Here is a 72,089-nt window from a genome sequence, read left to right as displayed (position 1 = left end):
TCGTTAGCCTCTTATTGGGGTAGGGTCGGCTCTCTCTTTAGAGACGGAAGCCGTTTATACACATGTCCTTGCTAACGCCACGGCCAGTCCTGGTCGTAGCGTTTTGCCCCCAAAATCCCCCAAAATGTCATTTTACCTCGAGCATGTTATTGTAAATTAGGCCTAGAGTCTAGGCTATAATAAATCAGTTCCACTTACCAACTTGACTGAAATAATCAGTTTAATAGTCCCTTTTTAGGAAATTATGGGTCAAAATCGGAATCCATGTTGAAAAAGATTTTCAAAATGGATTTCGATTTTGACCCATAATTTCCTAAAAAGGGACTATTAAACTGATTATTTCAGTCAAGTTGGTAAGTGGAACTGATTTATTATAGCCTAGGCCTAATTTACAATATAACATGCTCGAGGTAAAATGACATTTTGGGGGATTTTGGGGGCAAAACGCTACGACCAGGACTGGCCGTGGCGTTAGCAAGGACATGTGTATAAACGGCTTCCGTCTCTAAAGAGAGAGCCGGCCGACCCTACCCCAATAAGAGGCTAACGAACGAAAGAGACGGAAAATTCGGTCTAAGTCTGACTCAGACTCGGACTCAGTCAGAGTCTAAGTTAGATCTGCAGATTGCACCACTAGCCATGCTGGCACTGCCCTGCTGACAGTGACAGTGACATGCTGATTTTTTTGAGATATTTGTGATTTGAGATTTTGACAAATTTGTATAAACTTCTTAAGTACCAATTGATTCAAGATCTGCGTGAACCAACAATACTAAGTAAGATTGAATGCTCTTAAGTTTAGGTAAAAAGACATGGATGGATGTACATTTCATGCTCTCGATCAGCGCAGACTTGGAGCTCTGTGTCAGTGTGTGCATATTTATTGAATATTGCCATGCATTAATTGCTTTTGCTTTTGGGCGTAATGTATACGCGCTAACGCGCTAGACCAAACGGTTCCTCTATGCTCCTATCCCACTCGAATTAAGTCACGTATTGATGTATGATATATTGCAGATGCTGAGCAAGAAAAAATGCCTCCATCATGAGATATAACAGCTCTATAGTATAGTCTACCCTATTGTACATATTTTTGTAATTTCCATGAAAGATAAGAGAAAATTATCATTGTGAAAAAATGAAAATCATGTTCTTCCATTTTGTCTGCATTATTTGCAGGAGTTAATTAATTCTACAAACACGTCCTACAGCAAGACAAGATGGTGAAGATACGATACACGATGCCATTTTGGAGATTCAGTACATTTGCAAGGTTTCTGGTGTTCCTGGATGGTGCGCTATCCCTTGCTCTATGGGTGACGGGTGAGTTTTCCCTTTTCATATTTTGCATTAAATTTTTTTTATTTTGTTTAAATTGTCATTTCACAATCACCAGTTTCTCATTTCTTCATGAAATTGATGTATTCCTATCACTATCACTTGCTTGTCAAGTTAAACAGATTCTATGTGTGGGTTGAATTGAACTTTTAATGATGATTATAGACTTTTCTCATATCCGCTTTTGTATTCGCATTTAATAGTAAGGTTGTTCCTAACCAATTTCAGTGTAGCTTAAACAGTTAAACATATTCTATATGTGAATTAAATTGAACTAAATAATGATTAACATAGACTTTTTTAATTTTCATATTTGTATACCGGTAATGTCCATGTAATAGTAGGGTTGTTTCTAATTCTAACCAATTTCAGTGTAGCTTAATCTCTGGCAAATTATTTTCAAAGTGATCGGTATTGTCAAGGTTATGACTCATGCGAGAGGAAACGAGACTTGCATGACTTGGTTTAATTCATACAGATCGTTCTGTAATAAATCTTTTAGATGAAGTTGAACAATGACACAGGAAAACATCCATAAAACATTATTTATGAGTAGTCATTTACTGCCTGGCATCAGGATAGGCCTATGTATGTAAAGAGGTTCCCTATTTTAAAGTCAAACAGGTTTGCCTGTAATGTGCATGTGGTACATGTAGGTGTTGTAGGGGGGTGGTTTAAAAACATTAAAATGAAGATAGGGAGGTCGTGGGTTCAATCCCTGGCACAGCATTTATGTCCTAAGCAAGGCATTTTATTGACATTGCTTCTCCCCTCCCAGGTGATGGGTTCTAGGTGGGATGCTAATGTCATTGTAGTTCAGCATCATGTACAGTACGTCTGTGAAACAGTGCCTGATGGAATTTCCCCCAACGGAGTAAAGATTAAATATGGACATGCATTTGACCGTGAAATCCTGATTCCGATGACCAAGGATTCTTTAATAGTACCAACACAGTTAGAGACATCGTAGATATAAATCCAGGGGGTTGTTTCACAAAGATCCTAAGTCGAACTTATCTCTAAGTTGGACTTAAAAATTATGGAAAGCTGTTAGCATCTATGAAATATTTTGGAAAATTCATTTTAAAAAGGCATAACATTTTGATTTAAATGATAAATCATTCATGTTTTCTAGTATCGAGGAGATTTCATGTTTTTGATGTGGAATTTTTAAAAAGTCTAAAATACTTGAATTTGTGTGTTTGAATATATTTTAATTTTAAGGCTACAAATGGCTCTCCATAATATTTAAGTCAAACTTTGACTTGGGATCTTTGTGAAACACCCCCCAGAATACCAATACAGTCTAACCTGTCCTAGTGGCCACCTGTCTACAAAGGCAACAGGTCTGTCTGTAGTGGACATCTGTATTTCCTCCCTCCAGGAAGAACCTGTCTAGAAAGGCCACCTCTCTACAGTGGCCACTTTTTGTTTCTCCTTTGTTTGGCGTTACTAGAAAACCAATCTCGGCTAGCACTTACAAGTGCTAACTTTTGGTTTTCTTTTAGCAACAACTTGAACTTTTGTCTAAATGTGTTTTATGTAAGCATTAATTAAGCTTTTGCAGTAATTCATTGTTTTGTATATTATGTACAGTTTGTATTTTATTGTTTTGCCTTGCATACTTTGTTTTATGATGTACATACATTTTCTTGTTGTTAATAAACTTCAAATTTCAACTTCAAACTAGACATGTTTGACACTTTGACTGTAAATCCTCTTTTCTGTTGTGTACACAGGCGGTCATACAGCCTACATGGAGAGCAGTGTCATGCACTGGACTATCCTGGGCTCCATCTTTGAGCTGGCCTGCCTGGGTCTGTTCAAGATGCTGTTTGTCTTCTACGCCTTCACCAAGATGGAAGACGTCTCCCTGGCTCTCCTGGACTTCCCCTTTGACGCATCTCTCAGATCCTGTAAGAAATCGAGCCATATCTTCACCATCTTCTTCAGTCTCCTCAGCTTGGCCTACACAGCCACCAAGGTAATCACTATAAACTTTTACCCAAACCTAAATTGAACAGAGTAAAATCATATTAAATTTTCCTCTGCATAGTTATTGAGACTAAATCGCTAGAAGATAGCTTGTAAAGTAATAATGATTAAGGTACTCATTTAAGATTTTAATTGCTGCTAAACTGTCTGATGAGAATCAGGCAGATGTTAAATAGGCCTGAGTCAAACCGTTTAACCGACGGTTATCCGACCGCATTCATCAAAACCGTTTGGCATTTCTCGCTCCGTTTAACCGTTATTTGTTTACATTTTGGAATGTGCTAATAACCGATAATAAAGATAATCAAAGAAACCACAGTGTAATGTTACACCCTGGCAGCTGGGCGCCAGTTGTCTGGCAGCAGTAATCTCTATGAATGAATTTGTAACCTACCATGCCCCAGGGACATGTCCCTGCATGCCCCCTTCTCTCTTAATCCCACCCTCTTTATTTCCCTTCTCTCTGTGTTCATCGCTCATGTACCTTTTCTTATTGTTGCACTTTCAGACAGTCAGATCCTCTCACTTACCTTCTCCCCGAGTGTTTCTCTCTCTCTCTCTCTCTCAATATTAATATCAATATTAATATCAATCCTTTGCCGACTCTGCCTCCCTTAAAATAATGTTTATATATATAAATAAGATACAAAAATAATGATAACAATAATAATTGCATTTTTAGAAATATTAATCAACAAAGTCTTGGACATTGTGAGTAATTTAAGTTTTTGATCATTCTTCAATTCACAGCCACCCTTTCTCATGTTCTATCTCACTTGTCTTACTTCTTCACTCTCTCCATGGTCCATGCATGTCACACACACACGTACACACACATACAGGGTTATGGCGTCAACCGTGGACCAAGTTTAGTACTTGTGTGTGTGTGCGTAGGTAATCGCCAGCAACCGCGGACCACTCCATAGAAAACTACATCAAACCGCGGACGTACCTCCTATGGGATGATCCAGGTAGCGAGCGCCTCTCCCGCGCAGTCATCGAAGGGGGCGCTGTGACATTTCGCAATACACATCGGACTGATCCAGTCGATGTTGCCTACACGCTGTGACATCTAATATTCAAACGCCCCCTACGTCGTAAATTTGATACGGCGGAACCGGTATCGCAACCGTGGACGGTCCCCCATTGCAGGTACGTCCGCGGTTTGAGGTAGTTTTCTATGGAGTGGTCCGCGGTTGCTGGCGTTTACCTACGCACAATGCACCTCAAACATCGGCGCCCAAATACACTGTACAAACTTTCATCATACACACACACACATATGGCGAACACATGGCTTTTTGACCTCGCACTGATTTGGGTCCATAACTCCATGCACGTTCGGTCACCAACCTGTAATTTATGCTGGTATCAAACTCCACCCACATAGCTAGAGATGCTTCCTGATTGGTCACTAACACTGATCAGCTCATTGCTGGGTGTGTCTTGGGTGTGTGTGACCAAGGAGGATACACAAGCTGGTATCATTTTGGTGTGATACACACATCCAAATTCATACGGCAATGATACATGCAAACATGATTGCAGAGGCATATATAAACACATCACAGATCAAGCCATCTTCACATGGACCTGACCTCAATTGTTTAAGGTAACTTTGCTAGGCTTATCATGATATCAAATGAGGAATACTAGGACATTTTTATGTTGTTTGTTATGGTCTCTGTTTACTGGGTTGACCCAGTTTGTGATGCTCAGCCCGACAGGCTGAAGACCGGCAGGTGTTCCAGCTACAGCACTATTACAAATTCATGTATTTTCAAAACGGTTAACCGAAACCGCCCGTATACTTTTAACAGTTAAACGTTTAGCACAAAAACCGTAATGACTCGGGCTTAATGTTAAATGTGGCACTTCTGGCACTCGGCAGACGATGTTGTATACATGTGTGATGTTCATTAGAAATGATTTCTTTTATTTAATTCAGAAATCATTTCTTTTATTTCATTCATGGGAGCTTTGTAGTGAGCTTTCCTAATTGTTATTTGTATTATTATAATTGTTACTTTTTTATGGTTTACCAGAGCCCTTTTTGAACTTGCAAGAAGTACATTATTTTCTGTTTCTCCCTATGTATTTTTTCACTGCTTGTTACACAGAATGGCTTTGTCTTGAATGCCATTCTCAAAGATCCTCATGTTAAAACTTACGCATGTCACCCACAAAACCTTGGTCGTCTCTTTAGTAGTCTTCTTGTTAGAGTGTAGAGAATGTGATTTTTCCTATCTTTTTCTATCTTCTTGTATTGTCGTGGGGCCTCATCTAGTTTAAATGCCATTCTCAATGACCCCAAAGATGAACTGATGCATGTCACCTACGACGCCCCGGTCATCTCTTCAATGGTGTCCTTGCTAGAGTTTAGAGAATTGATTTGTATCTTTTTGTTTTTTGAATTGCAGGGTGGCCTCGTCTTAAATGCCATTCTCAACGATTCATCATATGAACCGATGCATGTTACCTACAACGCCCTGGTCATCTCTTCAGTTGTGTTCTCCTTCTTGGAGTTAATCACAGCGTTGACAGGACCTCACTTCATGCGTAAGCTACAGCTCATCCGGATTGAACACACAGTCAATGACGAGGATGAGGAGAAGGAGAAGAAAGGGAGCTCAGCTAATCTGGGCAGAGTGTTGGCTCTCGCCAAACCTGTAAGTGTCCTTTGGCAAGACATTAATCTAGATTTGCCACACCATACCCAGGAGAGAAATTGGGACCTGGTAGGATGAAGAAAGCCTTTGTCATAGAACCTATCTATATGCCCTCATGGTGACCATATGGTAGGAATAGTCCCCAATGAGTGTAAATTGTACACACTGAATCCAATGTCGGGGAAAATTACAGTATCTGTAAAATGCTTAGAGACAGTACTTTGTATTAAGCATTGCATAAATCCAGATTTATTACTATCATCATAAAGCCCTAACCTAGTACGTACCTGTCAATGAGCACTGTTTCTGATGAAATGCTAGAAGTGTGGGGGAAACTAAGATTTATAAAAGAATGAACTAAAATATTGAAATCAAACAAATATCTCTCTTTAAAGATGTCAATTGTGGGTGATTTTAATATCACCTAAGGGTGTTTACAAAAAGCATACAGAAAAGAAGAAAAAAATCCAAAACATTCATGTTTTACTTTTAACAAAACCTTTTAGTATAACCTTAGTATAACTTTTAGTATAACCAACCTTTGATTAAAAGTGTGGTTATAGTTATTGATATTGGACAAATTACATTTCAGATTAGGGCTGCACAAAATTCTAATCCCAGAAAACAATCTGGTCTATGTGCAACATTTAACAAGTGTATCAATCATGAAAGAATATTGATTCAGAATGAAATTGAATTCGCTAGTTTAGTCTATTGTGCCACCGTTTTCACACATTTGTCATTCTACAATAGCTAACCCTTGCTTTATACTGATGAATATTCAAAATTGATTATTAAACTAATAAACCATAAGTATTCTACTCATGCATGTGGCTGTTATTTTCATTCAAAAACATATAAATACCTTGGGAACAACACAATGCTTTTTGTTTAATATGTTTTTCATTGGAAATCATATTTCATTCATTCATTCATTGTATGTATTCTTTGCTTCTGTGTTACTCTTGCAACAGAAAAAAACTCAACAAATACTGTTATTTAAAACATATTTGTGGCTTACACCCAGTAATTTATTACGTAAGTCTCGGTTCGAGACTACATGTGAGAGCCCGTTCTACGCATGCGCAATTTCGTTTTCGCATTGCATGCATCGAGGGTGAGATTACAATCTCATGCCTTATTCGATTGATCGATTTGTGAGCCACAAATATATTTGTAAACAATTTAAAATTCTCCCAGGAAGCAATGCATTTATACAACAACAAAAATATTGTTATGCAATGACCTGTTAAAGCCCATCTCTGCTTTTCTGTTTTTTAGGAAGTATGGTTGATTTCGCTAGGAATGGTGGGTTTGATTGGGGCAAGTGCATCAGCCATGGCAGCCCCCCTCTTCTTTGGGAGAGTGGTGGATGAGGCTGTCACTTCGACTTCGATGGGTGAGTCAGAAAAGCTTTTTTTTTTATTTTTGTGATACTCTGGAGCCCTGTTCATATATTGCAATATGATTGGTATACAAATAATGCACAAAGTTTAGTTAGTGCCCATAGTGATAATGCACGCACTCGCAGGGCACGTGCATTATCGATATCGCACTGACTAACCTAAGTGCTGGAACTGCCCTAACACACAAGCTCTTTATCTTACGGTAACAGGCAATTGAGCCCAAGCCTAAATCGTAAAAGTTGAATTATCCATCGGTGAAATGCCGCATTTATACTTGCATTTATTTTGTTTCCTCTGTGCCCCACAAACTAATGCGTGCCATTGAGCGGTCATCTTAAACTTTTTGGTCAAGTCTGATTTACGAATAGTTCACACAGTGCATCATGCCTTGTTTACGCCGAAGCTAATCATTGTTCATGCATTGTCATACATTGTTGTGCACAGCTATTCGTAGACGTTGCTCTTATGTCCAGTGTATCTACAATGTCGTAGTATGCAGATGATAATGATAAAAATAATAATAATGATAATAATAATGATGATTACAATGATGATGATGATGATAGTAATGATAATAATAATAATCCAGATGTACATGACATCTGTTGAAAAGAGACCTTGTACTTGAGATAATTGTTACGGATATTAAAAGTGGCAGATATGAACAGGACAAATGAGTCATCTGCCACAATGGAACATTGATGATTGATTTGTTCTATTTCCTTCTATGTCTCTCCCTCTCTCTTTCCCTCCCTCCCTCTCTCTCTCTCTCTCTCTCCCCTCTCTTTCTCTTTCTCTCTCTCTCTCTCTCTCTGTTCCTTACTCCTCCTTCATTGAATAGCCGGTGTGAACAAAGTCGTACTCATCTTATTCCTCATCTTCCTTGGGGGCGCCATTTGCTCTATGATCCGCTCGTGGTGCTTCACGCTCGCCGGGACGCGAGTGGTCTGCCGTCTGAGGAACACCCTGTTTGCTTCCATCATCAGGCAGGAGGTGGCGTTCTTCGATACGAACCGCACGGGTGAACTCACGAGTCGGCTCTCCTCCGACACTCAGGTGGTGCAGAATGCCGTCACGGTAAGCTCGCATTTTCTCAGCGAAGCCTCGTTCGTTCGTTCGTTTATTCGTTTCATTTTCATAAAAACACAGCAAAAGCAAATAAACATACAAGTATACATTCAAAGGCAGAGAATGTTCAGTTTATACGATAACTTCAAATGAAATAGGAGAACAAAGGAAAATCCCATGGTGGCGTTGGTTTATAAAAGTTCCCCCAAATATTATAATTTTTTATGCCTCCGCCACCGAAGGTGGTGCCGGAGGCATCATGTTTTCGGGTTGTCCGTCCGTACGTCCGTACGTCCGTCCTGTTTGACCGTTATCACGATATCTCAAGAACCATTTAATATTTAAACTTAACACTCGGGAATAGTATTTATCACCATAGGAAGACGATCTGATTAGATTTTGGAGTACGTAGGTCAACGGTCACAGGTCACAGAGGTCAACTTATGAAATTCCATACATTGAGATTGTTATCATGATATCTCAAGAACCACTGGAGATTTAAACTTCAAACTTAGTGATAGTGTGTATCACTATAGGAAAACAATCTGATTACATTTTGGAGCACGTAGGTCAAAGGCCAAGGGTCATAGAGGTCAACTTATGAAATTCCATACATTGAGATTGTTATCATGATATCTCAAGAACCACTGGAGATGTAAAAACTTCAAACTTAAGGATAGTATGTATCACCATAGGAAGACGATCTGAATAGATTTTGGAGCACGTAGGTCAAAGGTCAAGGGTCACAGAGGTCAACTTATGAAATTCCATACATTGAGATTGTTATCATAATATCTCAAGAACCACTGGAGATTTAAACTTCAAACTTAATGATAGTGTGTATCACCATAGGAAGACAATCTGATTAGATTTTGGAGCACGTAGGTCAAAGGTCAAGGGTCACAGAGGTCAACTTATGAAATTCCATACATTGAGATCGTTATCGCGATATCTCAAGAACCACTGGAGAATTTTCACTTCAAACTTAATGATAGTATGTATCACCATATCATAATATCTCAAGAACCACTGGAGATTTAAACTCCAAACTTGATGATAGTACATGTATGTATCACCATAGGAAGACAATCTGATTAGATTTTGGAGCACGTAGGTCACAGGTCAAGGGTCACAGAGGTCAACTTATGAAATTCCATACATTGAGATCGTTATCGCGATATCTCAAGAACCACTGGAGAATTTTCACTTCAAACTTAATGATAGTATGTATCACCATAGGAAGACGATCTGTTTAGATTTTGGAGCACGTAGGTCACAGGTCAAGGGTCACAGAGGTCAACTTATGAAATTCCATACATTGAGATCGTTATCGCGATATCTCAAGAACCACTGGAGAATTTTCACTTCAAACTTAATGATAGTATGTATCACCATAGGAAGACGATCTGTTTAGATTTTGGAGCACGTAGGTCAAGGGTCACAGAGGTCAACTTGTGAAATTCCATGTCTTCAGCTCGTTATCGCGATATCTCAAGAACCATTTGAGATTTTAAACTTCAAACTTAAGGATAGTATATATATCACCATAGGAAAACGATCAGATTAGATTTTGGAGTACATGTATGTCAAAGGTCATAGAGGTCAACTTGAAAAATTCAGACTACATGTATAGGACTTGTCATGATATGTCAAGAACCACTTGAAATATGTTCCGTTACTTAACCCGTACTTAACTGGGCTATTTTGAACTTCCCTGACTGGGGGGGGGGGGGGGGGGGGGGGGAGGGGCCGATTGCCTCGAAATTTGGCACGCGTCTTGAGAAATTGCGCAAAGGAAGAGACCTCACTATTATTTTGCTGAAAATTGCTTATTTTATCAATTATGCTAATTTATGCAATTGCATAAAGGAAGAGACCTCACTATAATTTTGCTGAAAATTACTTATTTTATCAATTATGCTAATTTATGCAAATCAAATTCATGAATAATGATTTTTATTAACAATTACATAAATAAAGCTTTTACAGAGTTGATTTTGTGGCAAAAAGTTTCTAAAAAGCCTATCGGGCATTATCACATAAAAAAATTGTCCATGTCTATTTCAATTCTTATGTATTTCATTGTTTTATGAACTTCTTTTGTATTCTATCGTTATTAATTCTTAATCTTATGTATTGTATTGTTTTAGGACTTCTGATACTTGAGGTTGTTACGTATCAATATTTTGCTTGAATAAATGATAACTAAACTCTAAAGAGTAAAATTATGCTGATTTATAGACCAAACTAGAAACTTCACTTTGCCATTCATTTTGTACACAAAATGACAAATTTCTCAATTTTCGGCTTGACCTTAGGTCACAATAGGTCAAGTAACTCTCTAGTTTAAATTGCTCTATGGCGGAGGCATCATTTTCGACTGCGCGCAGTCAAAATTCCATCTAGTTTATTATTGTCATTATTATGGCTGGTCAGAGTTGTCCAAAACATGTTTAAAAATTGAGTTGGAATGAGCCTTTTGGGACAATAACCTTTGGGAAAATAACACCAACTCAATTTTTTTACATGTTTTGGACAACTGTGACTAGCCATAATCATCAATAATAATAATAATAATAATAATGACAATTATAGTTATATGTCTTCTTTACCCAGGGAAGCCTCAATAGTATTAAAACTTATCTCCCTGAAGGCCCTGCAATCATATTATTACCCCGGCTTTAGCAGAGCTACCATGAAAGGTGCTCCAGCATTCAAAGAATTTCTTTCTACCAGGTACCCTTTTACTACAACTGGGTGGAGTGTGGCAAATGTAGATCACTACCTTGCCAAAAGTCATTATTCTGAGAGATATATGATAAGTGGCTAAAATTGCACTCTGTTCTCAAAGATGGCCTACTAAATCCTCTGCTTTGACTTATTTTATTTAGTTGCCAGGGGTAAGTGCTGATGTTAAGCTGATTATTTGCCCCTGTGAAGTAAATGTGTCTTTTATTGAAATCTTGAAAAATACATAATACAAATGTAATTTGGTACAGTTCTTTCTGCAATAAATTATATATATATCTTTCCTGTCACTCTCTGCCCCCCCCCCTTTCCCTCTCTTTCTTCTCCCCTCTCTCTCTCTCTCTCTCTCTGTCCTCTTATTCTTCTGTTCATCTCTCTTGCTCTCTTCATCTCACCCCCCCCCTCTCTCTCTCTCCCTCCCTCCCTCCCTCCCTCCCTCCCTCCCTCCCTCCCTCTCTTACTCCTTCCATTTCTCTCCTTCTCTGATATCTTTTACAGGTGAACATTTCTATGCTTGTGAGATACTCTTTTCAAATTCTGGGGTCGATCGCAATCATGTTCAGTCAAAGTGCCGCCCTTACTGGTGTGTTACTCTCTGTAGTCCCTATCATAGCAATTGGTGCAGTGCAGTATGGTAAGTATGGATATCATAATAGTAAAGTTGTTGCAGTTTATTGGCTGTGAGCTAAATATGTTTTATTAATGTAACAGTTGCTAGTGATAATAAGCTTTATTACACAGGACCCATGATGGTCGAGGGTTGATTTTCAAAAGAGAGAATATTTTTAATTAAAATTGACCCCGAAGCCTTTGTACCATGCCTCTGGGTATGACAATTATAACCTCAGTTTAAGCCCTGCTTTCTACTTTCCCTTTTTCTCCTTTTGTGACATTTGTACCAGTGATATATTAGAAATATTGATGAATATAAGTCGCAATTTCAGTTGTCTTCCTTGTAGGACTAATGTTGCTCTTCAGTTGTTAACCATTCAAAAATCTCTTTTATTTCAGGAAGATAGAGCTATTTTATTTCATTGGATAGGTTGGACTAGATGTTAAAGTGACTCGGTAACATTGCCTCAGATTCTGAAACAAAAACCTGGATTTAGCTCATGCTGCAATCATAATTATAAACCTTTAGGTCAGTCAGGAATCCCATGACTTTTACAAGCTGATCGCCTGTCTGATTATCAAGATATTTATGATTGGAAATCGAAACCAAATTTTGCGTTTTCCTAACGGTTTTTAATAACACTACAGTCTATTGGGGAAAATGAGTACGGTATGGTAAAACTGGTCACTCAAAAGATTTTTACTTTTTTGAGGTCATTTTGAAGTCCAATTTTTTTAGGGCTTCAATAGTACACCATATCACAGACACTGATAACACGCAAGTCCATGCATCTCACATGTAACATTGTTAAACGATGCCTTTCATACTCAGATTCCTTTATATATTTTCCATCTTTCATTAGGACGATATGTCCAGGCATTCCAGAAGAACTTTCAGGATGCCCTTGGTGATGCGGGAACTGCCGCAGAGGAAGCCCTGTCCAGCATCAGGACTTTGCGGTCTCAGGAAAATTCCCAAGTTGTCTTTCCCATAAAACTAATGTTGCTCTTCAGTTTTTAACCATTCAAATGTCTCTGTGATTTCAGGAAGATAGAGCTATTTTATTTCAGTGGGTAGGTTGGACTAGATTGTAATACCTGGAAACCTTTATTTGTCCATTTCACAGGACGATATGTCCAGGTAATCCAGAAGAACTTTCAGGATGCCCTTGGTGATGCAGGTACTGCCGCAGAGGAAGCCCTGTCCAGCATCAGGACTTTGCGGTCTCAGGAAAATTCCCAAGTTGTCTTTCCCATAAAACTAATGTTGCTCTTCAGTTGTTAACCATTCGAATGTCTCTGTGATTTCAGGAAGATAGAGCTTTTTTTTATTTCAGTGGGTAGGTTGGACTAGATTGTAATACCTGGAAACCTTTATTTGTCCATTTCACAGGACGATATGTCCAGGTAATCCAGAAGAACTTTCAGGATGCTCTTGGTGATGCAGGTACTGCCGCAGAGGAAGCCCTGTCCAGCATCAGGACCGTACGCTCATTCATAGGAGAACCCAAGGCCATTCAAAGCTATGAGAAAGAGATTGGCAAGAGTTATCATTACGGCAAGAGGATCGCTGCGGCAAATGGTGTCTTCAATGGCATCGTTGGACTAGTCATGCAGGTAAGGGGCAGGGAAAATTATCGGTGTCTTCAGCTCCCATAATATGCTAATATCGTTAGAAATTCCTCCATATTTGGAACGAGTTTTGAGGAAATAAATCACTAGTTTTAAATTAAGCGATCATGGTCATTCTCAGCACTGAACAAGGTATATGCAAGAGAATCTCTGTAGCAGATTAGATTTTTTTTAATGGCATTGTTGGATTATTAATGTACATGTAGGTAAGGGGCAGGGTAAACGAATCAGATATTGTAGCTCCCATAATGTGGATATAAACTCCACAAAAAAAGTTCTGCAATTCAATTCAATTCAATTCATCTGGAAGGATCCAAAAGCTAATGTGCTTAGATTAGCAAGTGTGATCTTGTAAAAATGACGCCTGGCTGGAATGCTCCCCAGGGAGTGGAGAATGTGCATACATTGTGTGCAGGGTAAGCCTGAATCCGATGACCGGGGTAATAATATGATTGCAGGGCCCTCAGGGAGAACAGTATGAATACTGATGAGGCTACCCTGGGTAAACAAGACATATTATTATTATTATTATTATTATTATTATTATTATTATTATTATTATTATTATTATTGTTATTTTTACTATTTGTTACTTTATTATCATATTGTCGCAAAAATGCATCGTTAATCTTTCAAAACACAAGCCATCTCCATACAAATGAAGAATTCACTATTGACAATAACAGTGCATTTTGCAACATTTCACTTTTGACTTGGCTCTTTATCTAGGTGTACTACACATACCATGATTACATAATCATCGCAAATGGGGCATCATTGTAAAGGGGAATAAACAGGCTTTTCAATGATACCAACGTCAAGTATGATTATATACCCACAATAGAGATATCTAAGCTAAAAATTGAATTGCAGAACATTTTGAGGGGATTATCGTTTGTCCAAATTTTGCATGGATTTTGTAGAATAAGTATCATTCTGAATGTATGCTTAGCCTAGCTAATGTATGGTATTGCATCATCACACACAATTTACACAGACAAATTGTTACTCTGTCAATGGCTGCAGCAGCTCAAAGCCAGTTTAGTTGTTTCCACATGGAAACATTGCTTTATGTGTAATGTGCAACATACAAATGAAAAGGAATATGGTTATATGAATGCAGACCTGTCAAGTGTCCCGCATTCTGGAGAGAAACACATCCTGAAAATGCGGGATGTCTGCAATTTCCGTTTTTTATTTTTTTATTCTGATATTTTGCCATACAGTAGTCATTTATAATCAGTCAATCAAATAATGCCTAGTTATTGTAAACTTAAGCATCACAAATTCTTATTGGTAGACCTCTGTATACCCTTTCCTACATGCCTGAGAGTGTCAAAAACCCATGAGCTTTCGGGGGCTCTGCCTCCTGGACCCCCGTTCTTTATACGCTCCTCTCTAATGGACTCTTGATTAGAGTTGTCCCGCATTGCAGTTTGGAAAAATTGGCAGGTCTGTGAATGCTCTTTTTCTTTCTTTTTTGTTTATGAAGGGAGCTATAGCACTTGTGCTTTGGTATGGTGGCAAGTTGGTGTTTTTGAATAATCAAGACCCTACACATACACAAGGCATTACTGTTGGACAGCTTACATGTGAGTATATCGTAAAACAAGAGGATTGTTTTTAAAGCCTGTGGTAAACTTGGCTGTTATGAGAAAAAAAAAAAAAAACCCTGGGTGCTCATGAAACATGCCAGGCCTGATAAAAACCTGATTTAAATACTGATTTTTCCCTTATTTTCTCTATTCTTCCCTATTTTTCCCTATTATTTCCCAATTTGTCTTACTCAAAAAGGGGGAATGGTGTTAGATGCCATTTTTTCCCCTGGATCCTCTTCTTCTTTTTTTTTTACTCAAGGGGGTCGTGGTTGAGGGGAATTTTTTTTTTTTTTAGTGCTCACTATCACCCCTGCACATGCTCTTTATCGTCTTACTCTAATAATTGTTCTTATCTAATGGTTCAGTCTCCACGATAACCTATCCCTGGTGGTCAACAGCTAAGAAAGGCTCCAAGAAGGCAGTCAAGGCCCCTCGGCCCAGCGGTGGCAAGAAGCTCCACCGGCGATTGCTCCACTTCGATTAAATCAATTTTTGGTTACCAAATTCTTCACTCCATCCCTGGACCCAACATAACTCTAACCTGAACCCTAATCTAAAACCCAATTGCAACCCTAACCCTAACCTTGTACCTTTGAAAAGGTAAAGTCTGGAGCAATTGTCACAGGAGCAAAGGTTGGGTCACCACCTAGCAACATATATATATATATGGGTCCATCCAGAAAGTTGGGGCACTTTTTGTGACAAACCAAAAGTGAGAAACAATGTCTGATATCAATTGTAACAATGTTTGCTCCAATCAAGTTTTGCATAAAAAGCATAGCCAACTATCTTCAGAAGAACTCAAGCTTCATGGCGAATCAATATCATGGACCCAAAGTTTATGCAATGTTATATGAATATGGTGTCCATGTAAGGCTGGTAAAAAGAGAAATGTGTATTAAGCAAAGATTTTGAAAAAAAGCAACTGAAACAGGAATTATTCTGGCAGGGCACTACTATATATAATCATTGCATAAAATCCTCACCAGATAATTTCATCTTCCATGTGTAGTAGAAGATCTCGTACCTATGTTACATGGACACCGTCATATTTTTGTTGCTTTATGGAGTGACGCATATTCTCCCTTTCTAAATTGCCATAGCTATGCGCGCGTACAAAGACATAAGACTAAGCCCGGTCAATATCTGTCGCCATACCGCCCCCGCAGTCCTTAGTGAATTTCATGACCGCAAATTTGACTAATCAGAGGCCTAGAATCAGACATGCGGTATATAACAACATAATATTCTCCCTCTTCATGATAGCTTTCATGCTTTACACTTTGAACGTGGCCATGGCCTTCGCCTTCTTGTCTGCCCTCTACGGTGACTTCATGAAAGCCGTAGGAGCGTCGGAGAGGATCTTCATGTTGATGGACAGGAAACCGGAGATCCCCGAAGAGGGAGGCCAAGAGATCATGGACTTTACCGGGGAGATCTCTCTTGAAACGGTCACTTTCACTTATCCATCAAGACCAGAAACTAAGATATTACAGGTCAGGTTATATGAAATTAGTAAAGGTTTTTTTGTTGTTTGTTGTTATGACTACCGGTAATTAAGCCAGCCATAAAGGTGTCACCCTTCCATCAAATTATTTTTGATGCATTTTGATGCATCTTTGAATTCTGATGCATCTTTGAATTCTGATGCATTTTTGTATTCTGATGCATTTTTGTCACTGTTGTGATTCTAGTAATGGTAATGGGAATGCTGATGTTTATGGTGGTGATATTGATGAGGATGCAATGATGATGTCATTGTTAATGATAGCATTGATGATGATGATTATGATGATGATAATCATTGATGGAGGAAGCTGGTTGCAAAATCTACAGTGGTGCCCCAACGGTCAGCCAGACTACGGGACAGATGAGTTGAGATGAGAATCATTGATGATAATGACATGATGATGATCATTGATGATAATGACAGTGATGATGATGACAGTGATGATGATGATCATTATAATAATGGTAATGATGATTTTATTGTTGTTAATGACACGATGGAGATGATGAGGATGATGATGACAACACTAATGATGTATTTCTCTTCTATGAAAACAGGATGTCAGTTTTGAGGTACAGCCTGGTCAGATGGTTGCCCTCGTAGGTCCATCAGGGGGAGGCAAGTCTACCATTGTCAATCTATTGGAGCGATTCTACTTTCCAGATTCTGGACAAGTCAAATTCAGTAAGTAGGATCCTTTCACATTTCTCAAAACGTAAATTAGCACAGTAATAGAAATTTAACTCATTGACTCCTGGAACCTAGTGGCTCCTGTATTAACCCTATGGGTAAGAGAGAATTCAGTTGTCAACCGGTTGGGAATTTTAATAATAGATGATTCACATTGATCAGGCTGTCAACTGAAGACAAATTTCCATATGTGCATATCTGTTGTCATGCTTATCAGCTTATTATTACATTTTTGGTAGCTTTTATAACTATGATAAAAGTTTTGCCTTTCCTAACTACCCATTTATTGCATACATATTGAAATGGACCAGAAGTGACTAAGGCACCAAGCTATCCCAGAGTCCATTTGAAATTGGGACATGAAATTTACATCTGGTCATTTTGGGATATTGGCAAATACCAAGAATTGAATTCTAGATGGTGTTGATCTAGCATGCCTCAATCCTAGATGGTTTGGATTCTTTTCAAAATTGATGTATTTGCGATTTTTCTTTGTATCTTTGAACCTTTCAACTTTGTAATCTTTGTTTGTATCAGTTTCCCGACTGTTTTAACAAGGAATTTTGATTCAATAAACAGAAATGAATGAATGAATATTAGACAAAGGATCTCATTGCTCTCTTTGCCTGTTCTATGGGAGATAACGCATCATATCCTTGTTTTTGTAAAGGTGGTGTCGATTTTGCAATCCTCTATTTTTGTATGGTCTAGACAAAGAATTCTCTTTGCCTGTTCTATCAGAGATAACATATCATATATCCTTGATTTTGTGAAGTTGGCGTTAATCCAGCAAACTTTAATTTTAGATGGATTAGACAAAGGATCTCATTGCTATAAAGCCAATTCTCTTTGCCTGTTCTATCAGAGAAACATAGCATATATCCTTGATTTTGTGAAGGTGGTGTCGATCCAGCAAACCTCAATTTTAGATGGTTTAGCAGGGGTCTTGTTAATTATTTTTGAAGGAGGTAATTTGAATTTTATAGGAGGTACCATCACTGCGAGGGAGCGAAGCGACCGAGGGGGGGAGGGTGTGGGAGGGGGGTGTCCCCCTACCACGGTAGGGACCTTTTGGGATTTTCCACTTGAAATCGTGCAATCTGGTGCATACCTAAGAAGAAAATTTGTAGTTATCTTTCCTACCTTGTATTACACATATATTGTAATAAACACACATATTGTTCATGTTTAATATTACATGAACAATCATAACTCATAAGAAAAGTTATTAAGTTGATAATTATTTATCACTTTGTACCATTACTTTGTAATTTTTAATTAAACTGAGATGATGCACCATACTCAATCTTTCTACATCATGATTTGTTGAATACATGTACAGTATTTAAATAATGGGCAGCAGAGGCTAGATTTTGATTTTTTTTGTTTTATTTGTGACTTTTATTTGGCTCCCCATATGAATTCTCATTTAATTAATTTTTTTTGACATGAAATTATTGAATACATTTAAGAATTTACTTCAGTTCCTGTTCATTTTATAATGTTATATCACTGTTTTTCCTGACAAAGTGAAGACACTGTATATTTGTTTATTCAACTTTTTTAAGGAAATAAATGAAAATAAAATAAATGAATTAACCGATTGGCTTCCGATTGCGATCGGAAGTTAGTTTTGAATATTCGCGGAGCGCGAGCCTGCATATATCATGCGAGCTAGCTGCGGGGATCCGCCGGGGACGGCCGTGGCCAGCCTAAACTCAGCCGAGTTCAAAACTCTGTTGCCGATTTGCGCATCTCAGAATCTAAAGTACGTTGTCTCTAGACATGGCACGCACGTGTATAGGCCCCGGTTTCCGTGATCTTCAAATATCAAATCGGCAACGGATAGTTTGGTTACAGCGAGCTAGCTTCAGTTTTGTTATGATCAGTGTGTATATATTTTGTGCAGTGCATGCATCGTCTTCTCGCGTGCACATCGGGATCGCAATGGGGTAGGGACGGGCGGGCTTGGCCGCCGCGCTGCGGGGGGAGAACTGCGATGTAACGTTAGATAGATGGGTCTAGGTAAGTACGGACAACGTCGCGTTCGTGATCGTAAGGGATTTCGTCGACTGCGGCCGTGTATGTGCGGCACTAATTATATCTTGGACGAAATTAAGGAAATTTTGGATTAGCATTGATTTAGATCTACTTTCTGTGATTTTTGCAAGGTTTATTAGAGGTCTATAGGAATTATAGCCGGTAAGAAACGAGTGAATAGGCGGCAAGTTTTACCGGTTACCGGCTTTAAACGACAGCCCTGGTTTAGACAAAGGACATCATTGCTCTCATTACTCTCTTTGCCTGTTCGATCAGAGATAACATATCATATATCCTTGATTTTGTAAAAGGTAGTGTCAATCTAGGAAACCTCAATTTTAGATAGTTACAGTAATACAAAGAATCTCATTGCTAAGCCAATTCTCTTTGCCTGTTCTATCAGAGATAATATATCATATATCCTTGATTTTGTGAAGGTAGTGTCAATCTAGGAAACCTCAATTTTAGATAGTTACAGTAATACAAAGAATCTCATTGCTAAGCCAATTTTCTTTGCCTGTTCTATCGGAGATAACATATCATATATCCTTGATTTTGTGAAGGTGGTGTCGATCTAGCAAGCCTTGATCCGAGATGGTTTAGACGAAGAATCTCATCGCTAAGCCGATTCTCTTTGCCTGTTCTATCAAAGATAACATATTATATATCCTTGATTTTGTGAAGGTAGCGTTGATCTAGCGAGCCTTGATCCGAGATGGTTTAGACAAAGAATCTCATCGCTAAGCCGATTCTCTTTGCCTGTTCTATCAAAGATAACATATTATATATCCTTGATTTTGTGAAGGTGGTGTTGATCTAGCGAGCCTTGATCCGAGATGGTTTAGACAAAGAATCTCATCGCTAAGCCGATTCTCTTTGCCTGTTCTATCAAAGATAACATATCATATATCCTTGATTTTGTGCAGGTGGCGTCGATCTAGCTAGCCTTGATCCAAGATGGTTTCGACAAAGAATCTCATCGCTAAGCCGATTCTCTTTGCCTGTTCTATCAAAGATAACAAATCATATACATGTATCCTTGATTTTGTAAAAGGTAGTGTCAATCTAGGAAGCCTCAATTTTAGACGGTAATAGACCAAACATTCTCTTTGCCTGGTCTATCAGAGATAACATATCATATATCCATGTATCCTTGATTTTGTGAAGGTGGTGTCGATCTAGCAAGCCTTGATCCAAGGTGGTTTAGACAAAGGGTCTCATTAGTGAGTCAGGAACCAGTACTCTTTGCATGCTCCATCAGAGATAACATCTCGTACGGCAGGAGCGCTACAGATGATGAGGTGAGATATATAGATTGCCGTTATGATGAATATTATACAAATATACACTACCTCGAGAGGTTCTGGTTAAAACTATGCGCAAGAGGTGACTCCAATAGTACTATTTGCTGAGGGGCGCAGCCCCGAAGCAAATGGTACTTCTGGAGTCGCCAAGGCCCATAGTTTTAACCAGTACCTCGATTTGAGGCTTGGTATATTTGTTTTATATCCTGCAATCAAAAATTTATTTTATAAAAAAAAAAAAAAAAAATTTTTGGGAAGAAAACAAATTTAGAACAAAAAAAATGTCAATTTTTATCTAAAAAGATTTAGAATATTTTGTTTTCATTAAATTAAGATTAAAAAAAACAAAAAACAATTCCCCCCCCCAAAAAAAAATCACATTTTTTTTTCAACTCCCAAATAGTAAACCAAACTAGTACTCTCATATAGTACTTTCTAAAAATATCTCAAATATTTTTGGTCATGTGACGAGCTCTCAACCAATCAAAAGCCAACAAATTTTTGATGCAGGATAAATATATCCTGCATCAAAAATTTGTTGGCTTTTGCAAAAATCAAAGTATATATATATTTTAAAATATATCATGAATATATTTATGATAGGAAAAGGAACAATATACATGTATGTGAGGAGAGGAAAAGGAATAATGTATTTGGGATAGGAAAGAGGAATGAGATATCAAGAAAAGGAAGCCTGATTGCTCAGTGGTAAAGGACTGGGGGGCGTTTCACAGAACTTGTCATCAGTCACATATGATATTTTTTGTTATAAGCTACTGAAATCCTTGCTTCTGATTGGTTATCGGCAGATTTGTCACTGATTTTTGTCATTTGTCATCGAAAAAAGGCTTTGTGAAACCGGTCCCTGGTCTTATGAACAGGAGGTCTAGGGTTCTAATTGAAGTATGTACCCATAGTATGCCCTTTGTTACCGGGTATACAGATTTATTTGCCCCTTTGCAACCGTGAAGTTCTATGTAGAAAACTGTGTACATGCGTCCGATGAAAGGGGCAGTTAAAAACCTCATTGGCGTTGAATTTGTCCTTCCTTGATGCCCAAAATATCTTGAGATGTACAGTGTATCTTGAATGTTTATTTAGGTGGTTGCTATTAGAGGGGTTTAGTGTCGGCAATTTTGAATCTTTGTCTATTTTACTTTCATCTTTAACCATCGTATCTTCTTCTCCCACAGATCTATGAAGCAGCTAAGATGGCCAACGCACATGAGTTTGTGACAGGTTTCGAGGAGGGGTACGACACCATGGTCGGTGAGAGGGGGATCATGCTCTCGGGAGGTCAGAAGCAGCGACTGGCCATCGCTAGAGCTCTTATTATGGATCCTACGGTACTATTGCTCGATGAGGTGAGATTAATCGCCTACTTGTGACAAGGGCACCTATTAAATCCCCACTGCACTCTTCATAGCTACTTGCGCCCTCTATATTGCAAACAATGCCTAAGCGGTACCCGTTGGTCCCCCATGATCCCCTTTTTCTTATGTTAATTGAGAGCTGATGTGGTGAGATAACCACCTGTCAATGACCTCACAGGGTGGTCTTATCCCTCCTGGCCAAACTAGTGCAGATGGGCTTTAGCACTTTAAGTGAAAAGAAAAAAGAAACTGTAGAGTACAAGGCATATGTGTCTGTGACATTTCCTCTCTGTTTATCAAGAACAAATGAGGCACTACCTCTATGTAATTTTTTCTGCATGTATGGTTCGTGAAATCAAGGACTAATTTTCATCAATATAAATTTTAGCAACATATTTCATACAATGAATTGATTACATTTGCATGTGTCTTCTTGCCATAACACATCTCTTTTTGTTTTATAACCCCAAAATAGCAAGATATCTAGGAATTGATATTTAATGATTCCCCACTCCCCCCCCCCCCCCCCCAAAAAAAAAAATAATAATAATAATAACAATAACATTAATAACGCTAATAAATAAGAAGAAAAAGAAGAAGAAGAAAATATTAAAATACTAAATTAAAATATAAATAACTATATGATAAAAATACTGATTTAAAAAAAATAATGGTAAATAAATGAATAAATAATAAGGAAAACCTTTTGCAGATTTTTTCAACCATTCTCATCTACTGTGTTTGCCTAATGTAAACAATGGACAATAACATGCCATGTGATTCATGAAATGAAAACATCCACTACCATCAAGTGATATCTGCCCTGTGTTGTTTTGTGTTGTCTAGGCAACGAGTGCCTTGGATGCTGAGAGTGAGCATCTGGTGCAGGAGGCTATCGACAGGGCCATGGTAGGGAGGACAGTGCTCGTCATTGCTCATCGACTCTCCACGGTCAAACATGCATCTCAGGTGAGTTACGGCAGAGACTTCCCATGTTTGGATTATACAGTAGGCTTGCGGGTGCACCATGTGAGAGAGAGGGAGGATTGAGGAGTCCTGAAAAAGGACTCTCTGTAATCTTTCTTGAGGGTTTGTAGTCCTGAAAAGGACTGTTTGGTATAGTCTTGAAAAAGACTGTTAGTTATCTTTCTTAGCTTATAGTTCTAAGGAGAACTATAGCGCTTGGAGAGGATGAGTGGCGGGAGTGGCTCGACGTTTCGAACAGGTTGACTATTCGACAAGCCAACACTTACAAGCAGCATCTAAGTGTGGATTAGTCTTCTGGTTTTACTCACGTTTCAGGCGTATGCAAGCTATTGCTATTCTACTGTAAAACCTGTGACTTTCTCAACATGAAACATTCTCAAATTATCATATTATTAATGCATTAAAGGGAAAGTCCACCCTGAAATTAAGTTAGTTTTAATAGGAGTAGAAAAATGAGAGAAACAAGTCAGTGAAAGTTTGAGCAAATTCCGATTAAAAATAAGGAAGTTAGGATTTTTGAAGTTGTGATCAATCAAACACAAATTGGCAACTCTATGACGTATCATGCGAGCTCAACTTCCATTTGCTCAGTACTAAAAAAATCTAAAATTTTCATTTTCCCTCAAGAAAAATTTCAACCATACATGCACCCTAAATATAATAATTGCAAATATGTTTCTATACTCCCCCTGCAAGGAACAAATATATATTCCGTCATCAATAACGAAGAAAACATGATTTTATGGAATATTATGCACAAAGCAAATGAAGGAGAGCTCGTATGATAAGTCACAGAGTTGCCAATTTGTATTTGATTGATCACAACTTCAATAATTCATAACTTTCTTATTTTCATTCAGAATTTGCTCAAACTTTCACTCACCTGATTTTCTTATTATTCTGCCTCTATCGAAACAAACTTATTTTGGGGGTGGACTTTCCCTTTAATAATGCGAGACACATTATCTATGTGAGAAGCTGATGTGTGTAAAACTCAAGAATCAATCGCTATTTTTATTTTACAATCATCTTCATCATTTGAAGAAAAAAGGAAATCTAATGGCTTTATGGTCTAATGCCCGTTGAGGCGATAGTTGAGGTGTCCAATTTCCATTCGGTCAAATCTCCAATACGTCTACAACCCATTTGGTCTCTCACTCATTTGGTCTAATTGCCCGTCAGTCCAATTGCCAGTTTGTCTAACGCCCATTTCATCTACCATCCACAAGGTCTAATAATCATTTGATGATTATTATCGTTCATGATTAAATGATTATGAGACCATGTGGATAGTAGACAGGCTGGGTTCAGACCATATGGGGATAGACTAATTGGATAATTCACTGTTCTATTTCATGTTCCTTCAATTCAATTTTCAATTTATTGTCCAATATTGGAAATTCGTTTTGAAATAGACCACAGGACACTCAATATTTGATACAGAGCGTTGTTGATGCATTGTCGGGTCTTTCACACTACTCTCCTTCCATTCTACCAGGTGATCGTGATCAAGAAGGGCAAGATTGCTGAGAAGGGTACCCACCAGGAGCTACTTGACAAGGGCGGGGTCTATAAGAAACTGGTCCTGAGGCAGCTTAGTACCGGTGGTGGGGGCGGGGCCGAGATGGTCTCCAACGAGAAGAATGGTAACATTGATGAAGAATTGGATGATGTAGATGAGGCGGATGAAGATTAGATTAGTTCTCTAGCTTTGATGTCTCGGGAGGACAATGGACCAATCGGGGAAATTTTTATTATTGAAATTGAAATGTTGCTGTGGATGAGAGGAAGATTAGGTGTGAAACTATGAACCAGTTTGGCAAGTTTGAAATTGGAAATGGAAATTGGAAATTGAGATCGAAATGTAGTGTGGACAATTTGGATGAAAATTGAGAAATGGATCTTTGATGTCTTGGGAGGAGAATGGATCAATATAGCAAAATTTGAATTTGAATTTGAATTTGAAATAAATATGAGATGGATTACGACTGAAAATGACATATCATATCTAATATCAAAATAAACAAAATTTACCATTTAAATTTAAATTCTAATTCAAATTTGAATTAGAAATCGAAAATGTTGCTTTGGGTAAAGATTGATGAAGATTAGAGATGGTGCAATAAAAAAAAAGAATAAATATGGTTATTTTGAAAATAGAATTTGAAATTGAAATGTTGCTTTGGATGAGATGAAGATTATCAAATGATATCAAATGATAGAGGAGAAGGGACCAATATGGAAATGTTAACATTGAGACTTGAAATTGAACTTGGAATTCAAAGTTGAATTGGAATTGGAAATGTAGATTTTGATAAACTGCATGATGATGAGAGATGGAGGAGAATGGACAAATAATGTAATTATAAGATTGAAATTGATAATGAAACATAACAAAATTTAAATTTAAATTTAAATTATAATGTAACTCGCTTAGGAATGTCAGAGATGCAGCTATCGATTTATCGAGAAGAATGAATCAAATAGTAATTTTGAAATTAATTGAAATTGAAATGAATAATTGACATATTTAAGTATTTGTATGTAACTTCGGATTGAATAGAGGAAGATTTGAAAATCGACCTATCATATGTTTAGAAGAGTGGACCAATATGCTAATTTTACATATGAAATTAGAATTGAAAAAATTAAATTAAACTCTAGCTGTGTATCAGATTTATTAACTGGTAAATTTGAAATGATATCCAAGAATTAATTTGATTTGGATTTAGGTTAACAAAATTTGCTGCCTTTTAGATCGATTGTTCCAGGGTAAAACAATTAGATTTCGGATTTCAGCAATTTGTAATTTAAGTAAATGTTAATTTTCCTGGAATAGGTTGTGGGAAATTGTGCTGCATGTAAGTAGATTAAACATCTGCATATTTTTTAATTTTAATGAAACAAAACACATTCTCTTGAAGAGCAGTGTATAAAAGCTCATTTGCTTAAAGGAGTGAAAGTACACTTGTATGCAGTTGATGATTATGTAACAATAGCAGGAAATATTTCTGATTAATCTCTGATACTTTGCCTGTAATTGATGAACCTGGTGCAATAAATTACACAGCCAGTGAATGTAAAAAGGAAATTATATTAGCACTGTGAATTTTAAATATATAATTGCTCTCATGAGAATATTGTTACATACACTGTTATATCTGATGTAATATTATTTACAAACACTGTTAAATTTTTACATTCACTTTTACATGATTGATATGTGACTTTGTTATAAACAGTGATGGACAACACTGTTGCATGATAAATCTGATGTAACATTGTTACATCTGATGTGACATTGTTACATCTGATGTGACACTGCTACATCTGATGTGACATTCTTACAAACACCATTACATCTTACAGTATGTAACATTGCTACAAACACTGTCATATCTGATGTAATATGTTTACAACCACTATTACATCTGATATAACATTGCTACAAACACTGTCATATCTGCTGTCACATTGTTACATACACTGTTACATCTGATGTATTGCTTTAGATAGCTATGTTAACAATTTAGGAGATGAGGTATGACCACTGGCTAATTGACAGTATGAAAGCATACTAGGTCCGTGATGAAAGCGTGGTTAGGAATGACTAAATCGAGTTGCCAAGATAGAATAAAATTATAAGTAGGTTTTGCTCTTTTATAAAATAAACTGATATACCAGTATGTTATGAGTTTTGATTAGCCAAGTGTTTTAAAGACATCTTTGTGGGACATGTGAACCAAAATAATTCCTTTTTTGTTTGTTTCCATATTAGGTGGAGTTTTTGTAATCGCAAAAGCAGTCTGACCTTTGCAAGTGAATGTCAGAGTGATGTGGCAGGTTACATGTGATTTTGGGGATGCTTCGATTATTTTGATGGGATAGAGTAAGGTAGGGTATTTTTAATGGAAGTTGCGCATCAAGTAATGATGAAGCAGCAGTTTTTGGGAGGTGGTGAATCATAGATCATGCTGACCCCTACTCTGATGATAATCAGCCTCGGGTCAACTTCAAATCAAGCCACAAACAGTTTTACCTACCATCAATATTAAATTAACTAAAACTCAATCGCAAACAAATCCCTAACCCTAAAGCTTGGAGAACGTGTCATAACAGCCAATGTAGGATCATCAGAAACACTGATCATAGTGCAGTTTTTCATTTTAGGCTTTGAAATAAAAAAGAGAGGTCATGAAAAAATAATAGAGGTCTTTAAATGTTTTTAAAAGCCTGGTTCTATCGGTACCGTCTCATCAAGCAGGATCTTTATCGCAATACCCATGCCTTCTCTGCCTTGAGAATTGATGTTGCAGTGGACCGGGGACAGTTATTTTATCAAGGGGGTGCGAGTAATTATGCATGTACATGTATGTAATAAAAAAGGCCGTCTTTCAGTGTAATCTACACACACTTTTGTAGCTTGTGGGTGGTATTCTCTAGACTAAGTAGACTAAGTATAGAATGCCAAGTGTCCATATGAATATGATTTGAATAATTTAATCTGTCACTAAATTTAAATAAAATGTTATAACATAACTCATAAACAAACATATAACTATGATATAAATATGTTATCATGGTAATTTAGGGACATATCAAATTATTCAAAAATATATTCATATGGACACTTGGCATTCCATACTTAGCATACATGCCAACTGTTCAGATTAAAGAGGAACATTCCTCTTTTTGGAAGAAGATAATTATCATTTTAATGCAGGTGTTCCTCTTCCTGTACAAATTTGTCTGTAGTATTGAATAGGAGAGTTAGGATTGTTCCTCTTTTTTTTTTAATAGCATAATTTGTACATGCAGATTTCTGATTTTCAAATGTTGGCATGTATGACTTAGTTGGTGGATTAAACCATGGATTAAAGTTAGTCCGCTCTCGAGAAGTGTGTTTTGGTATAGATCCAGCAATACCAGGTGATGTATTGTTGAATTAATGTAGTGTGAAAGTCAGATTGTCAAGTTCCTTTGCTTTATGATTGGTGCCAGTCAATGAAAAGATATATTTCCTTGTGTTTTCTCGTGCAGCTTATCAGTCATAACCTTTTCTATGTACACTGCAGTAGTATGTCTGGAAGACTAGAACCATTACTATTGTGTTGAATTCTTTGAACGATGTTAGTCAACCCACAAAGCACACTACACGAACCGACTACGATCCGAATTTGGAAGAATTTGTGATAGCCGCTTCTTAAGAACGTATATACATGTAACATCTTAATGATCGAATTTCTGAAAAGTCTGAAGTTTGTCGAAAAATTACTGGGGAACTATTTAGAAAAAAACGTTTAAATTGAAGTAGTTTTAGACTTCCTGGTACCTGGTATGAGAGTATAGTGAGCATTTTAATACTCAGGAGCACCTGTTCATGTGTTACAATGTAGGAACTAACATGTACATGCAAGTTAACAAGAAAAATACTTTTTTTAGACGTTGCCTCCTTTTGTCGAAGTCTGCCAGCATACATGCACCAGGTTTTTGTAAGCACAGGTATCCATAATCGATGGTACGCAACACTTCTTGCAGAGGAGAAAAAATTGAATGCCTTTATTGCTAATGTTCAAATTTGTAAATTGGTAAAACGTGATCTCTCATCATTGCATTGTAACTTGTATTCATACATTGTTTACCTTTATAGTGTAGCATATTAATAAATATAAGAATGTAGGTTCAATTTGTTTAAACACTGTATCTACCGTACATATAATCAATGATATGCAGAGAATTCTTTCATAGCTGCCAAGCAATTGTGGGGATTGTCTTACCGAATGAAGAAACTGGCAAGCCATGACAATTATTATTAATTATGATACCCGTTAGATTGATTTCTTCTTTTTGTCCCCCTTTTTTGTAATTTTTCAATGAAGACCAGTACTTGTGTTATTATTCTTTGATCAATTTGAATGCTGATGAGTGAATTAAATATGTTATTGAAAGAGATTAGCATTCAAAAAATGTATTTTTAGTGTGGTATTGTATTTGCTATGGTCACATGTATTCACCTGTTTTCGTCTGTCTTATCAAGCATTTGTCAATGGTGTATGTTTGCTACTGTCATTTGTAAACTCATTTTGTTGTCAAATCATCAAGTTAACATATTTTAAACAGGTTTTCGGACTTACTATCGTAAGTAATTGTATTTTGCAATAGATATTGTTGTTGATATTTTTAAATTTTATAGATTTATATCTTGTAATGGAATCAAATTTTCTTGATGCAGTTTATTCATAATAATAATTATTAAACGTCTTTGTACAGCACATAATACATAGGTATACTTGCATGCCTCTATGCAGTATTGGGATGCATCTATGATTTTGAAATAATGGAATGGGATAGGTTTTAATTATCTTGCTTTACCTACATCAGGATGCATGCCACTGAATTTTCATGAACTGTATGTACATTCTTGTAGAAGCTTAGGTGCAGGATTAAACAAATCAAAATGTTTGTCATGCAAGTTTGAAAAGATAATGTCTCATCAACATGCATAATTTATAAGATTTCTATCTTGATTTCCAATGTAGGATAAACACAGCACTAGAGTTCTGGTAAATATAGACAATTAATTCTCACAGAATCCAATGAAACTTGCACTGAAAGTTCAAGATTACAAATAAATGACAATTATCACATGTGCCAAACAATTGTAGAACATGCATAGTGGCTGCGTAATGAGCATATAGCCAGAAAGATGAGGAAATCCAGGTATTAATGTTTAATGCCAAATTTAATGTATATGTCTTTGTCAAGTGCATAATTACAGATTATTTCACTCACCTGTTACAAATAATTGTTTTTCAAAAGTCATTATGCAAACTGCATATATCATATGTTGTTAGTTAGGGCAAGTCATGTTTGTCCTACCTAGCAACAAATACTGTACAGGTGTATGTACTTCGCATTCTGACTAATTATTGAGATACAAATAATTGTAAATAATTATAAACGGGTGAATTAAATCATTTGTATCGAGGCACTTTACAAAGATGTATGCATTATATTTTGATACATTATGAAATTAGCATATAGTGTCTCGCCTCTTCGTGCTTTTTATATTGCACTTGAGAATGAGGGAAAATTTCACGGCAGCTTAGTAATGCAAGTATCTTTGTTTTCATAGTCTACTAAAAGCAAAGAAATCTGAGGAACGGTTTTTGAGGGCATACACAAACTGCTCATAGGCTTTGAAATTAGGTGCATGTACTGGTAGATACTGGTAGATCTACATGTATACTACAGTCTGTTTAATATAAACTGCCACTTTTGCCATTTTGAATCTACTCTCATCTTTGATCTGTGTATGTACCAGTAATCATATTCAAAAATCTTATTCAATCTTCTTTTTGCAATAGATAATGTTTGTGTGTATGATGTATTACGTAGACATTCCATTGTATCCTTTACATGTTCATTGTGAAGAAAGATACGGGAGATGGAGGAAGGGGCGAAATTTAATGCGAAACATCCCACAAGTATCCTTTATTCATATTGGCTTGAAGGTAAACCTGGTATTTAGTCTACTGGTTTAGGCGTTGTAGGACCACCAATTCATGGCATTCTAAATGTCAAGCTCTAATTAATTCTGTGCAAATAATTGTCATGCTGTGACAAAATCATAAAAAACATAGTGAGTCTAGTCATGAAGAAAACGATCTCATTATGCAATGATATTTTGTTTGTTCATGAAGTTATGGAATAGAGCAATTTCATGTTCATCCTGACCCTATACATTTGACAAAATAAAAGACAGAGCAATTGTTGCTGAAGCAAATGTAGGACCACCGAAGCAAATGTAGGACCACCAATTCATGGCATTCTAAATGTCAAGCTCTAATTAATTCTGTGTAAATAATTGTCATGCTGTGACAAAATCATTAAAAAAACAAAGTGAGTCCAGTCATGAAATGAAAGTGAGAAAATGATCTCATTATGAAATGGTGAATTTGTTTGTTCATGAAGTTATGAATTATGGTAATATTAACAAGATGAAGGGGTTAACACTGCCTTGGTGCTCTACAAATAAATAGACTAACTCTACCCACTGAAACCTGGACTAGATTTCACAATTTTTTATGAATACTGGCCTTGAAGTTCAAGAAACTCTACATTTGACAGAAAACATCTTTCCTGTCTGTTTAGAGCCAGAAGTTCGTTAACTCTAATACGATCGCAACTATTTTGGAAAAAATCAACTCGATGGTATTGTACATCCAGTAGAAAGTCGCTGGGATTACGTAATACCTCATCGTCACGTTCACACATTTCAATAGGCGACAGGCCAGGCCATGGAAATTGCCTTAGGTAGTTGCAATCATGTTCTCTTTAAAAACGTACAAGTTAATCTGGCTCTTAGCAAATAATATATAGAGATCGCCACTTTTTAGGTTGTGTGATCTCTCTGTTCAGGCTTTTTCAGGCTTCATTTTGTACAAAACATATATTACAGGCTCCAACAGCCATGTGATACATGTAGGTTTTTTTTCTTCATATTAATTTAAATAAACAAAACATATCTTTGATTTCATATCTACAAATGCGTTTTTTGTATTTTTGGAAAGATGGTTGTATTTATGTATGTTTTTATTCTTGTAAAATCTTATCCATTCATTTCAGTGTTTTTCATTAGCATTAAGTGTTTGTTAGCGTCTTGATAAATATGTTCTAAAGTATTGGTTCTCATGCGTAGTTGCCATTAATCCATAGATGTTACATTTGTGATGTTTTCTTCAAAGAATCCATACTGATTGGGACAACATGAATTGTTTCCGATAATCAAATCATATTTTTATGTTATACTAGCCAGATGTAATTATTGTGTACTATTTGGGGGTTAATAAAATGATTTATTACAATTTTATCAAGACTTGCTCTTTCTATCATTTTGTTTAATTCTCAATTGTCACCATTATTAAATTGAATTTAGTTAATCAATTTGAAATTGCTGTTTGTCACACGGTTCCCAGCTTTCAGTGTAAACAATTCTGGTTTTGTTTCTTGATTTATATACCACTATATTACCAATCATCCGGTGTACTCACTGTTTGGACATCAGCAAAAATACCTGAATAATTAGAGAATCCTTTCTTTGGGGCCAATACAACCTCTGCATGGGCAGATAAAGGTAATTTTTGTTACTTTTGGAATAAATTTGCATAAATTACCATAATTAATTAATGGAGAACAATTTCAAAATTCTGTGTAGAAGTTTAGTGTACCAAAGTTAGCTCTACGATATAAAGCAAACCTAATCAAAATCGGTCAAGAAATGAAGGAGATGAAGCCTTTTTTGTGATTTTGAATAAATTTGCATAAATTAGCATAGATAATGAATTTCACGATTCTGTGTAAAAATTTTAAATCCCCCTTCTAGCCCTATCATATGAAACAATCAGAATCAAAATCGGTTGAAAAATAACGAAGAAGCATTTTGAAAATCTTGATGTTGATGCCACAACAAAGTCTAAGTTTGTTGACCTTAAATGACCTTTGACCTTAACTTAGTGACCTGAAATTCTAATCACATGATTGGGGAGACTTGATAACCCTATAGTCCAAGTTTCATTGACTAAGAACTTATACTTTAAAAATTATATCAAAAATTCAAAAACTTAACCTTAGGTTAAGTTTTCGATGATGATGCTACAACATAGCTAGTCCAAGTCTGTTGACCTGAAATGACCTTTGACCTTGACTTTGTGATCTAAAATTCTACTCACATGATTGGGGATACTTGATTACCCTATAGTCAAAGTTTCATTGACTAAGAACTTATACTTTAAAAATTATATCAAAAATTCAAAAACTTAACCTTAGGTTAATTTTTTGATGTTGACGCCGCCGTCGCCGGAAAAGCGGCGCCTATGTCTCGCTTTTTGCTACGCAGGCGAGACAAAAATGAAAGAAATATTTAGGCCTTAAAGATGAAGTTGAGTTCTGGTCATGCGATTGCATTGTGAAAGAAACGGTGTGGAACCGACCAGAAAAGGTTGATCATCTAAGCATATAAGAATTTGTGTGTATTGCAAGGTTCTGGAATCATCAAAATGATAAGAAATTTGGCCAAGTCTTGGTAAAGTTACAAACACTTGCACAGAAAGATGTATATGGGACTACACGAACACGTGGCATAAAAAGCCGGCCCCCCGATTTTTACGATGTTACATGCATATTTAGAATATGAAGGCATTTGAAGAGCCATGCTTCTCAGGGAACATGTCTTAACTGATGTTCTTCCACACTTGCATAATAAGAATGAGTAATGCTCACAAATTATTTTTCACCTCTTCCCAGAACTCAACCTTCTCTTTAAAAAAATATTGATGAAACAAGCAGTCTAAGAAACAATGTATTTGTTTGTAATAGTTTCTTTTATTCATAGTTACAAAAAAGCTTACTCAATGAGCTTCATATATTTTATACCTTTAGTACTTTCTATACTTCTATGCTAATTCAATGCTAGACAGAGGAACAAAATCTCAATAATACTCGTGAAATATAGACATTGTAACATCAACCTATATTTGAAAGTGCCCATCAAAGTCATAAAGAAAAGAACAGACTCCAATTTGTTGCTAAGCACTGAAAATATATTTTAAAAAATAGCCACCTTAATGCATCATTATCCAAGAATTTTCCAAAGCCTAATTTTTATATGCTTATTTCCATACATGCACACATTATTTCTCTATTTACATTCATATAAATATGTTCTGAAAATATATTGATATATTTGAAAAATTCTTCAAAATTTTCCTGAAAACTAATAATATAATGGTTATCTCTTTGAACAACAAAAGTACTTGGTATATAATTCAAGATGATCGAGAAGTACATTTCTTCTTTTTTAATTTCAATAGCTATCCCTTCAATTTTCAGACAATGTTTTTACTTTGTACAGTGTATAATGTTTATTGAGTCAATGTAGTAGTATCCGTAAAATATTGTTGCCCATTTAAATAGCTACACGTTATCAGGTCACTTTTATGTTAATTGAGAGTGTATGTTAAACTTTATTTACTCGAAAAAATCTTTACAGAAATAATATTTGACGCTCATATTTTGAATGTAGTTTTACGACATGAAACTACTCGCAAGAGAAAAAAATGTTGATTGGTGATTGGTATACTTTAGAGAAAGAGCGAGAGAGCAAAAGAGAGAGAGAGAGAGAGAGAGAGAGAGAGAGAGAGAGAGCATTAGCCAATACAATTACTTTTCAATTGATGTTTATGATGTCATTACATCAAATATACATAGCACAAAGATGCTATAAATAGTTTTCAATGTTTTTAATGAGGGATCGATAGTGAAAGTAAATGCAGTAGAATGACATTACATGCACAGCACCTGACTGAAATCTGATAAGAAAGATTGATAAAAATAGAAAAACAAAGTTATGATCTATATCCAGTGTATCTTTCCATCTACGTGAGGACAAAATCAATTGACCACATGATAAGTGAACATCAAGTACACTTGCATTATTATGAAATAGAATAAAGAAATCCTTATCACTCACTCAAATATTCATTCAAGTGTTTTCAAAGATATCCTGGCAGCATTTTTTTTTTCCTTTTGGGTGAATCCTAATTGCGGAAATGGTTATCAAAGTTAAAAGTGCTAACAATCGTTGGACAAAAAAGAGAATAAAAATCATAACTTGCAAAAAATAGAACTTGCAAGATAGGTTAACATGTAGGACACAAAATTATTGCTTTGTGGGAAAGCCTTGTTGAAAATAGATATAGGGCTCTAGTGTACTTGCATTCAGAAAGAAAAAGTTGTAAGATAATTTATAACAAAGAGTGCTAGTAATAAAGATAAGTGTAGTTATATTTGAAATGTTACAAAAAGAACAATAGTTATTTATACTAGTTCCAGACTTGAAAAATATACCTACATGTAAATGGTACTGTGATTAAGAATTTCAAAAATTCTTGAGAGTATGTAAAAAGAGCAAATTATTCTATTGCTCATTCTATAAAGACTTATTACAGACCAGTGGGATTACTAGAATGAATTATGACCTTACTGTTTACTACTAATAAATAGTAATATCGTTCATTTAGGATCTTTAAAAACAAAAAAGTACCATATTGCTTTAAAAATTACATAATATGAAGAGAAACATGAAAAAATATACTCTTAAAAAATATATAAATCACATAGTTACTGAGGAGAGAGAAGTATGATCTTTTGACGTCTCGAAACTATCAAACAAGGTCACCAAACTTTAACTACCGGTATTACTAATAAAGCAAACAGTGAATTGAACATGATTTCAGCTTAAAATGGAAGAGCATATATGAAAGGGATAAATATATTTCAATAATATAAAGAGAACACAGCAAAGGGAAAGATAACAAGAATATATTTCATATGGAGCTACATGGAAGCTATATATTTTTTCCTATAGCGATGTAAAATGTATAGAGTTATACCATGGAGATAATGGTTATACTGGTAGTATAATACGTTTAGGATACATGAGCTGATACATACGAGCATACATTTAAAAACAAGGGTCCCCTTACACTTTATGATCAAAATATTCCCACGTATCATTTGCTTTATCTTCTCCTTTCCAGACACCACTTTCAATTTGGTCTCATTATTTTGACAGACTCGTGAATAATAAGGGTTTTAGTTTTTGACAAAATATTTAAATTCTCATGGAATCTACATGTAGTGAATGCTAAAAACTACAAACAAATGAAATCTGCTAAAATGCAAAAACAAGTACTGAAGATGACAAATGTGATACTAATTGGTTCAAAATCAACTTGCATTGTTCTTCATTTGTGTTTCAACATCACTTTTTTTCAAAAGAGGTTGTGCATTCATATTGATGCATTACATTCTACCTGTATTTGATTTTGAACCAATTTCCACGATGGCTATGATCAAAACAACTCCATACAAATACAAAGATCATATTTATTGAGTTTCTGTAGAAATGCTAGGTTATAATACTATATCTTTACTTTTGGCTAGAGCACTCATCAGAAAATAGAAAAAATATGGAGCATACTTAGCTTAATTTAAAAAACTGGCGTAAACCCAACAAAACAAAACCATTTGCAATTTTGCATACCGTATACATTAACAAGACAGGTGAGATAATGTAGCATTAGAAGTTCCAGAACCATTACTTGCAGCAGCTGAATAAAACTGAAATAATAAACAGAAAAGAATGTCGGAGGGGAAAAACAAACATATCTTCACGCAACGAGGAACCACAAGGGAACGTTGGGAGATGGAAAGTGGTCTTTCAATTATAAACAAGCCACAAAAATAATATATATACCGGTAGCAATTTGCCAATTTTTACATCTTTTACATTAAATTCTATATACGGGTAAACATGACTAGATATTATGCACCTGTAAACGGTCAAATAGCTACCTGACATGATACATAGAGATATGAGCACCTGACTATTAATCTGTGGACTACTGAATTCTCTCACTCATAAAAGGCTTTATACAGGTACTACCAGGTTCCAGTAGGCAATGGGGTAAATGCACAACAAACCATCTTGAATTTTACAGAGACTCTCTATATATATATATAATGCTACGATCACAAACGTTCGTACGAACGATTATTTCGTACGAATCATTGTTTTTCCATTGTCTTCCCAAATTTCCATTGTCTGAAAATCGTTCGTACGGCGTTCGTAGCAGTTCGTAATGGCATTTGTGACCGAGGCTTAAAGCAAAAGTACAAAGAACCAAATGATACAGTTAATGTCTTCACCACAGAGTGGACGTTTTCTGATTCTATTAACGTGAAAATGGATAAAAGTATTACCGGTAGTCTTCATTTAATTTTGTGATGAAGAAAGTATTAAAATATGGAGTAAAGGAATACAGCAAAGATGTACATGTATTTGAAAAGATAAAAGTTTGAACCTTCATCAGAACTTCAAGGGGTGAATATCGTATGTATGTTTTTCATCACACAATCAATATGGGTTCTGACTTTATAAAATCCAAACAAAAATGAACAAAAAATGTCATTCTAGTAAATTTGAAGAAAGAAAACTTGAGAAAATACAGTTTAAATGCCCTTTCAAACTGCCATCAAGTATTATTTCTGTACTAAAACTGCAAATGATATAGAATGGTATGGGAACAATTTTTTGAGCACACTTAAGCTTCAGCTAAAAGGTCCAGAAAAATATAATATGTATATGAAAAGTATACATGTACACTATAGCCCATATCAAAAGTTGGAACAATGTGTTTCCGCCTCCTATGTGAAATGATAGTAAGAGTACGATTTATTCTGCTGGATAGATGAAAGTTCTGAGCAGATATAAACTTGATCTATAAAATCATATTGTCACAATTATTTTATGAAAGAAGGAAAGTATAAACATTATTGAAAACAAGAAATTGAAAGAAATTGAAAACAATAAAATTGTGAAAACAAAGTTATGATTGAGCTCTAGATGAAGTGAAGTATGCGTGTGCAACATTGAATTGGCAAAAGAATGATGAAGCACAAGATTAATAAAGAGAATTTCTCTCGCGTAATATCAGATTAGACAGCAATAAATTATTTTGAATTTCATAGAATGAGGGAGGGTAAAAGTAAAGAGAAAAAAATTGAATCTGAGATGAACTCATGATTAAAGGCAATTAACTAGCAGTATCAAAATTTGAAGAACTTTTTTATTATCTTAATTATCTTATTATTGTTAGATACCTTTTACTAAATTCCACTGACTTTGGGCACATGACCGATTTGAGTCAAAAAGTACTTGAGATTCTCTTCGAATTTCACACACAGCACTAAAATAATTAAAAAACAATTTGATCAAAAGATGACTTCACTACTGAAGCTAACTGTGCAATTATGTACAAACTAATAACTTTCAAAATAAAGTAAACCCAAAGTGAACAAAAAATAAAGCAGATAACTTGACCAGCAAGCTGAATTTTCTAAAAGAATGTATGTAACATTAAAGCCTTCTTGTAAATGTTTTGACAATAGCAATTTGACTTGATTCTATTCAAGTTTTCATCTGAGTTGATCCTACGTATACTTGTAGATCACCTGACAAATACGATGTATCAACTACTATTAAAGTGTAAGGAAAAAGAAAGAAAAAAATTGTTGTTAAATAAGACTGAAAATCTATATTAAACTCATATCAAAATCAAGTTTTCTTATTGTTAAGTTGTACGATGTCAAATTTATTTGGGGCATCATTAGTCAGATAAAAATTCCTATGAATACTATTCCTAAAATAATGCTTTGAATATTTAATTAGATTTTCACTTTTTAGTGAAAAATCAGGGCTTCAAAATCGGTGTGTGTATCAAGTGATTATTTCAGAATATAATGATTGCTATTGAGCATGGCAGCTGAAATTCTAGAGTAGCTCTTGGAACCCAGAGTCATGAATATAGAGACCTTCAAATCCAAGCTGAAATCTCTTTTTTTTTTTACAATACCTTCGCACTATGACATTCATCCAAACTCTCTTAATCTTTCTATTTTTCTTATGCGTCCCGGAATAGAATTGTTTAGATAGACAGCGCTACATATTGCCTATTATTACTATTATTATTAATAATCATTCATGACAATGGATAGCAAAAGGGTGGCAGAAATAACAGGTGTAATGCACAGTGGCATCATTGTGATCTGAACTAATTGCTGACACACATATATTCTATAGCCTTGATTATTTGAAGAAAAAAGACAATCTTATTCAATATTCAGAACACTGTTTTGAGAAGAAGAGTGTACACAGAAATCTCACAAACTTAACGCAGATAAATTTGACACCCTTCAACCTATCAATGTCCAAACCTCAGTCTGATACAAGATCTAACTTTTGAGTTATTAATGATCAAAATTGTCAACATTTTTTCTTCTACACCTAGTACAATAGCTAAATGCCCTTTAGTATTTACCCAAACTAAACTAAACTTACCTATTCAACCAAAAAAGAGTTTGAGACAAATCTTCAAGCGTAAAATATTGCGGAAACAATATCAATGCAAGGCATGAAAGCACACTCTCAAATAAAGTATATAATTTGCTTTTTACCTATGTGCAAATGACCAAAGCTACAAAAGACATATTAGTATCCCAATTATTTTTTATGGTAAACATGACGTTACAATAACAAGACATTTGGTAAAACTGGTGTTAATGTACTCAAACCACAAGAAAATATATTAAATGATCTTTCCGATGACTTGACATTTCATCAGCACAGGTAGCACATCTATGCACGATTCTTAAGCCTAGTTTAGAAATGAAGCAGTAAGGGGCATTTCTTTTTTCATTATGTGTAAAAGAATGGCGATTGTGCACAACAAGGGTCCAACGTGTAGCTCTCTGTTATACGATACAGACGTGTAAAGTGTTCTACGCTTAAGTTTACTGCATCAAATCTGAAGGAGGCTTTATAGGTGAGTCTTAGGGGGAGGAACCAAACACTTCTGTGTTCTTCTTAGCTTAGCATTAGTACGGAGCTTTCGATTTGTCGCAATCGGAACAAGTGCCACGATGAGCGACATCACTTTCAGGCATTTGCCTGCAAACAGGAAGGCCCATCGCTGCATTGCATGCTCTCAAAATCCTACAACGTGAACTGAGCGAAATTGGGCCTGTTTGCATTGATTAGAACGACAATGCAGTGGTAGTAAACCCCTCCACCTATCATTTTGATGCATTTCTATGTCAAATTATTGCTTTAATGGCTGATAATGTCACAACAAGGACTTAAGCATGACTGAAGGTTCTAAATAACAATTAAAAGCACTCATGCAACTTGACTCATAGAATCGTCATCATCACAGAAAACTAAAATCTGCAACCACTCGCACAGTGGACGGGGGTCTGTGGAAATCTCCCTGCTTGAGTAACTTGTTTAAGTCCTTCGCCATGAAAATCCATGAAAACGCCCCTGTATGAAACTTGGCAAGAGCCACATGCGGACAGAAATAATCGTCTTGTACGCAAAAAAAACTCTTTCATAAAAATGACCTCTGTCAACCTTACGTAGAGGTGGTCAGTAGAGCCAGAAAGAGTCCGAGTGGCAAAACCGTCGAAGCAAGAGGCCGATCTGATCGTGTCCGATTAGTTTTTCCCTATGTAGGGCGATAAGGCTCATAACATGTTCCGATGCTTCAAGAAGTCCCAGAGAAACCAACTCAGTTGCAACATCCAGCTTTTTTGTTCTTATATCCTGGCCCACCATCTATATCATCAGGTGTCAACTCTGGAAAATAAAAGAAGGAAAAAAGTATTTGATAGTAGGTCTGTCTAAGATGAACATTAGACATGTAAAGCATAAGAAAAGGATAAAAACATAAAGCTGAGGTATAATATCTAGATCTTGGTAATCTTGGGTTATGGTAATGACTAAAAATTAATCTCATTAAAGCTTATACTAAGTTTTCAAGCACATCTCCCCCCCCCCCCCCCATTTCTGGAGAAAAACAGATTAATAGAAATGATACATGAAAATCAGTCATATTAAAAAGCTGGTCACATAAATCTATATTCTACTAATTAAGTTCAACCATTTAACAAAGGAAAACTTAAACCTCAAGATTTTCTTTTGTTAAACCCAATTTGGAACAAAAACTAACCCCCCCCCCTCCCATCAGGTCTACATTGCAGTAGAATACCAGCTTTAGTCTTTCTAAGACAGTCCAGTCCAATCGTTAGGTGTCTGAGCTAGTAGGTCTAATAATAAAATTCCCGTAACTATCCTTCACAAAATCATCTGCTGATCCGTCATTTTCCTGTCTATGTTTGTTTTTAGAAGGAAATATAAAGTTTCTAAATATACGATTCCATATCAGGCTCTTTTGTTAAGCTTGTTTATTAGGTTAGGTACTTCATTTCTTATCTTACATGTATCTTGTGTTCCTTTTTGATATCTTTTAAGTTTAATGTTACCTATTATATCTTGTCTTCTTTAAGGGTTGGCCTCTTACAAGGTTTGTTTCCTTTTTGGCCACTGCCTTCCTCACTTTGTATAATTCATCTTTTGTATTGTCATACATTTGTCTGTTTATATATGTATTTTTATATGTTGATCTCTTGAGGAGAAATAAATGAAACTGCAACTGAAACTATCTATGAAACGTTTCTCTGCACTTACTTATCCTGTTTTCACTGCTCTGTGCGATGGCGATCTGCCTACTAGCTGACTTGGCCTCAAGATCATCCAGGGCTTTCAGTACTGATGCATTGAACGTTATTCCAGCAAGACGGTTGAAAAATTCTTCCACGTTCTGGCCTGGTATGAAGAAAAATAATAAAAAAGTTTGAATCAAATCATCAGAGTGTACTGCAATCAAAAACTATTTCAGTTTTCTTAATTTCATTGCCGCGACTAATATTACTACGAATACTACTACATTCTTCACCATCAACATCACCATCGTCATCTCCATCACCATCAGTATCACTGTCACCATCACTATTACCATCAGTTTCACAATCACTATCATTGCATCATTGCCATCATTACTGTCACCACCATCATCATCACCATCATCATCATCATCATCATCATCATCACCATCATCATCATCTTCATTTTCATCATCATCGTGTTCTCACCTGACAATGAAGACACAGACCAGTATTCAGCCTTGATCTCTCTAGCTACCTCCATAGCAGCCTCTTCAACCTTCTGAACCTCTTCATGTGATTCCTGGATAGCAAAAAAGAATGATCAAGATGTCATCCACTCTTTCAGGGAACCTCTAATGCACTGTTCACACATGGTCAACTACCCTCTAACAAGAAGTTTGAGTTCCAAGGAAGAGAAGATAAAGTAGTAGGAAAATAATGTTTTAATAAAGAAAGAAGTTTGAGAAGAGGAATAACAATTATGAGTAGATCACGTAGAGTTACATCCCTTTTGTTTCTGTGAACAGATGATATTTTCTTGGTCGTTTGAATGTTTATACCGGTTTTAGTAAACCGGTCTATTGCTTCATGACGCAATATTATTGCAGGACCGGTTGTAAACTATATCTTTAATCCGAAAATTGGAGCTCATTTTATATGAAAACAGTTGGGAAGAGGGTTTTGGAGGGGCATTTTTAGTGGTATGTTAACAAAAAGGAGAAGAGATGCATGCTAAAAAAGGCTACAACATGTAGATCTAGAATAGTATACAAATATTGAATGGTCATGAGTGCAATGGTACAAGATTTTGCACGAGGTGAAAGATAAGAGACGCTATATTCAACGAGGCGCAGCCGAGTTGAATGGCGTCTCATCTTTCACCGAATGCAAAATATTGTTCCATTGCACGAATAAAGACCATTCACTTTTTGTTTTATACAACACCTCGGACGTTAACCGGCTTAAAACAGTTTTCCTAGGCCTAAATCTCAGCGATTTTTTGTTTGTTTTCAATTGATGAAATTGCTGATAGTGAGCGCGCACTTTTAAGCAGACAGCAAACCACGCGCGTACCATGCGCCGCACGTACCAACCTTTATGTTTAATGTGACGCGGAGTGCAATTTTGTTTGATCCTTTCGCACCATTGCACTCTGACGTCACTTAGCTCACCATATACTTTGTACATCGTTAGTGACGTCAGAGTGTAATGGTGCGAAAGGATCAAACGGAATTGCACGGCTGGAGAATGATGCCGTTCAATGGTACTTTTAGCGCATGTCATGTAATCAAGAATTGACCAATGAGGTTGCAAGAATCTTAGTAGGCGTTGTATAAATCCAGATATGTGATGAGCACTATACATTCCCAATGTCAATATATTTTGAACAACCAAAGCATTTTAGGCAGCTTGCCATAATTTCAAATCCGAATGAGGCATGTGACTTATTTTGTCAACCCTCTGGGAAACATAGAGACCGTTGTCAAATATTATTCCACATGAATAAACAGCATTTCAAAGTACATGTAGATGTATATGGATTTGTTTTTTTGTTAAGAGCTACATGTACATGTATGTTACACTTGTACACTATGTGATTCTTGCATTGATACAATGTACATGACCATGCTGCACATACTACACTGCTGTTGTATAAGGCCTAAACAAATGTTTGGTATTTACATACATGTACGTGTTGTTCTGTCTGTAGTTTGTTTCAGATTGTTTAATAATCAACGCGACTGGGGATTTCAGAGAATTTTGTGACATCAGGAAGCAAACATGTGATGTGTGTTAATTTATAGACTCGGTAGCAATAAAACCATTTACACGTAAACACACTGTATACGATATGTACAGGTAACAGTGTAGTAACTAGTTGTCTATTTTATTCAATTCCATCTTTAAATACATTTTTTACAAAGGTAAAAACATGCAATTTCATGTAAAATATAATACAGTAATTGGGATAACATACATATGTACAGTGAATTAATAAAAAGCATAGAAAGGCACAGTTTAAAAAAAAAACAAGAGAAGGTTTTGTCAGGACAGCTTCCTATCAAATTAGATTTAACAAATATAGTAAGAAACAAGTAACAGGTAAAGTTTTGGATAGTATTATCAAGAAATTGCATAGCAACCGGGAGAAAGGAGAAATGCGAGGGGGAAAAGAAAGAGAGAGAGAGAGAGAGAAAGAGAGTAGTAATGTTTATTGCTTGTTACATGTACAGTACAGGTTAATGTGCAATGTATCCTCCAAGTCTATAAAATAAGGATCAAAAGAGTAACCAATTTTACATGTATTTCCCCTTGAAACGAAATGGAGACAAAAGTACCAGGATGTACATCAGGAAATGAATATTTTAAAACACCAAATGAAAAATCATTTGTAAGTACCCACTCAATAAATTGTAAACATACTGGTATTACTGGCAATAATACTGTACTACGAGTACAGATAGATGAATATATGTCCCACATACATGTATGAAGATTCTAGGTAAATTATTATATCTATCCGGACTGGATAGATATCACATACATGTAGTACATCTTTCTGTGTACAGTGCTTTTAACTTATCATTTTGATGATTCCAGAACCTTGCAGTACACACCAATACTTATATGCTAGATGATCAACCATTTCTGATCGATTCCACAACGTCTCTTTCACAATGCAATCGCATGATCATAACTGGACTATACCTTGAAGAATGAACATGGGAATGCAGTTCAACGACTTACACATAAATCTCGCTTGGTTCCGACCAGGAATATGTGAGGATCATGACTGTTCTCGAGTAGTGATTCTTGATACCACCTCTTGGCATGGTCTAACGTGTACGATTCCCTCATGTCAAACACGATCACAACAACTGAAAGTAGAAAATAAATAAATAAAAGTATTATTAGTTTGAAATACTATACATGTATCACAACAACTTAAAGGGAGTGGGTTGTCAGTTTCCTTGTGCAGAAGGCCATAATTCGCTGACACCATATTCGGTGAATATACCATTAATGTGTGTACAAGTTTGCACGCAGCAAACTTGTAGGCCTATCAAGAAATACCACTTGTCTCTTGGAGAGTCTTTGTGTGAGGGGAAAGAGAGAGAATGACTTAGACACGTGGGGGTATGGATGGGGTTTAATGCAGGGGAAAAAATATTTAAAACATTTCGGGGGCTTCTTTTCAAGCTTGCTTGCATGAAAATAACACTCTTTAATTTGTTTTACATTGAACTCTATGCAAATTTTTTGGGGCTCTTTTTGGCAATTTGGGGGTTAATTCATCCCTAGGCCCTGTGTATTTTTCCCCCTGGTTTAATGCAAAGCATTACATAAGGCCTGTTGATCATAAGACTGAAGGCTAATCCTGGTGACTGACAACACCTGATATTGGTAAACACCTGAATGGTGTCAAATTCCCCCATGAGAGCAGGCCTCTCGCCAAGAAATTAAAAACGCGTGGCGCGACCCGAGGGAAAATTTGACCCCCCCCCCCCCCCCCCCCCCAAAAAAAAAAAAAAAAAAGTAAAAATTTGATTTTTTTTTTTTTTTTTTTTTTTTTTTTTTTTAAATTTAAATTAATTTTGTACATGTATTACAAGTAATTTGATGAATTTTTAATACCATACCTGCCAACCCTTACGAATAATTCAGAATATTCTGTTTTTTGGGGATTTCTAGGACCAGAAAATCTGGAATTTTCTGATTTTTCAAAAAAAAAAAAAAAAAAAAAAAAAAAAAAAAATTTTTTTTTTTTTTTTTTTAAAGAACGCGTGGCGCACGCGCCACGCGTTATCTGTGTACGCGAGGGCCATGCATGAGAGTCCACTCCTATGCCTCTTTATAAAATAAAGACAGAAATACACACATTATCAACTTAATAATTATCAACCCGGCCTTTGACTACTGAAGTCAATCCCACAAATTTAATATAGGACCCACCTTGTTTCCCTAGGCAATGGGTTAAAAGTTTTTAAAAAAGCTTTAATACATATTAAAGGGATCGTTTAACAATGTTAAATCTGAGATACACGGCCCTACGTGCTACCAGTGTCTGTGATATGGTGTAATATTGAAGCCCTAAAAAAATTGCGCTTCAAAATGATCAAGAAGTGCCTCAAAAAAGTAAAAATCTTTGAGTGACCGGTTTTACCATACTCGTTTTTCCCAATAGACTGTAGTGTTATGAAAACCGTCAGGCGAACGGTTTTCAAAATTTGTAATTCCAATCATAAATATCTTGATAATCAGACCGGCGATCGGCTTGTAAAAGTCATGGGGTTACTGACTGACCTAAAGGTTTATAATTATTATTGTATCATGAGCTAAATCCAGAATTTTGTTTCAGAATCTGAGACAAAGTTACCGGATCCCTTTAAACATTGGCAGAACAAACACATCTCAGAACATGCCTACAGGCAACTCTTACAGGTATAATTTTCAATCCTTTACAAAAAAAATCAATGAAGATGGAATGTTTCTGACATTTAATTTTGCTGTAGTTATGTAAATGTCAAAATTATTGACATATGATTGTGGGAGCCACTTGCATTCATCAATCATACTAGATCAATAAAGAAGGCATTTATTATAAGCCTAACTGAATTCTGCTGATATAGAAATAACCATCTGACACTCAACTTTGTGATACCAAGTACAAAATGTATTAATCTAATTGGAAAACAAAAATCTTTAATTTCTCACCATGTGCTCCTCTGTAGTAGGCAGCTGCTATACATTTGAACCTCTCCTGCCCTGCCGTGTCCCACCTGATAAAAATACACACAATGTCAACAAAGAGTCACATGATTACTTCATATTTTCAGAATGATCATATATGTACAATGTACATCATAGCACAACACAAGAAGGACATATGTACACTCAAACAGAGTAACAGAGGCTATATATATATGCATTAAACAATTTGATGAAGAATTAGTTGAACAGAAATTGCTTTTAATTTTTGTTTGTTGCTTTGCATTTATTTAATTCCATGCCCCACCACAGGAAACACAAGGGTTATTGTTTTTTACTTCTTTTTTGTTGGGGGGGGGGGGGGGAGGCGGATGCCTCACTTGTAATATTTGTTTATACCATTTCATCATACATGATGTTGGTGTCGTTGAAAAGTTTGTTTAATCCCCTAAAATGATGCTCCATTTGTACTAATTATGTATTCATGGAATGTGCAGTAAATATGGGGCCAAGTCACACACAAAAGTGAAATGTACATACATGTAAATGGTTTGTTTTATTGAAAAATCATCTCGCAGCCTGAAGGCTGAATTGTGTGACTTTTTACAAATTGATAACAAAATTACAATACAATAAATACATGTGAAATCAGACATTGCAAGATATAAATTCAAAATTCTTTCAAGTTCATAGTAAAAATATAAAATACAAAGATATATACATGTATGTATAAATGTGAACATGCAATATGCATTGTTATTGTCAAGTGAATTCTTCATAACTTTTTTTTTTTATATATATTTTGAATGATGTTTGGGTGGTCACCATTGACAATATGTAGGCCTATTCAGGTGTACTGCACATTCCTTGATTATCATTCCACAAATGGGGCTTCATTGTAAAGGGGAACAGGCTTTTCAATGATCTACATGTACATGTATATCAACAACAAGTATGATAATGTAGTAACCAGCGAGATTTCAATGCTCAAACTTGAATTGCATAACCTTTTTTTATTAGGAGTTTAGTAATGAGCACCCTTGATGGAAACTTACACTTGATACATTGTGTAAATGTATAAAGCTTTGTGCTGGTATGGTGTTACAAATTGTGCAGGGAAGCAAACATGGCAACAAGGCCAGCTCCATAGTTTGTATGCATATAATCATTTTAAGGGTTCAAATTACTTGGGTACCAGTAAGCTAAATTACATGTACATGTACATGAATGGGAACCTATTATTAGAGAGGACACTTGGTGCATTGTTTTCCATCATGAAAGATATTCACTGTTCATGCTTCAAACAAAAGAGTAGTATGTTTCCTACTGGCGTCTATTGTTTATAGAGACAGTTAATTTCTACAAAGGGTTATCACAGCAAGCTTACTGTGAAACATACTGTACATCTCCTAGGTTCCTATATTTAATATAGGCCTACACTGCATGTACACACTACACATGCTTGTTTACACAATGACATGACAGTATTACAAGACAGCATTACCAAGATCTCTGGTATTGGTATTTACATTTCTATGGTTTATTACACTGGTCCCTAAAGGCTTGTTAAGATATGGCATCGTAAACTGCAGCAAAAAAGCCACCATATTTTGTTAATGTGTAGAATAAATGACAGCTGCGTGTACTATTAAATTAAGGATTTGTGCATATTTCCTGAGATCTGTATTATGAGATACTGAAACCTGAAGTGCATTGCACTTTCCGTCACCACTTTAAAACAAACAGCAGTTTAGTAGCTTCATATCTGAACGAGCCTTAATTAATAGTGGCAAATAGGGAAGTAACAAGTACTTCACGCATTGGCTCCTTTATCATACTTCCCAGTTCATCACAAGGATAAACATTCTTTCTTTGTTGTTGCTATATTAAACTGCCATGTTTTTGATGAGTTGAATGTACATTGTTGTGAGAGCTTGGAAACGCTTGTTATTAAAGCTCCTATAGCTCTACTCTAGCAAGCATACTCAAATTTTTACATGAACTAAAATTTAAAAGAAATATGTGATATATGCCTATTTATGTTCATGATTCGGGAAGTACATCTGACAAACTTCAGTGTTTGTTCAGAACAGAATACAGCTGTAGGAGATGTGAAAGAATACCATTATTTTGAAGTCATTTACATGTACCTGTATAGTCATTGTGTTTTTACCAAATGATATATACTACAATCTGTATTAAGCTTCATCTAGGCGGGCCTGGATTAGGCTCTCAATACATTACATGTCTAGGAATGCACTGTATACAAAAGTTACATAATATTCCTTGAATATACCTTGAAGGCCACACCTTGCCATCATGTGATGAAGATACATAACAGTAGATGGTGTGGTGTGGCAAAATTAAAGGGGGTCCCATAGGACCCATTTAAAAACATTGCAGACATTTTGCAGACATTTTTGCAGGCCTTATAATGGTCAACAAGGAGCTCTACGCTCTACGCAGAAGAAAACACTGTCAGAATTCCCCTAGTGATACCACTAGTATAGGAAATAATAATGCCACCAGCAACACCTTCAGTGGTCAGGGGTATACAGAGTAAAAAAGGTAGTTTTGTTTTGTTTTTTTGGTACATGTACAGGTATGTCATGATTAAAAACACATCATATTTCATTATTGGCAGGTTTTCCAGTAATTTAGTGACTAGTATGGATGCTATAAATTGTTACTGTATTGTTTAATACAGTAATTGTGTTCGCCTACTAATTTTCCACTAAATCGCTATGAAAAATTATAATTGCTAATGTCAAGAGTAGAGTTACTGTGAATGGCCAGATGTATTTCCCTTGATGAACATTACCAAGTCCACTTGTTACTTTTAGCTCATTTCGCATATATTATACTCCCTAGCAAAGCAAGATTAGTACATCAATTCAATTCACTTCCAATTTTGCAAAAAAAAACATGCATACTGTACAATGTGTAATAACATGACAATACTTTGCTATGTGGGATATTTGTCAATTTAAACATTGACCTTCAAAGTTCAAATGTTTACAGAGCATTTTTCCACACGGAATAATAATTGTGAGGACTTCCTCTTAATATCAGACTTTTCCTTCATTCAGGATATTGCTACAACACACTGACAAAATCATGACTAGAAAACAGGGAAATGGGGAATTCTACAAGGTAGCAATTTAAGGAAACTGGAAAATATCTAAATTTTACACCTGAAAAACTTGTTAAGTATGGTTTAACAGTTGTCATTACCTCATGACTTTAGATTTGATTACCCTTAAAAGGGAAGTAGATCTATGTAAACATTTGTTGAAGGAAAATAATCTAGAGCATTGTTTCACTCTCACAGAGTAACTTGATCAACAAAAATCAAAACAAATTTAAAAATAAAAGGAAAATACACACATAAAACCCACTTCATTTTTGTTTTAAATGAATAAGGTATTGACAACTGTGGTTGCCAACTAAAACCAAATTTAAAGCCAGGCTTCATCAACTTCTGATGCTTACCGGTACCTGGTAGATGAAATGCACTGTATGAGCTTTGCACAGCGTCCTGTACGTCACGCAGCACATTAATTACATTAAAAATTAATTAAAAAATTGGTCAGAACTAAAACTTTCCACAAATGAACTAACCCATAATAGCCACAGACTCATACCAAAAGATAGCCATATAAATAATTTCATCTGTTGTTATTTCTTGTTTAAAGTCTCTAAATGTCCCGTACGTCACAATCCAAATAGCTTGGACCTGCCCACTCATGAAATATATAATTGAAATTTAAAAAAAAAAAAAAAAAACAACATATTTTCATCTCTGTTTTAAGTTCTACAAACCGATGACAGAAAACCATTCAATTTTTTTTTTACTGGTAGTGAAAGTATCAAACTTGCACTACCGTATATGACTAATTTATACAGTGTAGTTACCTTGAGCTGAATGAAACTTGTATAGAATTGACATACTAATTATCAATGATAAGCAATAGGCCATTTTTTTGTTGTAATTTAATCAAATCTAATGCACAATTCATTATTAAGTGCCTTGTTACAAATTATTTGATGCACCTGTTATGAATTTTAAAAATTGTATTTCAATAGTCAGGTAGGACAACTCCAATGTTTGTTCCACCTAGCAACAATTGATGTACGCAATTCACATTTTAACTATCTAAATACAATTACTTGTAAATGACATTATGAGTATATGGCACTTAACAAATATCTATGCACCATATTTAATTACATTACAAGAATGGTCTATACGGTGTTGTGAGCAATACTAAAACAAAGGCCTGTATGCTAATAAACTTGTAAACATGATGCAGAGTTTAATAAGGCTTAAAAACAGGTTTAACCCAAAGGAACTTTATAAGGAAGTTAGTTTGAGGTCTTAGTTTTGCTTTTGTTAAACATGACTTTAGACCCTGAGACAGGTTTAACTGCATTAACTGCTTACATGCCACATAAAATAATCTCTCTGTGCCACATAGTATTTTTATCATGGGATAGATACAATGTATATAGCAAAGGCTTCATGATTATTTAACTGTTTCCTGTGCAAGATCAATCTACACATACCAGTGTTTAAAGACTTTAAAGGGTTGTCATGAAGATAATGAAGCCCTGGGCCCCGTCTTATAAAGAGTTACGATTGATCCAATTCAGTCGTAACTTCGTACATGTAAGTCCTCCAATCAATCGCAAGTTTGCAGTCTCCTATAAGTACATAGTTGCGACTGATATCAACTCTTTATAAGACGGGGCCCAGAAATGGGTAATTTTGCGAAGCCATTGCGCAATGTTGTACCATGGACCATGGTTGCACAAAGCAATCCTTCCCTCACATGGTGCCTATTGTTTTGTGCAGAAAGTCAAAGAAAGCAACTAAAAGTGTTAAAAAGAATACAGACCAATGAAATTTGAAAGGACTTACAGCTGAAGGTTGAATGGTATCCCTAAAACGTCAAATCTCTCCACCTCAAAGTCCACTCCTATGGTGGCCTTGTAGTCACGATCGAAAACCTCGTGGCAAAATCGGTTGACCAGGCACGTCTTGCCGACCGACACATCTCCAACAACTATCACCTTGGATACCTGAAGTCTGGAGACAAAAATAATAAGTAATAATTTTTTTTTATGCATTTTTCTGCATTTTTCCAAATATAATAACTGAATAAAACAAAGAACATACATGTACATGTATGGTATATTACAATTTTAATATACAAACAATAATAACTTCATGTCAAAATGTTTTGTTTGCATATAACAAAACTTAACATTTCTACAATATATTATTATAAATTTAAAGTATTATCCAAACTACCGGTATCTGTTGAAAAAGTGCAGGAGATCGCAATCATAAAGCGATGCTTGACTAGGATGGCGGCCTCAAACAAAAAACATCTTAAGGTTCTGATAAAATGATTGCACAGATAAATAAAAGAAACCGACTCGGTTAAATATTTTCAAATTTACACCTACTGTACGGCACTTCAAAAAAGCATTGTATACTTCTCATGTTCATACAAATTTATTGTTTTAAAATGAGAGAAGATGGCTCTTAGCTCCACATTACCACATTAATATGTACAGTTGTAGGGGATCCAGATTGCATATGTTAGGATCTGTATACCAAAGTCCTATGGAATGTTAAACATTTTTTTTAATTCAGAAAGTTTGTACTTTTGTGCATGGGTACTTACATGTTCATCAGCCTTTTCATATCTAGAGATTAGTATAAACATGCCAACTCAACAGTTTTAAAACATTTTTTTTTTTTTTATAAATGTAATGCTTCCAGGGAGAAATTTCAATTATTTAAACATATTTGTGGCTTACACCCAGTAAATAAGTTTTAAACATGTTTATAGAAAATTTTCCCAGTGTGAACATCGTTTATACGATGTAGGGATAGATACAAAGTCGCGATTCATACATGTACGCCCCTAAAAGCAAGCTGCAGATACGAAGTTCGTATCTAGAGAGCTTGACATCTTGTGTGTGAAAGGTTATTCGTGTTTAAACGTGTTTAAACTGGATGGAACGCGCGCTTTGTTTGATATGACATGACCTTCAATGCGCAATGGCACTATACTGCGCATTTTAAGAGCAGTAGTTAATCACGAAACGATTAACGATCGCACCGAAATTTCTGTGTGTGAAAGTCGTATGTACAGATGATTAGTTTAAAGCCCTTTAAACTAATCATGTTTATGGAATTTTAGCTGTGTGTGAAAAGGCTGCATGTAGTACCTACATGTACATGTGTGTCTTTATAGGTATGTTATTATCAAGCCCTGGAAAGTGGAAAATATTTCTATTCTGTAGGAAAATGCAATGAATGATTCAACACTTCATGAGTACATTTTTTTCTATGGTACATTAGATGATTAGAGGCGATATAGAACTTTCAAAATAACAAAATGTAATTACTTTCATTTCCTTATGGTGTTTAATGAAGCCAACCTTATAAAGGGAAATGCAATGTGTTTTAATTAAATACATGAACTGTTTTTTGCAGAAAATGGAGAGCTATTAATAACCACTACATGTAGATATGACTCAAAGTTCAAACTTGCATTCAGAGTATTTAAAAACATAATGGACCATCACCACATTCCTTTGACATCAAACAATAAACATCATGGAATGTTTACTTTTTCCCCATGGTTTATCCCTTATAATTTTCACCATACAGTACAGACTTTAGTCAAATCTTCAAGGGGGAAAAGGACACCAATGGTACACACAATGGGCCTGTATGGTTCAGCAGTAAAAAAGTCACACAGACATCAAGATGGGACAGAAATTAAAAAGGATATCTCTTCTACAAAAAGGAAGTACATACAGTACATACATTTAATGTACAAATGTAAATGATATTTAAGTGTAACATGTTAAATTTCAAAACTGGTTTTAGGGCTGTGTGAATGGGTCTACAGTGAAATCTGTATACAAGGATAATTCCAGGGAGAATAGAAAAGTTGTACATGTATATTATAACAGTTACATGTACTGTACATATAAACAGGTGTTCTCAGGTTTTCAATGAAAAACATAATTCAAGGCAGGAAATTGAAGGACAACAAAAACATACGGGTCCATGTACGTATGTTGTCTTTCCATACAGGTAAGTTACAGTCATTGAACTGCTCTCCTTTCATTTTAAATTGAAGACCCCCCCCCCCCCCCCCCCCAACCCTCCAGCCCCCGCAGAAATAAAACACTCCCTCAAATCACCCCTATGAACCCTGTAGATGACCTGTTGATCTTGAATACGATTTTCAGCACAGGGGTTCTATCAAGGCAGTGCTCATCTTCTTCAAATTTCACTTTTTTTCCTTTTACAGACAAGAAATCCACTGTGATCTTTATTTTACTCGTAACATTGTGAATTTCATATTTCTTAGAAGAATCTCACCATAATCACTGATTCACCGTGCACAATATAAAAGGTGCAATTGTTTGTACCATGTTGACATACAGGTGTACAATATTGGCTACTTTTTTGTCAGATTGTAATTTCCATTTAAGCCATTTCAATTTATGCCATCAAATTAATTACTTTGAATAAATCATTATCCAAATTGGTGACTTACATATAAATCAACAGCAATTTACTTGAAAACCAGTTTACAATTGCAATGCAAGTATTAAATAAAAATAAATATTATATGGTTACATATTTTTTACATGTATTTAGGCAAAAACCTAGCCAAGCTGAGGAACATACGTCTCAAGGTTTGTTGGTGTTCAAAGTAAATAACAAAATACTTTTGAACAGGTGTTCACTGACAAACAAATTTGATGGATTCACAAATAGATCAACATTTTAAAGACATCTCAACTACTCTGAATGACAGTTGGGCAATTCCACGGTAACGGAAGGACACTCAGACAAGATTTTTGAACTTCAGGTTCATACTAAAAGAACTGTTTTATTAGTATAAGATGTGAAACAGTATAGATATAATACCTATATAAGTGCCTTTAATTTTCACACAAAAAATTGTCATTATAGTTAAGTAGTTTAAGAATGTGCATATTAATTATCTCGGTAACGGAAGGACATAAAATGGACATGGTTTTTCCAGTTAATTAGTGTTTATCCAAACTTTGTGAAGTTGATGAAGCTTCCCACTTGACTGAAACACATTTTGTTCCCCATAGTTTAATACATACTAATAAAACATTTCTTTTAGTATGAACCTGAAGTTCAAAAATCTTGTCTGAGTGTCCTTCCGTTACCGTGGAATTGCCCAGTTCTTATTTACAATACGTACATGTACATGTATATCTATTCTAAACTTTACTCGATTTTTTTTAATAAGAATATATAAGAAAATATATTAATATCATAATAATGATAAACTGAAATTCATGAACTGTATTAAAACATTATCCTCATGACCTACTTTTATCCAAGGGGTCAATTGTCATGACCCTGAATAGGCTTAAAGCCTTGGGTGACCAGTAAAGATCATATGATATATTTCTCCAGGAATTCCGCTGCAATTTTATAGCCACAATAACCGATGGGTTCAAATAAGTAGGGCTTGTCACGTTTTGAAATTCGAGAGATTATTAAAGTACATGTCTATATAATACACCAGTTTACAGTTGTGTGCGCCATTTTAAACAAAGCCAATGACCTAGAGGTCATGTATTTATGCGTAAATTAGGATTGCGCCCATGCAAATTTTGATGATATCACTGCCTACGCGCTGCGTTGTGCGCACACATCATCATTTGCATGGGCGCAATCTTAATTTACGCATAAATACCAGAGGTCAGAGGTTATTGGCCCCAATTTTGGGGCCAATGACCCAAGGTCAACTCAACTGTCTGCGCATGCGCACTGATACAACTGTAAACTGGTGTATTGTAGGTTGGCCACTTATAAGGGCCACTTCCTTTCTTGCTGCTACATGTAGTACCTACTGCACCATGCATTTACATGTATTTTCATGTACTGGTATGCATTTTATTTGTAATTGCTCTGGTGAAATAAATCTGAATTAGATAATAAGAGAATTCTAACCTCTAGAAAATAAAATTGTTTGTAATTATTCTTCAATGAATGAATAAATGACCCTGATTTGATTAGTAATCTTATCTGTCAATAACATTGAACATTTCATGAATAATAATTTTGATAGGTTACCATGGCAACCAAAGTTTATGAACATTCAAAATCTGAACAATATTGTGCCCAATGCTCTTCACAACAGAGCCTTAACAATCTCGCAACAATTCATTAACTACTTTCCCTCCAAGTTCCACATTTCAAAATTTGCCTGTAGTCAGATAGTGATCTCTATTTTTCTGATTTTGAGTTGAAATCTTGAAATGGATTACCTGTATGGGCCCCATTGGCATTAGGCCGACATATACATGTGTGCAGGAAAAATATCAAACATCAATTATAAATAACTACATTTTGTTCTCCTCATAAGTTTTATCTGGACAAGAAACAGAGAATACTGTTCAATCTCCATAGTTACTTACCCTACTGTTCCAGTCTTATTGGCAAGACAAGCATCTCTAACTTTTGGTTCAAAATCTCTCTCTTTGTAGGGTGTTTCTTCTTTATAAGGCTGCAAGTGAGAAAGATGAGACATGTAAAACAGTAAATAAGGTTCTATAAAGCCAAGACTAATCTGATTTCTTCTTCTTCTTTTTTCTTCTTCTTCTCCATCTCCTCCTCCGTCTCCTTCTCTTTCATTTTCATCATCATCATCATCATCATCACCATCATCATCATCATCACCATCATCATCATCATCATCACCATCATCATCATCATCATCATTATCACCATCATCATCATCATCATCATCATCATCACCACCACCATCATCATCATCATCATCATCATCCTTATCATCACCACCATCATCATCATCATCACCATCATCATCATCATCATCATCACCACCACCATCATCATCATCATCATCATCATCACCACCATCATCATCATCATCATCACCACCATCATCATCATCACCATCATCATCATCATCATCACCATCATCATCATCATCACCACCATCATCATCATCATCATCACCATCATCATCATCATCATCATCATCCTCATCCTCATCATCATTAGCATCATCATCATCATCATCATCATCATCATCACCATCATCATCATCTTCTTCTTCTTCTCCTCCTCTTCCTCCTCCATCTCCTTCATCTTCTTCACCACCACCACCACCACCTCCTCGATCCTTCTCCTTCATCGTCTTCATCTTCACCACCTCCTCCTCCTCCTTTTTCTTCTCTTTTTTCTTTTCAGGACTTCTCTCTTATATTTATTTTTCTCCTTCCTTTTTATCATCATCACCATTTCTCCATAATGATCATCATCATCATCATCATCATCATCATCATCATCATCATCATCGCTACCATCATCACCACCATCATCACCACCATGATCCAAATCGTCAAAATCCCTAGTGGCAGGCCTGTAACAAAAGTGTTTGTATTTGAAAGGTCATAAATATATAGGAAAAGGGAAGCGATAATTAAAAATAATAATGGCAGCAGCCATTAAATATGTTTACCTTAGGCTTGAATAATTACACTTTAATATAATGTCAATCAACATTAAAGACAATAGCAAAATAGAATATATTGACACACAAAAAATAGTACAAGAAACAAGCAAGTAATGCAAGCCAACATCTGGCATAAATAAGAAAACAGCTCAGCTCAGAGTCAGAGTCTCTGAACATTGTGATTATGTCCTTTGTCAGAACTTCACGCTCGGGTCAGAGACCGACACATGACTCTTGTGGAGTTGGGAGAGAGAAAGTAATAACGATAACCCTTTGTTAATTTTTGTCTGTCCTAAAAAAAACATGAGAGAAGAAGAGTTAGAGGTGTAACAAAGTTAGAATAAGAATTAAGATGTAGATCTAGAGTTATATAGAGAAATGATTGCCAAGAAGAATTCTACTGACCTGCGGAAATTTTATCAAATTTCGATCTCTTGCAACTTGGCTAATCCTCATTTTGGAATCGGATGCAACTTCTAACTAGGTTTGATAAACATCAGTATATTAGGTCCAACTTTCTAATTCTATAAAAGAGAGTTTACTTCAGTCTTCAATCAGCTTCGTTCATAGACATTGACCATGTTGACATAACTCAGAAGAATCACCACCATTCATTCAATCACCACCACTGCACTGAGCTGAAGTGACTGATCACTGCACTTGACATCGCCTGCTAACTTATTTAGTCTATTGCCTGGCCTGGCACTGGTTTTCGTTGGAAAAAAAGCATTCAACAGATGATGAGCATTTAATTCTCAGTTGCAGGTGCAGCAGCCTTCAGGCTCTAGTCTAGATCAAGAGTATGGTGTACTGTAGTGGCATCGCATGAACGTTGCCTAGGAGTAGGAGAGACCAACTGGTGGTGGATCGCTACCATCGGGGTGGGGTATAGGTACGGTACCTAAGCAGCTCTCTACCAGCTGCGAGTGGGAGCTCACTACAGTGCAGTGGATAGATCTAATACGAAGCGCACACGTATTTCAGCGCTATGTATCCCAATGCATGATACCGGTTGCAGGGAAGATAACCACTGATCTATACACCCCTAGATAAAAGGCTCTGCGCTGTGGAAGGGCATTTTCTTCTGTGATGTCACCTGAAGTTGAAGGCTCCACCTGAGGCCCTCCACTCCCCACCCACAACACCCACATTTCTTTTCTATTTTTCCTTTTTTAATATTAATCAATTATGAGCAACCCCAAACTACATCAGGATAGTGAAAAACCTAAAGATCGTGTTTTACAAACATAATGATAACATCATAAACACCATCAGTGTTGTTGTATTGGTATTGACAAATGATTATGATCCCAATTAACTATAGCCCGCAATCCGTGAGCGAGGCAGCAAAGAAGGAAGGATAGAGAGAGAGAGAAAGAGAGGGGGGTGCAATTTTTCAAATTTTCGAGAAAAAAAATATATTAGTGCTCACTACCCCCCCCCCCCCCTACGATTTTCATATTTCAGCACACTAAATTTCAAATTGATTTCAAATTTGGGCCCCCACCCCTAAGAAAGTCCATAAGGATCTATAGAGCGAATCATCTCTTAAAAACTTATTCGACGTTTACTTGCTGTTTAACATATGCCCAATAAAACGAAAATTGTAGAGGAATGGGCGTGCAGTCACTCCAGTCAGGCCAAGATAAAAATAAAAGACCTGTAATAATAATGAAGAAAATGATACAATATCAATCATCATCATCTTCACCAATAATTACCACCATGCAGTAATTTGCATGTTGAAGTTACACGGTGCCCCCCCCCCCCCCTTATAACTATAAGCTATAACATACTGCCAACGATGCGGGGCAAATTTCACCGGTATATCAGTGGCTAAGAAAAAGTTTTTAGAAGAAAAATGGTTGAGTATTTTCTAGATGCATTTTTGTGAAACAATTTCATTCGTTTTTAATATGGCAGTGCTCCTTGCAGAAAATAGCGTATCAGAGTGTAGTTTGAGAAATAAGTGCCTGAGGTTTGGGCAATAAACGTTCGATTGAACACATCATACATTCCACACACTTTTTTTTAAAGCCCGGTGTATCTATTGTAACAAATCAGTGTTTTAGTATTGGACGAAGGTTAAGCATTTTCTGTTGTACGAGCATGCGCTATAGCAATATGGTGCATCGTTGATTTAGCAATTACCAAACTGAAGGAAAATGAGCATAAATTACATATTTTGATCATGTTGGTGCAATTATCATGTTTCTTTTGGGGATATTACTTGTATAGTAGTGATCTAATCAGGAATAAGGGGTTATACTGAAGATTATATGTGAAGATTTTATGGGATTAGCAGAAATATTGTGTTGAAGTGTTGTTTTACTAACGAGGACATAATTGTTCTTTTACACGTTTATGTATAGGGAAATTGTTACGATGGTTAGGGTTGTGCATCTAAAGCTTTCCACTGCACTGTATCCGATACAGGCCAGCCTCACCGAGGCTGGCCTGATAGTTGGCCTGATAGTTGGCCTGACAGTTGGCCTGATAGTTGGCCTGATAGTTGGCCTGATAGTTGGCCTGATAGTTGGCCTGGCCTAAATCTCTAAGCTAAGTCTCACATAGTTTGCACCGTACTTGTACTGAGTTTACCCAATTGTTGAATGGATCGCAATAAAGACTTTCAACCTACACATCATGATTGGTTTGATTTCCTGGAGCAGTGAAACCAAGGGACGAGAACCTGTGACAAGTGTTGACAAGGAAATTGATTGTTCGAAGGATGCTCAATTGATTGATGCTGTGAACGAGACGTTTAGGTGACCGATTGTAGTCGATGGACGAATGATTGTTGAGATACGTGTGAGCCAGGGGGGTTCAACTCCGCTTCTGCATCCGTCTAGCCATGGGGAAATTTTGGAGGGTCAAAAGTGCACACTGCTTCCATTTATCGTGTATTAGCCTATGAAGACGACAAATTTTTAGTGCACCAGCGAAATGGGGATTTTGGACTGCGCGCAGCGCGCAAAATATTTAAATTAAAATTTTGAATATTCATGAGCTCTTTTCCACTTATTAGCATATTATCGCAATGAAAAAAAGACAATGCGCATGCGTTACTATATCGAACAAAGGTCAGAGTTGGGAAGGTGTGTGTGGGGAGGGGGGGGGGGGGGGGGGGGGGGGGGGGGGGGGGGAGACTTTTAAATGGTTGACTTAGTTGGGGCCACAAACTTCACTGTCACCAGGATGGAAAGTACATTTTTAAAAATTCAGTTCAGTTAAAAGGCAAAAATAATGACCCCATTTCACTCAATTCATTTTTTACCTCTTTTTTTTTGTTCGTTTATTAACTTAAATATTTTTTTAAATCAGACAAATTGCACTGATCATTTAGCCCACTTAACAAGTGATATTTTCATTTTTTAGTGTCCAATTATTGAATCATTCTCACCTCGACTTCAATGATCTTCATATTGTGCCCCATCCCCAATGAAATTTCAATTTTGTCTCGTTCTTTTCATTCTTGCATTCGTCGCCACTGATTTTTTTTTTAAATTCCCCCCCCCCCCCCCAACAGTAACATTTTCAATACAGGGACCCCTTCTAATAGTGACATTTCCATAGGCTCTATTACCCCAATTACCTATGCTTTCATCATTTCGGCATCGACTTATTCTTTATTTAACCCCCCCCCCCCCCCTCATCTTTATTGTAAACCATTTTTTATACTGCATTTATTCATTAGTCTTGCCCACTCTCTTGTTACATTTCCGCTTTCTCTCTCATTAGGAAAGATGGTTAAATCTATCTCGCTGATGCAAGATAAAAACAAACATCAAAAGGTCAAACACCATACTCAATTCTACACAAGACTGCATCAGCCTCCATCTCACCTCAGTCATAGAGCATTATCATTACAGAGTGCCTACATCATCATAATCACCAGCATCATCACATATATTTCACAAAATAAGAAAATGAAAAGAACAGAATTCAGCAGTATTAACTGATTTATTAACATTTATGAACTCATTTATCAACATATTTTGTTTCTATAAAGTCTTTTTAAATCCAACATGACATCAACAAAAGGATGAAAAATGGATTGGGGGGGGATGCTGTCTCTTGAATTCAAATCTTTCAGTTGTAAAAATTTACTGTAGATTTTGAAGAAAAAAATATTCAATAATATCAGCATGCTATTTTATTATGTAAAGCACAGGTATATACTGAGTTTTATGAGTACTTTATCTAACATTGGACATTACTATTGTTGTTTTTACTACTACCTGGATTATCATTATTATTACTGCTATTATCATGATCATTGTCATTATTGTTACTATTTTTAATATTGTTATTATTATTAATATTAATTATATTAATACAGTCTTACTATTGAACTACATCATTTTATCCCCCCTCCCCCCCTTCAATTTACTATCCAGTTCAGCATATCCCTCATATTGTTGTCAGAACTTGATTAAATATCAAAAAACTATGTTACATGTACACGCATTTAAAAGAACAAATGATTACTTTCATGATCCTCGATATATCTTCTTCTTCTTCTTCTGGTAATCTTCAAAAGGCGTTGTAGCCTATCACGAAGATGAACTAATACTAAAGATTACAAGTGGTGTGAGGAAGACAGATTGTTTCTAAGTGGGATAAGGAGAGTAGATGCCTCAGAAGTAGTCCCTGGCAGTTCTCTGGACTGTCAGCATGCACTGTATTTGCTGGAAGTCAGTTCCATTAACTTTGGGACAGAGTGTTGGGCAAATGCAAACTTGTCTACCTATGTCGCTTCTGGCTTGGTGCAACTGGAGGGTCATGTCATGGTACTTCCTGCTCGTGATTTGTTAAAGCCCGTCTGTACTAGTTTGGCCAGGGGGATAAGACCACCCTGCAAGGTCACTGACAGGTAGTTATCTCATCAAATCAGCTCTCAATTAATATAAGAAAAAGAGGATCATGGGGGACCAACAGGCACAGATTAGGCATTGTTTGCTATATAGAGGGCGCAAATAGCTATAAGTAGTGCAGTGGGAAAATTTTCAAGGAAGAGCGGAGAGACCATTGACTATCTTGTGCACCATTCCCAGTCTTCTTGCAGAGTGCCTTGTAGATGTAGATATAGTAGGCAACTAAAAGGTGCTGATCATCTCAGTCAAACTGCTGCTTCTCTTGTGGTCCCCATTGTGAAGAAGCGTCCTGGACATCTGAGATGTTGTAGGGATCCCAGACACCGGAACAGTTCTCAAGATGAGGGTGGACTAGGGACTTGTACAAAAGAAGCCTGGGTATCAAACCTTCTGGACAACCTGAATAATCAAAAAAAAAAAGAGAGAAATCAAATAAGATTAAAACTGCTGCATTATATTGGATTTTCAAAAATAGTACCTCCCCACTTTTTTTAGGTCTTGCATTTTAATTTTACTAAAAAATGATAAACGTATGTTTATCTGAGTGATAGGGCCTTTTTTAAAGAGAAGAGTAAAGGTTTAGATGTATTTCCAATTATTTTAAAAGTAATTTCCAATTTATTTTAAGTTATTATTTGCTAGACTTTTGTGAACAAAAGTTTGTTAGATATAATGTAATATTTAGGAAAAAATGCCTTTGAGTGTGTCTTTTAATATGCTGAGAGAAATAAACTGTAGCAACACCATAGTTTGTCACCTAAATACAGCTAGAGAATAAATGAGAATTACAAGATATAATGCAACACAAGATGACAGTTCCCCAAATCTTTGTATATAGTCGAGTGCGGTGTTCGCATGGGCTTAGATTATACAGCCTGAATTTTTTCGAATTTCATACAAACATACCTTGCCAGAGTTCAACTTAGGTGTTTATTTTTAATATTATTAGTAGACCCTACTAGGGGGCTTTAGACCTAGATGTAGACCTGTCCCTATGCCACATCTGAATAAGGGGGCACAGAATGATTGTGCACCCCCCCCCCCCCCCCCTCCATAACTTCCACATTGACCCACCTAAACCAGGCATTTATTTAGTCTTTTTTTATTAGAATGCATTAGGCCTAGGCCTAGAATCTTGCCCTAGATCTAGGCCTAGATCTAGTAGATGCGGGGTTAAATGCTGTACTTAGTTAAGTGCTAGATCTAGACTAGACGGTAGACCTAGCCTAGCCTAGGCTCTGCTTAGCCTTAGCCCGAATTTTTCTGTCTCTTTCGTTCGTTAGCCTCTGATTTGGGTAGGGTCGGCTAAAGTCAAGAGAGGAGCCGACCCTACCCAAATCAGAGGCTAACGAGGCTAGACTATGTAGATCTATACTAGCCTAGAGGTCTAGGCTTTACAGTAACACACTGTAAAGTTATAGCCACGCCAGCTCAGGAAACGCAGTCGCTTCTTGGTGGAGTGTTACAGCCGGCTGGCACCGGCGAATTGAAAACCATAAACCGCTCGACGAGATCTCGTCGGCTTGGACTAGCAATGAGCCATTTGCGCAGTCAACAACAGGTCCACATCTACGACCGATTACTATCGGTAATCAAGCTATGAACTGAACTTAAAATTATGAGATGTGCTCTAATGAAATAACCTACGGTAAAATCCTGATTGTTTCTAAAAATATTACCGTCGATGGCTTATATTAGAGTTCATTCAATCAGTTAATATTCTTTGGTCAGAAGAAAGAAAAGAGGATGGGGTAGGGGGTTAACCGGGTAATACGTTGTGACAATGCGGAGAGCCCCTCACTGCAATGACGAACACATCACAATCATTTCAGAGACCTTCACACAAAATGGATCTTTACTTACTTTTCTTGATATCATAGGGTATCACTTCGATGTCAATGTTCGCCTGAAGATTTTCTGCTTCACTGAGATGTACTTGACAAACTTCTATTATAATAGAAATTCACTTAAAAGAAAAATGTTTCATTGTTCGTAATTGAATAACTTGAAAGTTGCAGTTCATACAACCGCCATTTTCGTGGTCAAATCGTAGGGAATTCTGGGAATGCAAAAAATGTTTTATGCATGATCTAATACATAAAACATTTTGTCGATGGCCAATCAACAAACAGTAGTTGGCGTATTTTTTACGTCATTGCTCATGAATATTCATTGACCCTCCAAAACCGTCGTTCAAATCGGACAAAACCCCCATAATGCATCCAATGCAAAACCTATGGAATGTCAAAGGTCACGATTTTAGTTGGCCCTCTAGTCCTCCTACGGAGGACATACTGTGTATGATCGAATCTCTTTGGTGTGAGCAGTTAATAACTCCAGCCATTAAGCTACGGGCATATATTTTGTCCAAACGGACGGAGAGCGCCTGGCCGACACGGGGCATCCTGACAAATATTCCGTGTCAAGCCAAGGTGGCGAAATCGTGTCCGCCACACTATTTATTGAATTGTTAAACACTAACAAATAATAAGGATGTTGAAAACGCAGTTAAATTGTTAGTGGACAAATTTGAACTCCTATACCTTGCGTTACAAAATGCTCTTTAAAACGACTTCTCTACCAATGAATTTGTTAATCCCCTAATTGGTATCATTTTTCATGTAAAAAAAGATTCTCTTTCAGCCAGTGAATTTGACCCTTTATTATTGATAGTATGCTATTCCATTTTTTTTTTTTTTAATAATAAATTTATTATGTTCCACTGTGTGTAAAATCTCATTTGGGGGAGCTAACATGGCGGATAATAGATAGCGGCGACATCATACAGGAAGCATCCCCAATCTATGTCACATACAAGTCAATGGAGATAACCAGCGTGCGCTGATACTATGGCGCAGATGCAATCATGCTCACAGACTGCAAGCTTTGAAGATGATAAAATATTTTAAAAATCAAAGAATGAGCTGGGGAAAAAAAAAAAAGCAGGATGAACATTTTCTGTAAAAAATAATCCAAAAGTTTAAATATATTTACTGAATGATGTTTTACAACAGAAAAGTATTACATTTGTTTTTATTTTTCTGATGCTACTCAATCTTCAAATTGGTTCGTCCTTTTTCGTTCAACATGGCTCCTAAGTCGAGAACCGACGGTATTTATCGATGAATTTCCATGATAATAAATGGATAAAATAAAGATTTTTACTGAAAGCCACAGAAATCAAACTAAATGTAAACTGTTTGAGCATTTGATAAGTCTTGTTTTTATTCATGAAAATGACGCCTTCTGTGTAAAATTAACCTTTATATGCAATTAGTTGAAGTCGTGAGTGTGTGCGTGATCTTGGGTGCTCGGTATCGCGGTACATGTGCACGTAAAACGTGTGTAGACCCTACAGTAGTGTGCATGCACATGAGCTGAAGGGGTGACCACAGTTCGGGGAGATTTTGCAAATATTAGGAAATGTGATATTCGATCTTTGGTTTCTCATACTCGAACAAAATGTCCTAGAAAATTAGTATTTAGGGTGTCTGATCGCGCACCCGATGTTGTGTGCTAAAATCTTTCCCATAGAGATTGCACACATCCCTATGTGGTCTACATGCATTGCGCGACCAAGCAAAATTGGTCAATGGTTTTATGAAAAATTTGAAATTCAAACCTTTATAACAAATGATCCTGAAGGTGAAACTCAATAAATGTGGTGTCATATGAAAGAGCAGGTTTTTCTCCATATTCCCCATAGGGGGCCACCCCCGGAATTCTAAAAATATCTTGCTCAAAACAGCGATTTAAACATTGTTTCCATGGTAACTCGGAGATTTACCAATTTCACGAACTGCTCCCCCGAGGGATAAGTTGGGCCAGCTGTAAAGAATATATCCATGCACTTATTTTTTCTCTAGTCCCAAGGGATCATTTGTTACAACAGTTTGAAAATACCCTTGCTCCACACTTTGCATATCGTGCTGTGCATTAGCTGTGCAGCTTTTGAGCAGAAATTATAACTCTGCGTGAACCACTTTTCTGTCCATTCTGACCAAAATGCTATGAATATTGCACAATTTTTGAGGGGCTGTATCTTTTGATAGAAACATCGGTGAGTCTTGAAATTTGAAAGGTATTATTCTGATTACATTTGTTATTCCAATATCAAACAAAAATGGTGAAAAACGATCCCAAATTGAAAATTGAAAAATCGTTCAGACACCCTACTATTAGTAATAGGTTCCTTTCCTAGTTGGGGTATTTGATTTTGAGAAATATCAGGAAGTTTCAAACAAAAGAAATCTGGAAAGTGTCTCTTCTTCAAACTCAAAGACATGTTATTGTCAAATATGGCTTAGACTGATGAAGGTCTAGATCTATTTCAAATTAGAGAGAAAAGTGAGGCAAAACAATCTAGAATCTAGATCTAGACCTCTAATGTTGATTCTGTAAAGTTTGACAGAGAACGAGATGCACAGAGACGAGAGAGAGGGATGGTGGCGATGGACATTTGTAAAATTGTACATCTATAGTCTATCAATAATTGCCTTGTCGTCAGAACATTTCTTGAACAAATTTTTCCCTTAAGGAATTTATATGTAAATTTGGCACAGCTACAAACGAGAAGATGCAATTTTAGGAAAGCAAATTTTACGAGGTAGAAAATTTGAAAGGAGTTCTCAATGTGCCTTGATCCTGTGCAAGTACTTGTAAACCTCTAGTTTACTTTAAGAATGTCATGCTGCAATTACAAAGTAAGAAGACAAAAATACAATATATTTACGAAAGTTGAAGGGCTTTTTGTATTTCAAGGAAGTATAGAAATAACTACAGTTGTTGCATCAATGTAATTTACTTTATATTCATGATTTTTCCTTCATGTACTAAAGTGAACCTATACACCATCTTGTTTTACGTACAAGATGAAATCAAAAAATTAACATGGCTTGTTTTGATTTCTTTGACTTGCAGCTCAGCGAAGGGCTGGCAAGAAGGGCCCAGCCGTGCGAGAATCTGCTGCCAAGGTCGAGGCCCGTGCAGAGGCCAAAGCCAAGGCCAAGGCCAAGCAAGATGCTCTCAAGGTAAGCATAAATGTTTATGTTCTTAATGTGTCAAACTCAAAGCAAGAGAGATTTCATACTGTTGAGTAGGTTCTTTCTATCAAATGCAATAAATTTGTTATATAACTTGATAAATGGAGACATGTGTAACTGATGTAACCATGTTTGTTTTACCGATATGTCACAACATGTACTTTGTTTAAATCTATTGGTTTGTTCTTGCTCAAGAATGATTAAATAAAATAAAACATTGGGGGGGAAATCGCATGTTTTGGATGGCTGCACCCAAATATCTTGGTAATGGGAATCAGTTTAAGGAATGTTATTGTCACAACTAGTTATGTCCAGTTTATATTTCAGGTCATATTGAATTATGGTGATGAAAAAGGATTTAAGAAGGGTAGTTGGCTGAAAGTAAATCATTTATCATTGAGTAATTGAGCTATTTAGACCAATAAACTAACAAACATTGAGGTCACTGGCAAAGCGCATCATTAGAACATATGGGACCACTTCTTTTGCTTATGGTCAAAGACTATTAGCTTGATTTACATGCTATCATAACATTAGAATGTTGGCTGGGTTTTACAATGCTGGTACAAGAGAGATGCATTCAGGTTCATTTGCTTCAGTTGGGATACTGCTAAATGAATATGAAGCGCACTTTGGATTGTATTTTAAAACTCTGGAGATCCTAAGAAAATATTTTTTACATCATGCACCTAATGCAAGTACAGTCAAACCTGTCTTTAGTGACCACTTAAGGGAAACACAAAAAGTGGTCTTTGTAGACACGTACCTTTAGTACATGGTTCATTGAGAAGCCATTTTCAAGGGAAACATAACATGTGGTCTTTGTAGACAGGTGGTCACTAAAGCACTGTCAAACCTGTCTATAGCAACCGCCCAAGGGAAACACAAAAAGTGGTCTTTGTAGACAGGTTCCTTTTACATGTTTCAATGAGAAGCCATTTTCAAGGGAAACAAAACATGTGGTCTTTCTAGACAGGCGGTCACTGAAGCAGGTTTGACTGTATTTGGTTTTAGATTGCACCACTCCATGGGAATTACTTTGTGCATCTTCCAACAACTCCTTTTGTCCTCTTCATCCACAGACTAAGAAAGCTGCCCTGCGTGGAACTCATGCAACTCGCAAGAGGAAGATCCACACCAAGGTGACCTTCCGTCGCCCTAAGACCTACAAGGCTGCTCGTGTGCCCAAATACACAAGGAAGAGTATCCCCAAGAGACCAAGGTAAAAATTACTTTAAATATCTTCATTGCGATCTAAGTAGGAATTATGTTTTAGGGATGCTAGGTTTCATTCGCTTGTTTTAATTTGCTCAATACCCCACTCATTCTGATTAAACCAACCTGACCCAAAAGTTCTTTCAACGTAATGTTTGTAACTGTCTGTTTGGGTGAATATAGAATGACATCATTTCTTCACAGTAATTCATAGTCATGGTCACGTGCCAGTTGATAATGTGCCAGGGGAGTGCTGTTGAGCTCTGGCAAGTTCCACAAGAGCCTCTTGAAAATTCATACCTGTGTAGAAAGATTTGGAAATGACTGAGGATATCTCACTTAAATTTCAGCAGATAAAAAAAGGGCCCCTATTAAAAAAAACGTAAGTTTACACTGTCTACTGTACAATCCGGGTTGTTATTTGAAACAAGATCAAAAGGATCAAGCAAATTGCTTGTTGCTTATCTCCTTTCTATGTGAATGTGTTGCATACTTTTGAAAAGAAGTTCAGGGACCTGTTTCACAAAGTCTTTTTTCAATGACAAATTACAAAAATCAGTGACAAATCTGCTGATAACCAATCAGAAGCAAGGATTTCAGTAGCTTATAACAAAAACTGTCATTTGTCCCTGATGACAAGTTCTGTGAAATGCCCCCCTGATCACAGTCTTTTTTTTCATTGTCGCATTCATTTCTAAGGCTTGACCAGTTCAGCACCATCAAGTACCCCCTGACAACCGAGAGCGCCATGAAGAAGATCGAGGAGAACAACACCCTCGTCTTCATCGTTGCCCTCAAGGCAAACAAGTTCGCCGTCAAGACTGCGGTCAAGAAGCTCTACGACATCGATGTGGCCAAGGTCAACACGCTCATCAGGCCAGATGGACAGAAGAAGGCCTACGTCAGGTTAGCACCGGACTACGATGCCTTGGATGTTGCCAACAAGGTGAGCCAGAGTTTTAACTGAAGATTTGGGATTGTTCGTATGGCAGGGTTGATAGTATAGTATTAATGACTGCTTTGAGAGAAATGGTTGTTTTTATACGCTCAAGGGAAGGTTAGAATTGTGCTATTACCCGAGCCGTGCCGAGGGCAATAGCCCAATTGTAACCTTCCCGAGAGCGTATAAAAACAACTATTTCTCGAATATTAAAGCAGTCATTAATACTTTTATATGCCCCCAAAAAATAGACTAAAAAATAAAAATAAAAAAACTTTTGTCGAAGATGGGATTCGATCTCTTGCGTACAAAAGGTGATGTAACTAAAATCACAGCCTTAAACCGCTCGGCTATCGCGCTCTGTTACCATACATATAAGTTTTTTCTTATATATACATTAAAATGGATTGAAAACGGCTTCGCGTGGTGGATGCTTCGCGGCTGCTCCATTAAACAGGCCCTTCTTTTACTTTTGCAATGCATATTGGCACAAATTTAGATCAAGATCTATCGGCAGATGTTGTTTTTTTTGTTTTTGGAAGTTTATTTTCGTCTTCATGTCAACAATGCAAGATAAAATTGTCGGTAAGATCGATCGAGATTCAATTGTATTGAAATTACCGACCAATTCTTTGCACACGTACGGTATCCTCGATCGCTCAGACCATTTTTTAACATGTAGACCTATGGGGTAACCATGGAGACTGAACTATTTTCCCAATAACCATGGTTACTGGGATTATAGAACTGTTTTAACCATGGTTACTGGGAATTTTACAGAAATAGTTGAAGTTTATGAATGCAATTTCGACCAATCAGATGGCTGGATTTCTTAAGTGAGGTATATAATAAAGAACTATGTGATTGCACACGAAATCACATGGCTGAAAACAAGGTAGTAATGTGTGTGTGTATTGGGTTTTACAGACGTTTATCAATTAGATATGATTATTTACGTCTGGGGACCGACGTTCAACGCCACGATTCGAAAGACATGACTCTGTTTCAAATTGCGTCCTTGGCTGAATCAGTTTGTAACTTCTATTGTTAGCTGGATTACAGGCACCCAACGCCCCATGAACTTCCTTCATAGTGCACATGTCCACTCCGTATAATGTCCTCCAAAATGAGTCATAGCTGGCGGCCAAATATGAAGTGCCCTGGCATATCTGTTACTCATTTACACCTGAGTGGAGAGTGGTTAAGGAGGTTTCAGGTCATGCCACCAAATGTGAGTCCTGGGCTGGTATCAAACCCTCGACCTTTGGATGGAGAGTCAAGTGAATGAACCACTATACCACAACACATCCACAAGGTGTATCGTTACCATGGAAAATGGCTACAAAGTGCAGCAAAATGAAAGAAAATGGAAAAATGGAAAGAAGAGAAGCAAACCAACTGACTTGAATGCTTCTCAAAGACAATATCAAGCACTGAAAGACCTAGACCTATTCTCTTAGGCAGAAGTGCCATCAGCAAAATGTTTTGTTCTTGTTTTTGTGGAGAAATGAAAGACATCTCCAGTTCAAAAATCGCATATTGATATTTTCTGACATTGAATATTAGTGCACCTTAATGAAGTTCTCTTGTTAAACGTGATAATAGGCCCGGGGTCATTTCATATTAAACAAGATTCTTCTGATGATATCTTCTGCTCTTGTGAACCAATTAATATTTATTGGGTACGATTCTTACATAACAAGGCCATTAAGAGATAACCCATTTAATTTGTGTATTCTTTTTCTCCCATTTTTCTGTTTTTTTGATAGATTGGTATCATCTAAACAGCCGTACCAGCCTCAGGTTTGTGAAAGGAGACAGTAGCATTACGATCATTGGCACTGTTAAGAAAATAAACAGTGTATATAGGTAACAAATGATGCATTGATTTGTGTTTTGTTGTCTTGTGTCGGTATACAAATCTATGTGTTTTTCGGTGTGTGTTTTTTTAAACCTCTGATGGAGGGAGTTGCAATTGATGTCAATGTTGAGTTACAGATAAGGTTGAGTCCTGGTCATGTGATTGCATTGCGAAAGAAGGTGATTGGATAAGATTGAACATGTAGTACTTGAGTATTGTGGTATACTGTGAAAAACATCAAAAGTGGCCTTGTCTTATTAAAAGTCTCGGGCACTATACACTGAAATGTGTAAATGGGACTACACAAACATGTGGCATGAAAGTATGGACCACACACTGAAGATATTTCATCAGAATAAAAATACGACAAGATATTTCTTGTCTTATTTTTAATCTAAGGGCATATGAAGAACCATCCTTTTTAGTGGATATCCATTCTATCATATTCTTCCACGCTAATGTTAATATAGTGATCAAGCTAAACAAATTAGCTTTCATCTTTCCCAGAACTTGACTGTTTTCATTAAAGTTGAGACCGATGAAAAGCAATTGCAACTCTTAAAGAAAGAGAGGGGAAGAAGAAAGAAAGGAATAGATTGAATATTGAGGTGTAGAGAAAGAGAAGTGGGGAGTATCGGGGGCAAAAAAAAAGACGAGAACGAGGATTGAACGAAGCTGTATACAGAGACATGAGAGTGTGTAATGTCTTGTAGTGAAGAAGAGAGACGGACGGTAAGAGAGGGGAGAGAAGGAAGACGGGAATAGAGTGAAAGACAAGAGATGAGTATATCGGGGCAGAAAAAAGATGTATAGAGACGGGAGAGAGCAAAGAGATTTAAAGGGAGAGACGGGAGAGTGTGTAGTGTCTTGTAGTGAAGTAGAGAGAAAGAAGGGAATAGAGTGGAAAATGGGGGTAGAGAGAAAGAGAAGAGGGGATTATCAGGAGCAGAAAAGGAGATGAGAGAGCAAGGATCAATGGAAGATGTACAGAGACGTGAGAGAAAGCAAAGAGATTTATAGAAAGAAAGGGAAAGAGAGAAGGGGGTGAAAAGCTAAAGAGTGATCGATTACAAATTCTGGGTTAATAGAATGTGTTGACAATTTTCTTAAGAATTAATAAATGTCTTACTTCATGCTCAAAGTAGCGTAGGTATCAATCATTTGCTCACAATACATGCCCAAATTACTTAGTTTTTATGACTGAAATTCAATCTCCCTGGCTTCTGAGATGGGGATTTAAAAAAAACATTTCCAAAATCAGACTAGTTTGTTAACACTTTTGACAGGATTTGGAGGGTACATCTTTCTTTCTTTCTTTCATCCTTTCTTTCATTCTTCTCTTTTCCTTCCTTTGTTAATTTCTTTTCTATTTAGTCTTCGAACAGAGCATTATTAAACTCCTTTTGAAACATGTTTATATTTTTGATATATATATTAACATTTATTCCACCAGGGATGTATAAAACATGAAATAAATAATATATGATTTACATAAATTCTTCATTTA

At 36.3% G+C, this 72,089-nt stretch overlaps 3 protein-coding genes across 5 annotated transcripts in view; 2 read left to right on the top strand and 1 right to left on the bottom strand.

Annotated features, from left to right (window-relative positions):
• LOC763956 (ABC transporter B family member 1) overlaps nt 1-26,966 on the top strand; it is a 27,565-nt gene extending 599 nt beyond the window's left edge. For 2 of the 3 annotated variants that reach the window (XM_030991925.1, XM_030991927.1), the window contains exons 2-15: nt 1,180-1,323; nt 3,078-3,322; nt 5,754-6,002; nt 7,284-7,401; nt 8,250-8,485; nt 11,723-11,858; nt 13,230-13,453; nt 14,961-15,060; nt 16,333-16,562; nt 17,134-17,260; nt 20,474-20,607; nt 21,804-21,974; nt 22,830-22,952; nt 24,469-26,966. In XM_030991925.1, the coding sequence (XP_030847785.1) occupies nt 1,221-1,323; nt 3,078-3,322; nt 5,754-6,002; nt 7,284-7,401; nt 8,250-8,485; nt 11,723-11,858; nt 13,230-13,453; nt 14,961-15,060; nt 16,333-16,562; nt 17,134-17,260; nt 20,474-20,607; nt 21,804-21,974; nt 22,830-22,952; nt 24,469-24,666 (2,394 nt within the window). In that variant the 5' untranslated portion in view covers nt 1,180-1,220 and the 3' untranslated portion in view covers nt 24,667-26,966. Of the gene's footprint in view, nt 1-1,179; nt 1,324-3,077; nt 3,323-5,753; nt 6,003-7,283; nt 7,402-8,249; nt 8,486-11,722; nt 11,859-12,963; nt 13,018-13,229; nt 13,454-14,960; nt 15,061-16,332; nt 16,563-17,133; nt 17,261-20,473; nt 20,608-21,803; nt 21,975-22,829; nt 22,953-24,468 lie in introns of all 3 variants that reach the window. The other variant, XM_030991926.1, reaches the window with a different exon arrangement.
• A 7,299-nt stretch (nt 26,967-34,265) lies between these two features.
• On the bottom strand, nt 34,266-57,242 carry LOC592413 (ras-related protein Rab-34). Its single transcript, XM_030991924.1, has 8 exons — nt 57,053-57,242; nt 55,584-55,672; nt 51,007-51,174; nt 46,092-46,156; nt 44,124-44,254; nt 41,583-41,676; nt 41,119-41,256; nt 34,266-40,227 (listed from the first exon to the last, which is right to left on the bottom strand). The coding sequence occupies exons 1-8, from the start codon at nt 57,101-57,103 to the stop codon at nt 40,160-40,162; spliced, it is 804 nt and encodes a 267-aa protein (XP_030847784.1). The 5' UTR covers nt 57,104-57,242; the 3' UTR covers nt 34,266-40,159.
• A 7,330-nt stretch (nt 57,243-64,572) lies between these two features.
• LOC588157 (60S ribosomal protein L23a) lies at nt 64,573-70,598 on the top strand. The gene is made up of 5 exons (XM_030991923.1): nt 64,573-64,636; nt 66,445-66,554; nt 67,649-67,788; nt 68,481-68,727; nt 70,491-70,598. The coding sequence occupies exons 1-5, from the start codon at nt 64,612-64,614 to the stop codon at nt 70,503-70,505; spliced, it is 537 nt and encodes a 178-aa protein (XP_030847783.1). The 5' UTR covers nt 64,573-64,611; the 3' UTR covers nt 70,506-70,598.
• Nucleotides 70,599-72,089: the final 1,491 nt, after the last annotated feature.

The sequence above is a fragment of the Strongylocentrotus purpuratus genome, unplaced genomic scaffold, assembly GCF_000002235.5.
Source record: "Strongylocentrotus purpuratus isolate Spur 01 unplaced genomic scaffold, Spur_5.0 spur5_scaffold_2, whole genome shotgun sequence".
Taxonomy (NCBI): Eukaryota; Metazoa; Echinodermata; class Echinoidea; order Camarodonta; family Strongylocentrotidae; genus Strongylocentrotus; species Strongylocentrotus purpuratus.
The sequence above is the reverse complement of the archived record's forward strand: the minus strand, read 5'-3'. Positions and strand labels throughout refer to the sequence as shown.

What these genes read in the sequence shown, in the direction of transcription:
- LOC592413 (XM_030991924.1), bottom strand. Translation starts at nt 57,103, where the DNA reads ATGAGGATTAGCCAAGTTGCAAGAGATCGAAATTTGATAAAATTTCCG. An exon ending in CTACTACAGAGGAGCACATG is followed by an intron (nt 44,255 to 46,091) that starts GTGAGAAATTAA and finishes TTCTACTTTCAG; the next exon opens with TTGTTGTGATCGTGTTTGAC. An exon ending in GAGCAGTGAAAACAGGATAA is followed by an intron (nt 40,228 to 41,118) that starts GTAAGTGCAGAG and finishes TTTATTTTCCAG; the next exon opens with AGTTGACACCTGATGATATA.
- LOC588157 (XM_030991923.1), top strand. Translation starts at nt 64,612, where the DNA reads ATGGCTCCTAAGTCGAGAACCGACG. An exon ending in TCCTAAGTCGAGAACCGACG is followed by an intron (nt 64,637 to 66,444) that starts GTATTTATCGAT and finishes TTTGACTTGCAG; the next exon opens with CTCAGCGAAGGGCTGGCAAG. An exon ending in CCAAGCAAGATGCTCTCAAG is followed by an intron (nt 66,555 to 67,648) that starts GTAAGCATAAAT and finishes CTTCATCCACAG; the next exon opens with ACTAAGAAAGCTGCCCTGCG.